The 52,741-nt window shown below is 37.4% G+C and overlaps 1 protein-coding gene across 7 annotated transcripts; it reads right to left on the bottom strand.

Moving 5' to 3' along the window:
- Positions 1–4,915: 4,915 nt before the first annotated feature.
- Positions 4,916–30,225, bottom strand: KLC1 (kinesin light chain 1). 7 transcript variants are annotated; one of them, XM_054400388.1, is made up of 15 exons: positions 29,965–30,225; positions 27,114–27,344; positions 25,006–25,084; positions 23,104–23,329; positions 22,549–22,636; positions 21,834–21,935; positions 20,985–21,158; positions 20,742–20,841; positions 19,863–19,912; positions 19,700–19,767; positions 18,302–18,414; positions 15,901–16,136; positions 10,471–10,601; positions 6,447–6,513; positions 4,916–5,099 (listed from the first exon to the last, which is right to left on the bottom strand). In XM_054400388.1, exons 1-15 carry the CDS (start codon positions 30,223–30,225, stop codon positions 5,034–5,036), a joined length of 1,992 nt encoding a protein of 663 aa, XP_054256363.1. In that variant the 3' UTR covers positions 4,916–5,033. The 7 variants fall into 7 exon arrangements, with proteins under 7 accessions (XP_054256363.1, XP_054256364.1, XP_054256365.1 ...); XM_054400389.1 differs by having other exon boundaries at positions 15,928–16,136; XM_054400390.1 differs by having other exon boundaries at positions 15,901–16,062; positions 18,306–18,414.
- Positions 30,226–52,741: the final 22,516 nt, after the last annotated feature.

Raw genomic sequence — 52,741 nt, 5'->3', positions numbered from 1 at the left:
CCGGTCGCTGCTCACATTGGTTCCTACTTAACTCTCCAGCTGGAAGCTCAGTCTGAGGACCTGAATGCTCATCTGCAGTTTCTAACCCTTTCTTTAGTTACTCACATCCAGGCAGAAATCAAAACTGTTTGTCTGGCATTAGTACAGTTGTGGAGGTGCAAGCCCTCATGAAGACTAAACAAAGCATCTGCCCTCGTTGAAGCTTTGTGTCAAAGCGTTGAGGTATGCTTAAGTTTTAATAAAGGCAATTTAAGAAGCTTCCCTTTACACAGCTTTATTCATCTTTGGATTTCACAATTGATACTTGTTTCTATACAGGAAAAAGAAAACCTTAAGTAATTTTTACAAAGATGATTTACATTCTAGACTGCATTAATTCTATCATCTTTATCCTGGCAGATTACAGTTAAATATTTTTCTATGCATTGATACATTAAGTGACACTTGAGAAAGTTTTGAAGTTTCAAATGAATCCATGGATCTGTGATGTATTTAAAGAGCCATCTTCAAGCAGGGAGATCATACTGGGTTCTGGAAACATTGCTTTGGAAATCTAGAACCAAAGTAATTTGTGCTTGGTAAAGATAAAGAATTGACACAACTGCCCTATTAGATTGAGTCAAGCACACTAAACAGTCTCAACAGTTTCTTGAGGAGGGGACAAGAATTACTACTGTGTTACAAATAACATTTGTGGAAGTTTACTTTTCAGCAAAGTTTTATGGGGCAAGACAAGTAGGTATGACGCTTCTAACTGTGCAATTTAAAACTTACAGACCTGGTAACTTTCCATGCTTGAATTGGGACTTGAGTGTAAGTATAGGGAGCCTCAGGACTGATCTGATTTTAAAAGCTACTTCACTGTGCTTGTTCCTGCTGTACAGTTTTCAGTCTCTCACTTTTATTGCCAGTGCAGCTACTAGAGCAGCTTCGAGCTCTCTGATGTAGCTGGAGTGTTACATGAACTTCCAACTACAGTTCTCTAAGTAGTTCTCATTTAAAAGCAGCCATAAATAAAGTCAGTTTTGTAACTTCACTGTGAGGATAAACAACTTCTCAACGACTCAGGTCTTTCAACCTGTATCATCAGATGGTGGCACTGTGGATTGCGTCTTTGCTTTGGGCTTTAACATAAAACCACCAAAAACTCTGACCATGAGAGCTCTGTTTTTTTGTTTGTTTTTTTAATAAACCACTCACTGCTGGGAGTGGTTTATTAAAAAAATCACATATAAACGTTCAAGATTTCTCTCAGATCTAAGCTATTTGCGTGGGAAAAGTTTACAAATCCCATGTTTACATCAAAGTAAGTAAACTTGCTGGAACAAAAGGCTAAACTTCACAGCATCACATCTTTCAACATTTATTCTCTCAGTATAGGCTGACATAACCAGCAATGCAATTCTCTCAGCAGCTTCCAGACAAAATACAGGACCTGCATAACAGAAACTAAAGTAACTTGAACTCATCAAGTATTGTAAACACTTTCAACAAACCACTGCACACCCCTTTTACTATGTATTTACAACAGAACCACACTTTTAACAGAAGTACTGGATTCAAATGGTACAATTTAAGCACAAATACTTCTCAAACTTAAAACCACTTTAATTTACTACTGTTCAGGAGGGCTTGTGAGGGGAGGGTGGAGGTGTTGTTCTAAGAAAATGTACAAAGTCTAGAGAAGGTGTCCAACTGTTTTTCTGTTGTTTAAGTGCTATGTTCTATCCCTGCAGTGCTGCAAGCACAAACATCACAGCAATAGTCCAGATACTCCTCTAGGAGAAGAGCAAATCATTGAAGGAGTCACACTGTACAGTAATATTTTACAAAATCTAAACTCAAGACCAAATATTGCCAGTATTCCTAAAGACTGGCACACAACCAGAAAAACCGAAGGGCAACAGGCACCTTTCCATCAGTTAACAGTTCCATGTATGATTCATCCCACACGTGACCCTTGCTGACTATGCACCCCAGAAAAACCAGCCACTGTTTGTAGGAGGTTCTAGAGTAACTGGGTCAGCCTGGAGTCCTTTATTTTGTTTTTAATGATGATTCACCCTTACCATTCTGGGCAAGGACAAATGTGTTTAAAGACAAAGAGCACTGCTAAGGTTGCAATTTTCCTAACAAGATGTCTCTCAGTTTTCTCTTTCATCAGCACGGTTGATTTAATTTGGTACTAAAGACACCCTAGAATTACAAGACTGGGTATTCTGGTTTTACATTTATGCAGACTGTGATAACTGGAACAAAGGAAATTCCAGAAGAAAATCTTACATAAAAGCCAACTGAGAAGCCCACCTGAAATGTAAATGAATACAAACCATGTCCTGAATGCAATTCCTTCATGATTCAAACACAAGAAATGTTGACTCTGTTTTTGTTCTTCTCAAACTGCAAAGAGCTTACTGGTTCATAACTGTAAGGGCCTGGCTATCATCCTTAGACATTTATAGATTAGAAAAGTCTTGAAATTTGTTTCCTCTCTGAAAAACAAACAAAAAAAACCCTTTACAGGTAAAAACTGTTTAATAAGCAGTAGCTCAATAACTTAATCTTCCAACACAATTTAAAATACTGTAAAAAGGTTAAAAGCACAGTGCTAGTAATGCCACCAACAGTAAGGTCCTGAACAAGAAAACTCCTTCACCATCACCCTACCATGGTCTCACATTTTAAAAACATCATGTGCACTGTAACCTGGCGTGGTCAAATAGTTCATTGCTATTTACACAAGTTGGTCTTATTTGGGGAGGTTTTGGGGGTTGTTTTTCTTTGTTGGTTTTTAGGGTTTTTTTAGAAAGGCTGCAAAACCAATTTTCCTTCAAAGATGACAGATGAATGCAGAAAACACACTCTTCATTTTCTTTTAAGTGATTCCTTATTACCAGAGTCAGTTCTGTGTTCCAACAGTTCCATGAGTTTTTTTGGAAGCCAGATTTTAACCATCTCCAAGTGAAACAGTGACTGCAGAACCGTGTTCCAAGGCCTGCTGAGCCACTCCTATGGCAGTAGCACTGTGCTGGTGTGAAACAGGCTGATTACAAGGGGCGTTTGCAGTGAGTTTCTTGCCACAGCCAGTGGGACAGGACAGCCACTGGCACAAGCTGTTCAGGGAATTGAGGGCTGCAGCAGGGCTCTCCTGTCAGTTGGACACGTGGCAACCTGACGCAGAGTTGCCTGGGCAAAGCTAGCTCAGCCAGGCTTTGTCCAGAGAACTGAATTCACCAATGGGTGCATTTAACATGTTTTGCTTTAGGGGCAAAAGAAGTATATATTATGTACTTTTTTAATATAAAAAGCTCTTAATAAAAAGATTAAAACCCAAGAGTCTACATTACATGAGTATATACTGTTAGATAACTGAGCAACAATCTGTTCTTGCTCAAAGTTCATTAATGAATTGCACTAATCTGTGCTAAACATTCTACACATTAGCAGCATCAGTCTCCCTGTTCCTATACTGTCTCTGTAGCAGGCAAGCCACACACAGCTTTCCTTAAAGAGATGCTAATAAGGTACCTCCTGGTAAATGTTAAGTGCATTACAGACACAACTGTTTGCATCAGGTATTGTAACTCAACTTAAAACCAGATGCAAAGCCAGTCACATATTCCTACAAGGTACTAATTCTAATGACTCTTCACAGCCTGTTCATCCATTGAAACTTGCTTATGTCCCTATGTTTTAACTCCTTCAGTTGGTGCTAACCTTGAATGAATATTCCAGCTTTTCCCAAAGTTTAATTCCATTCAGTATTTTCCACCTCACAACTACGACCACAAATACATTTGTACACACATGGGTGGGGTTTTTTGACTTTCTTATCCAACCTCACAAAAGTAACAATTTTTACAGAAAAAGAACAAAATTACAAGCTTTACAGAAAAGCAAATGGTACTAGTGTCTATAAAATACTTAAAACATAGTTCCAGCAGCAGTCCTGTATACAGACAGCATATATATTTAACATAAGTAGATTTAACATGGACATGTGGCCAAGTGAGTTCCTTGCCACTTACAGCCATCTAGAGCTTCCACTGGGGCCCCTGGGATTTGAGTGGTCTTTTGCACAGCAGCTACTCCATGGTGTAGCAGCCTAGCATTCAGCTGCTTGCTTCTGCTGCCACCAGCTATTGCAAAGAAAGGCAGGATTTGGAATCAGCATAAAGAAATGCTGGAGCACTTTCAGCAAGTAACAGGACTGTGAATTCCAGTGAACACGCAGGAAAACCAACCTGAGGCTTGATGTTTCCCCCCAAGAGCAACAGCAGGTGCTCTGGGATAGTTGCAGTCCAAAACTTCAGTATTCTTCAAGGTAAAGGTCAACTTTTGATTTCTCCTGATCAACATGAACCATCCTGTCTCCATCAACTATTGTGCCCTAAGACTTACATCAGTAAGTATCAAAGTCAGGGTCATAGGTATTGCTATGCATGCTATCTATAGGTGATGGAACCCCAACCATCACTTCTGTAAGATTTAATAGTCTAGTGGTTAAGTAAGCTGTGGCTAAGTGCTGTTTTGCCAGCTCAGGTTTCTAACATTACAAGAATCAGTGGTGCAGTATGCACAATCTGAATTCTTACAGTAATGCATACATTTATCATTCTCTCATTCTAGCACTGTATATATTTCCTGCTACACATTTAATTTTGCCTGCATTTTCAGAGATCTTTGCATTTTGGTATGCTTTACATATGTTTGTATTTTTACCTTTTCTTTTTTTTTTTTTGGCTGCTGTAATATTCAGATCTATTAAAGAAATCAGCCTAAGTAGCATGAATGGGAGCAGTGCAATGAGCAATATACATCTATATAGTTTTCCTTTAGAAGAAAATACCCACTAATGCTGTGTTTAAAATCACCCCTATTTAGAAAAGTAAAAACAGCAGTCCATTGGAAAAAAAAAAAAAACAAACTACAAAGTCGGTGTTCCTATGCATAGTGATGAGGAACCAAAGCTTTGAAGGTCTCAGTGCTTCTTTATTCACAAAGGAATATTAGCTAGCTTCTGTCCAAGAATCTCAATGCGCCAAATCAGTATGACTGACACTCAGAGCTCTCGAGTCTGTCAGACAATTATTTCGCTCCTGTGTGAAGGGGAAAAAAAAAACAAATAAATAAATTAAGCAGATGTCCAGGTAGTTAAAACAAACACACACACACAATTACTGGCTTTAACAAACAGGAACAAAGAAATACAAGGAACTATGGAGAATGAGCCTTGTTCATGTTGGGTAGGGGGACTTTCACACCAGCTCCCCCTGTATATAATAAAAATCCTTTTCCCAACTTTTAATTAGCAATACTGAAAAGGTCTCTTGCTATGTATATATACACACCCTTTACAATCCTGACCCAAGTTGTACCAGAAATGCAAGAGCCCATCTATGGGAATGGCCATGAGTGTCTATAATGAGCGAACCACAAAAGTTCATGAGTGAGAACTAATTTTAATAGAAACAATAAACCACTCTTCTGGAAGTCACACAAATTATATACAAAGGAGTCGGTTCAGGAGCACCTTGGCCTTGATGCTGCAAAGAATTGTACTTCACCCTGGATTTTTTGGATTTTGGCTGAACTTCACTCTAAGCAAAGTTTTGCACACACTTCACAGAGAACTGCAGTACGCTCACTAAAAATAATGAAGTTAAGATGCCTTTCTGCCACTCAACAGTGAAAATTAGACCCATACAGTTGGGCCATTCTTGCTCCATGATGAAGATCCTCTCATACAGTTTGGTTAGTAGAGAAGCCATTTTATCTTATAATTAGTTGTAGTTACTGTGTTAGTAAATGCACAGTGTTTAGAATGCAGAACATTGCTAGCTTATTGGACAATCTAAGGAACAGTGACTTATTAGGCAACACCAAGAAATGGCGAGTAGCAATTGGGCACACTATGTACAGATAAGCAAAATAAGGAGGTTTTGTATTAGCAGAAGCATAACATAGATCAGACAAACTTTTAGAGACTGTTCCTGTACAACCTCAGAAACAAGCGAAATCACATTTAAGGGGATCTGAAAATGTAGAGCAATTAAGATGATTTGGCCCTTTGCAATAAATGGGTCAAATACTTAGAAACTGGGCTTTAAACTCTTGTATTTTTAAGAAGCATTTACAAGAACATAAGATTCCAAAGGATTCATATCTGCTGTAATAGTTAGAAGCTCCTAAGCCAGATACTGCTTGGTATCATAAAAGTCAGTGCTCTTTACTGGTTGGACTCAAGCACTTGCTTAAAGTTAAGCATAATTCACAAGTGTTATGGAACGATGCCTTAAGCATGTGCTATAAACATCTTGCCAAGATAGGATGTTGTCAATCACTAGGAGTTTGTTCTTTTATTATTCATCATACTCTTTTTTTTTTTTAATCTCAAACCCTACTGATGATAGCTAGTGTTGTAATAGTATTGTAGGGCTTCTTACTTGAAAATGATCTTCAGTAGCCTTGCCACCCATGTTAAGAACATTCAGAGAACTGGCACGCTTCATGCTGCAACCAGGACAGTGAACATGCAAGGATAAACCGATCAGAATAGCTGAAAATTAACAGCTCTAAAACCACAAGTATCACAACAAGCAATGCACAGCTAAAGGAGTTTTAACAATGCCTCCACAATGGTCTGAGGGACACCTTTTAAGATAACTACATAGCTTAGGTTTGTATTTGTTCTAAATTACATATAAAAACAAAAGAATTACAAGCTCCTCAGAGCTTAAACATTTCAGGCAACTGATTTCACTTCAACTCAAAATCTCAATTTTAAAAGCATATCAAATTAATACACTGACATCACATCTTTTTTATTAACTAATTCTCACTTTTGATTTTATGCAGCTTTGTATAAAAGCATCAAATTATTCAGAGAGTTTAGGAAAAAAATGTGAACCATGAATAAGTTTGTCATGTAGGCAGTGTCTAACTTGGGAAAACTATGACAAACACTGGGTTAGTACTTTCTGCCTCATCTAGGTAAGTCTCCAGGACCTATTTTAAAAAGCATTTATTTAAAACATTTCAAAGTGAAGCAAAACAAGATGGTTGCTGCTATGAACTCTTTTGGCTCTAAGCACTGGTAATAATAGCCCTAGAATACTGTATTGAAAGCAACAGGTTGGAGGGAGTGGAAATTAATTACCTACAACAGGAGCTAATGTCAATCACAGTATCACAGCATTAACAGTAATATCTACTGCTGTTTGAGACAAAGACTAATACTTTATCAACATTTCTCAAACACACACAAAATGTAAGAAGAATATTTTTAAGTGTGCAATGGAATTCAAGATTAACCTTAAGCCTCCTATCATCATGCTGACTACAACTGGAATGCCTGATGTCCTTTATCTCACAAAATGTCTGGACATTACTTAGAATGTTTGCTTTGATTTTTCACTAGCTCTTTAGCTATGTCAGAACTACTAAATGAGGGCTGTGAGTACATATTTGATGAGCTATTTGCAAAACAATTAGGCTCTAATCCTGCAGCGCTACCTCAAGTAAGTTTCCAGTGTCTTCCAATACCATGGAAAGGTTTATCCATACAGATCACATTAGATATTAATCAGTTTTTCTTTCTACTGAAGCAAGACTGTCAAAGTGAAGCATGAATTTAAAATGCTTTTATAAAGCCAAGGCTTAGCAGAATAATGAACCAAAACACTAACACAGGCAACAGCTGCCACGTAACATAAGCTTACCTAGCACTACAGCTGAACATTTCAAAAGCTAGAATGCACACCATTTAAAATACTTGACATGAGTGTTAGAACAACAAAGCAAGGACTCATGCATGATATACACCTCTCATTTATTCAAGGAAACACATACAACAGAGGTTATATGTGGAAGTCAAAGTAAGTTAATCTGTAAAACACAAAGAAAATGTTATCTAAAACTCTTCCAAAGAGTGCAGAAGTTTATGGAAAACATTACAGGGAAATGAAAATCCACCAGTAAAAATTTACACTAGTACTTTAGGTTCTTGCTGAAATACAAATACATTTAAAACCCCAAAACTTTTCATCATCCACGAGATACTGGTTTGTTTGTGGGTTTTTTGTCTGGTTTGGTTGGTTTGGGGTTTTAGTTTTTTGGTTTTGTGTGTGTTTTTGTTTGGTTGTTTGTTTTTAATAAACGTACTTATGAACTTTACTTTGGCAAATGCACTTTTAATTCCCTCCATGTTAGAAACATGATTGCACAAGTAGCATGCAGTTGTTTTTTCTTGTGCATAAGTAATAGCAATAAAAAAAGTGGAGGGTTTTTTCCATAGAATCATAGAATGGTCTGGGTTGGAAGGGACCTCTGAAGGTCATCTAGTCCAACCCCTCCTCTTAATTTACAAATCTTACTTTTTTAAAAGTGAATAATCAAAAAAATCAAACCTAACAGTAAGTAAGCCAGCTTCAGTTATTACTGAATTCTGAAATACTATAAACACCTGATACCATGCTTCAGGCAACATATGTCTCAACAGTTCTTATGAGACTTGCTCTTTGTCAAAAAGGCTTTTGCTTGAATTTAAAGAATCAACTTCCCTAATGAGTTTTCCACTTTATTCCCTTCAACCTTCTTTATCAAACAAGAACATGAAAACTACATATTTCTTTCATGGTGTGATATTGATGTATTTCTGTTTGAGTATTCTTCATTCACAACCATACCCACACTGTCAGTAACTATTTACAGAAGCACAGAATAAGTAACAGGTGTGAATCCATTAAAAAAAAAAAAAAGCCTTCCTAGAGACACAGGCAGGGAATACAGAGGCATACTGGTAAAGAGGGAGGAAGATAAGTTTTCTACGTAGAATGGATAAGTCTTGTACCTAGACTGGCTGACTTCATAACAAAAATGACTCATTTGTTATGTCAGTATTGCAATATTCAGCCATTAGACACACTAAACCCAAAAGGTCTGCATTATAGAAACTGAATATCCTTCTTATTAAACTGAAAAATAAAAATAATTACTGAAGTTTCTTCAGAAAAAGAAATCAAAATTACTTCTTGGAATATCAATGCTTACAGCTATGATTCATGATCAACACAGCTGGTGTTTAATACTAGGAATCTTTGCATTTGCTGTTAAAACCAGGCAATATAAATTAAGATTTAAAAACATCTGTATTTTACAAGAAAAAAACCTGCAATATTTATTCGTCTTTCACACTCAACATGCATATCTACATAAATGCCTGTCAAGGCAATATACTTATTACAAGTTTTAAGAATAAATTATTCTTTCATAACTATGGTGACATCTGAAAAAGAATACCATTTTATCAAAAAGGGAAAGCAAGAAAAATACTGCCTTATTTTCAAATTCGTTACACATTAATATCTTTAGATGAGGAAATCTGGTGATACAGACCCCACAGCATAATTAATGTTAATATGGAGAGGTCATTTCTGCATTGATGGACTAACACTACTGAAGTGCAGACAAAAAGGCAGAGGAGTTCTTACAGCACACTGCAAAGCCAAATGTCTTCAGTTATACATAAGCATAATTTTCTACAGTTATAATCACAAGAGTTAATTTATCTGCAGAAAAAGTTAGCTCTACTTACTACAGAGAATAAGTTGTGTAAGATACTGAAAACCTTTCCATGTCTCACAACGAGGAGAAAACACAAGATTAGCTATGAATAGATGCATCTATCCATGTAAGAATATACCTGAACTACAACGTATGAACTCTGGACAGAACTGAACAGAAACAGAAAATCAACATATAAAAATGTTGATACTAAAGACAAAGAAGGAATCCCTTTTGTTTATTCTGGCTTGCATTTGCTTGCTTTCCCTAAATCATTTGACATTTGTGTCTTTCCTTCTTCTGTATCACATGCTTTTCAGTTTACTCCCAATCTGTCATCTCAGAGGCAGTTCCTAATGATGCAGCAAAAAACACAAAAGAATTTTTGACCTTGAACTGGATTCAGTGCCTGCAGCATCAAGTCTCTGGTAGTCAACAGTGAAATTAATTACCAAATCAGCCTGAATTTATCTCCAGATCCCTGGCTAAGGTACTACCATCATCATCTACTATATTACTCATAGATACAGCTGCTACAGCAGTTTAAAGTGTAAATTCAAATACACATTGTTGTTTCCTGTCAACTAAATGAGTTCCAGTTTTACACAGCAAGGGGAAAAAAATCCTGCCAAACTGATAGCAATTATGTTGGGGAACACCCACAAATGCTATTATGAATAACAGTAGTGCCTTTTAATGTCTAAACTTCTCTACAGCAGACAAAAAATGATTAATATTTTATGCATTTATTAGAAATATGTACATCCAAACCCATAATGATATGGTAAACAGGAAAGAGAGAGAAGTCAGATTTGTTTCAGATTTTTGACACTGATTTCACTGCCCTAGTCTACAGTGGAGGCACAGAAGGAGGGCACACCAGCACAGCTAAGAATAGATAATTACCCTGGGTTCTTTGGTTCACTGTCTCGTGAACTTCCTCCCTTCAGCTTTCTAACCAGCTTCTCACTGCTGCGTCTAATGGAAGCACGAAGTTTGCTAAAGGAACCACTGCGTTTTAAAGATCCAGTGCCATCCTGAAAAAAATTGAACAAATGTGAAAGTGCAAGAGGTTGTTGCCCTCCCCCAAACCTGGCTCAAAAACATTTCATTGATGAAACAGTTTTGTTTAGACTGCTATTAATATATATGTGGTACAACTACCGAAACACAGGACATCAGATAGCTGTAACTTTACCAAAACGAAAGGGTTCCCTCCAAACTGTAACAAAGATTTCCAAAAGGTGAAGACATGCTCAAGCCATGATTCAAAATCAGCAAAACCCCAGCGCAGCAGTCAAACCATTCACCACCACCACCTTGTCACCATTTCATGAGCACAGTGTGGCTAATACAGTACAAGCCTCAAGCAAAAGCATTTCACCAGTCTAAGAAAAAAAAAAAAGGTTTATTTTTTCTAAACATCTACATTACTCGCAAACACGTTTGTTTAATCCTAAAACCCTTAAACAAAAATATTTCTGGTAAGAAACATGAATGCCTAAACTCATGGCCTTCATTTTAACTTTCACCAAAAAAAACCATAAAGCACAATGGAAGTACTTTTTCATACATTTCATTCATGTTTTCCACTGCTGTGCTGAGCCAAAGAAACTTCCAGCTGACCACAATTCTGTATTTCACTCTTAAAAAAAACCCTAAACATAACAGTTTAGTAAGATTAGAAGTGACCACTTCCTATTTCATAGAAATCTTCGGTGATTATTAGAGAAGAATTGTAAAAGAAGAAAGTAAAGTACTACTAAGCAGACAAAGACAGACACCTGAGTTGGAGTGAGTTTATTAGAAGTTAGACAAATACACAAATCACTGAACACCAAGATTAGTAGAGAAAAGCATAATTGCCAAAATCTCACACAAAGACTAAACAGCAACGCTACCTTAGAATAATCTTAAGTGAAGACATCCAGAGTTCCATATTGATGTTAACCATATAATAGGTCTCTAAATATATTTTAAAGCACTTGGAGAACATGCCTTACTTTTACTGATTTGGTTTTTCTCCTGTAAAGATCACCATCATGCCATTTCAGTAATACCTTGTGTGATATTTTTAACTACCTTTTTTCCATAGTGAACAGCTACTTATAAAGTTCATTGTAACTTGTTTTTGTTTTGTTTTACTAATGTATTACACAGCAAATGGTTGTAATAACATTTTGTATGACTAGGTACATATCTGGCAAAGCTACACATGTACAGAAATAGAAAACCAAAAGAGACACCAGCATTGAAGGAATGGCGAGTTTACAGGGAAGTGTAGCTCTAACAAGAATCTTAAGGGGGTTGCTAAAACACAGCAGTCAGTACTGAAGAGAGAAGTTAAAGCTTGAAGATGGTGCACGCCCGTCATGCAGGAGACAGTATAAGAATCACAAAAGGCATCTAGGCCTGTCGGAAATGGAGAGAGAAAAACTGAATGAAACTGTTGGGAAAAATTCAACAGTTTTCAATTTTGAACAGTTATGGTTACAGTATTTCTAGGTCAAAGAAATTTTTCTGGTGTATCAGAACTGTCCTTAAGGAAAATGTGCAGGCCCTTGCAATTAGCAGAAGGTTCATCTTTATATGGTTTTGCCATGTGACTAATGCATGACATGCAACTTACAAATGAGCGTGAATGATGCTGAGCATTAAGGTAGCATTTGTATGAAGTACAAAACACCTTTAAGAAGGGGTAACTTTAGTATTACATTTTGTAAACAAAGAAAGGATTTTATTTCTTTCAGCTGACATTAACACAGAAATAAAGGAAACAAACAAACAAAAAAATTAGAAGAAAGGAACAATTCACGGTGCATTCATTTCAGCTTTAACTTCTGCCAGCAATTTTCCTTGAAACAAAACTGCAAGAAGAAAAGTGTTCTCCCTTAACCTCCAGACAAAATTCTGTTTCATTCCTTCACAGAATTAAAATCCATCTGGCCTCATGAATACTTTGTGTATATGTATATACACACACACACATATATAATCCAAGTGGAAACTTCTGTACCTTCTCTAATGCAACAAGGCAGCTGAAAGAATCCACCTTCAAATACAAGCCATGGTTCAACTTACATGCTTTTCATTCTCAGTGTCAGAACAGAAACCATTACTGATAATATTAAGATAACAGTTTTGAGAGCCTTCAGCTGTAGCAATTGGAATGAACAACAATTAAAATGATTCCTGCAAATGGCAAAATGCCTTGCTACCAAGTGATTACAAGATCCAAATGTTAACTGTTTATGTTTCAAGCTAAACTGCACATATTGCTCTCTTAAAAAGAGACTTAAGCTTTGCAGGATTCAGTAAATTGAAATCTAAACTCTGATTAGAAGTATGAGATGAGTGAAAAGGCTCATTATTCCTACAGTCTTAAATTAGTGATGCTGTAGCAGTGATAAGGATTCCATGAACAAGGGCAAGACAAATTTGATAGATACAGAGTATAACTTTTGTATGCTATCTAGCACATTAGGCCTAAGCAGACAAGCTTTTGTGAACTACCAATCTGAAATAAAAACACTGAACTTCCCAGTTAAACACTGATTGCACAATTAACAAGACACCTCTAAAACATGAGTTTAGGGTAAAAAAGCCCAGTAAAAATTCCTAAATCCAATGTAAGCAAAAAACAAACAAACAAAAAAAGTCAGACACAGCGATGTCTATGACAAAGATTAATTGCTGATTTTTATGTCACTCAGAATGAGAATCACCTTATTACTTTTACTTACACCTCCCCACCATTATCATCTCCTGTTCTTTGTAGTTGTTTTCTACAATGCTGCTCTGGCTGCCTGATACTTCACATTAAAGAAGAGTGACTCTTACCAGCTAGTCTGTGGTAGTGAAATTTATTGCTTTCATATCACATCTGAAAGCACTCTGACAGGCCCAAAAGCTTGTGTTTTTGCAGCATATAGTTTAGAAAAATAAAAGATACTTCCTCATACTAAAAACATTATCTTAAATTAATTATTGTACCATGACTTCTATCTGTCCTGCAACTGGCTTGAAGATCAGTTGAAGTAATTGCAATTACAGATATCCACTGTCATTTTTAATGTATGACCAAATTAAGAAATAATAATCTTTATATTTTTACCCTAAGTTTTTAAGACAAACTATTTCTTTGCAGCCAAGTATCCTTGGTTAATTTTAAGGGATGAAGTTTATACAGAACCTGTAAACATGCACATGAACCTCAGCATGTTCACTTTAATAGCTAATGACAGATTTACTTTCAGTAGGCATTTCAGTTCTTTGTGGAAGAACGTAAACCATTACATCAAAGAATACAATGCTTACTAGTGACTGCATTCCATATGGAAGCCAATCCGTAGATCTTCCAAGGTAATTGTTTTTTAATTTGTTGCTTTACAAAAAACACTTGTTCTCTGACAGCTAAGAAAAAAAGTGTCAGCTTGACCACTTCAGAAGAATTTAAAGGCAAAAGGCAGGCCTCTCTTCAGGCTCTGCCCATAGAAGTAACTGTCCAATTAAAAAAAAAAAAAACCAAACCACAAAACCAAACACCTCTGTTGTATGAATCAGAATATTTTGTCTGGAGGGAACACACAAGGGTAAAAAAACAATTACACAATATGAAGTGGAGGGAAATAATAGCACTGAGATAGGAACACCAGGCAGGGTAGAGGGAGAGAGAGTTGCCCACTTCATGTAAGACATGTAATACAAAATACCTTCTCTTAAGAGGAGAAAAGAAATCATGAAAATGAGAATAAAGCAATCCTACTTCAGCATGCTAAAAATGAGAGAAGTCTGTTTGCCCTGAGAGGTCAAAATTTAGTTTTTCTGATCAACAAATTTTATCATCCAGTTTGATTCAAGTATCGACCTAGAAATACTGTCTATTGCTTTTCCACAGAAGGCCCTTTAAATCCAAACCCTTCATGCTTCTTTAATTAATGTCAATAATAGAAAAAAGTTTAATCCATTTAGAACATACAGTCATGCAAAGTCAAGCAAAAATTAAAGGAGGAGTACAGTACACAGTTCTAACACTGAATGGGCAAAATGAGAATTAAAAAAGGAGTTATCCAACCTTACTTTGGCTTTATTAATGATGCAGTGTTATTCACAGTAGATGCTGATTGACTGTCTTGGCACTGAAAACACCAATGCCAAGAAAATAAGAGACAAAAGCAAAGATGGAAAGAGCATTCTCCTTTATGACTAAAGCAGTATGAATTTTATCAAGGTTTCTTTGGAACGCTAAACTGTCTCACATGGCTAAAAACAAGGAACAAAAAGATTGCTATTGCAAGAGAAATGAAACTTCAAAACACTCAATACTGCAAAGTAGGCTACTTCCCCTCCCATAAAGCAAAAGCAGGCAACACCAGTTTTATAATCTAACAAAACTGCAGCTGGGAGTTAGTTAACAGTGCACTATACATCCCACTGCTAGCAATGGGATAAAGCAAGGGAAAGCTAGTGACAGAAGCAAACAACTACATAAGCCACATCACTAACTGGGAGCTTGCACTGTCTTTCTAGTTAAACAAAACCAAGGGTTAGAAAAATGCGTATATATGCATATATACATTATATATATGGTTTTCTTTTATGACAATTAGTGTATACCATGTAGTCAATATATGGGAAGCAAATAGGAACAATTCCTGATTCCCAGCAAATTTTAAGCAAGGGAAGCAGTATTAGCAGTTCACTTAAGAAACGTGAAGTTACTCTCATTGTTATGTGAGGGCACTGCCCCTTAAAACGGATTGTACAGCAGCTTGAAAAGTTACATTGGGTAAGGAGGAGATTGTCATCATTTTAGTGTTAGACTGATCACTTTAATTTACTCTAAAACTGCTAACACAAAATACACCTCCACAGCAAACATTCTTTGCGATCCCAGCAGATGCAGTATTTTTAAGGAAAGATTTAAAATACGGACACATATGGTATCAAAAGGTCAAAGGCAAACATAAGTTAATTGCCAGAAGGTTTCTACCAGTAAAAAGAAAACACTGACAAGCAACCGCACACCAGACCATCACCAGGACACTCAATCAGCATTAAATAACTTAAGAGTTAAATACAACTGCTTGATATTCTTGAAGAAATTTCACCGCTGAGGACAACAACAGAAAGGATGTTTTAAAACGTTTAAATATCACAATTTTTTACATCATGTTATGGTAAACAAAACCTTAATAATCTCTTAATTGATGACAAAATACAAAGTAGATCATCCAAGAAAATACTGAACAGACGGTGGCTGGTGCATGGATAACCATTTTTGTTATGGTGACACTTTTATCTAGGCTATTTTCTTTAACTGTGTACTGTACTTACCCCATTCCATTCTACGCTCATACTCACTTCCTCGCCTCCGTCGGGACCACTCTCGTACTTTACCACATCAACGTTGAGGCTTTCTCGGCTTCGCCTTTTTTCTATGCTCTCAGGGTCATTCAGCACTTCAGCAACTCTCTGTTTATGAACATTGTCAAGACCCTGAGAATTAGATAAAATGGGAAAAGGTTTAATTTTATTACAAACTGTATTAATCTGTTCCAAAGCTATCATCTCTTATTTACCTCACACGTTAAAAATAAAGAAACAAAGAAGGGTCAGGTAACTACACTTTCCCAGTTAGTTTGATTCTGTCACAAAAGATGAAGGACAAAGAACCTCACATACAGATTTCAGGAGCTAAAGCAAACAAAACAAGCATGAAAGAGAAGAGAGCTGTGGAGGACTGACACTCTTACACACTAGTGAACAAAAGTACCTCTTTGCTTTTAGCTCAAAATGGGAAATGCATTCACCCTGTCTCTCCTCTTTTAATAGTGTAAAATAAAAAGGTAGTGTTAAATGCTTCTAGTATGAGTCTTGTTTCCTGCATGTCCAAATCTAGTGCTGTGTGTAGTGTGATATATTATGGTATAGAGGTATGGGGGTATCTGATGCACCAGTAAAAATCTGAAGCATGCTTAACAAAATAAAGTAGCAGCACCAGCAAACCTCCATCAGGCTCAATTGAAAAAAAAAAAAAAAAAGATAAACTTTTTGTAGTGATAAAACAAGTCAGAAGTTGACTGATTAAACAGGCATTCTAAAAGAGGGATTCTCCAATAGCAAGTTCTTCCCATCAATAATTCCCAAATAATCAATTTTAAGCTTCCTAGTAAAAGTATGAACTTGCAAATCTGGTGCTCTGGTTTGAACAAACATAACTACATGCTCAGTTTCTTCCAGTCTTCTAATTACTATTATGCAATTAAAAATGGTTGTGTCTGTTCATAGTGAAAAATGATCATATGTAGCGGCAACAATAAAACTAAGAACTAAAGCAAGTATGTTAAGATGCAGAGCATGTTCATTTCTTATTTTCAAGTCACATTTGAATGACAACGCTGAAAATAAACCTTCAGTACAAGTATGTGAGAAGTCACCCTCAGTAAAATAAAGTATCACTATCAACTATTTCCCCACAACTCTCAAATTTTCATTGCTGAAGAATTTTTCACCCAGATTCATGGCTGCCTCTTACCAAGTTTTCTCACTTTTATATGGCAAACACAAGTTTTCCATAATTTTTGTGGAAGACAGAACTTATGCCACCTTCTATCAAAATAAACTGTTGCTGATATCACTGAAGAGCTTTGGTTTTGCCAGGAACATTTTTGCTATGTCCCTTTTCCAAAAATCTACATATATATATATATATATATATATATATATATCTCAAACACTGCAGTACCATTCTCTAACTATGACTTCAGATCAGTGTAACCAGTACATTATTAATAAAGATAAGGTCCATCATCTAAGTCAGTTTACTTGTATGTAGAATTTGAGTTTAGAGTTTTACATGGATATATACGAAAAATAAGCAACCACAAAACAAACCATTGCTGAGAAAAAACACAAATGTCTCAATACCACTGCATAAAAATGAAATTAAAATTGAACTTTCCAAGTTTTTTTTTACATTCACTTGTACTTTCTGTTTTGCTTTTCCATTTTAACCCTGACAACCCCTATTTGCCTATCCAGTCCTATATACTGTTATAAAAGTCATTGTATCAAATAATCCAAAAGGGAAAGGAAAAACAAAAAGCCAATAAAATCCCAACAAAAACAAACTCTCTCCACATTCTAAGACTGACAAAGGGTTACTTGAACAGATTTGTGAACACAGAGACAGCACAGAACTTCTCCACATTAAAGAGTAAGAGTCCCCCCTCAAATTGTAATATCCATCCCATGGGTTTGCTGAAGTAACAGAAACAGCTCTAAAGGTCTGTGCCAGTCAGTCAGTTGTAAGCAGAAACAGAACATTTGTTAAGTTTGACAGCTCCTTATTAAAAATAGAACAGCATTAATGGCAAAGGAGATTCAGCAGAAAGTCTTCATTTTCCCCTCTAGCTAGTCTGTCTCCCAGGGCACATAGCCAGTTCAGGACTGCTGGCCAGCACAGTGTTTTCCTCTCTTCCATTTTCCACATAATTTCACCCCCAATGTGAATCACATCTCCAGTACGTGGTGCCAGTGCCCTAGTAATTAACCAGTCTGCAAGTGTTAAGATGTTATCGGATTATTAGCAGTTCAGACTGAAATTAGAGGGCAATAGCAAGCACCAGACACTGATTAGCTAGAAATGTCTATATTCTGTAATGTAGGTAAGATACTGAAGCAGCAAATCTGCAAGGCCACAATGCAGAAATATCATTAACACAAATTTTCATACTTGCCTGTTTACGAGATCTCATCGCTGCCTCTTCTAATGTTTCGGCAGCTTCAAATTTGCCCTGTCGTCTGTAAAGTGCCCCAAGGTTCTTTAAGGTAGTTGTTACTGTTGGACTATTTAAAAGACACACAAAAGTAGTTTTTATATGTATCATAAACACATACACCAAACTCTTCTCAACTCACAAACTAATAAAAACCTAAATTACTGCAGTATTTAACACATTTTTGTAATTATTTAATGTCTTTCTTGACATATACTATGCTGTACTTCATGTACATTGAAGGGGGTTAACAGCCTTTTCCAAGTTCATTAACAGCTCTCACTATGATTAGTCAACAGCCCTGGAACTGGAAGTCAGTAACTAGCCTCTATATTCACTCAAGAGAAACCTGGAGTGCTACATCCTTTTGCTTCTCAGATGCATCTCAAGTTGTAAATTTGCTCAATCCAAGTGTTTCCAAGTGAGTAATTTTGAAGCTTCCAGAAAATAAAATCACATATTCCATTACTCCAATAGGACATTTTTGTTTCAATGACACAATGAGAATTAGCTTAGTCACTGTATTGTTGTGTGATGCTTTTTTCCAGTAACAGCAGAGAAAAAGATTTCCTCATGCAGCAGAACGAACTAGTACATGAAAACCAAACTAACAAAATGTATGCTACTCAGAGTTCAGGATGGAGGAAAAAAAGCAGATTTCAACAGTACAAAGGCTCTGTTGCTTGTTAAATATAAAGAATTCAAACACTGAGGAAGCATCTCTCACTGAGCATTAGTAGGTGCAGGGTTTTTTATGTTACCACCTGTACATTAAAAAAGGCAGTTAAGGAACAAAATTCAAGCAAAGAAAAAATACTTTGCCAAGTATAATCCACATCTCGTTTCTCTTCCATTTTAAAGTAAATGTTTTCACTCACACAGAACTATATTCCCCATTCTTTAGAAACTTAACTAATGTTGAAGTGTGCCAGTTTAACTTTGCTCTCTTTTGCCAGCTAGAAAACTTGACGCACAGTTATTTGCAGAGTCTCCTTTTTGTTCCCGGCCTCTCTAGAGGTCTTGCTGGGGCAGGCAGTACATGTATGCCAACCAATGGTATAAAAAGAATGAAAAGTGACCAATGCTTCCATGTGAGCAATTGCCAAGAACACAACCGGTGAATTTTTATATTACTTACTAGATATAACCAGTCTAGATTAAAAACAGCCTTGGGACTTGAAAACTGCTACTGTGCTCCTGAAACCCCATCTTGGAGCCTGAATGTTTAATATTACCATTTTTTTCTAGTCCCAAACGTGCAGCTTGTTTGGTTTCACTTTTAAAGATGCTTTAACTTGACAACCCTGGACACTGGGTATTGCCACTATTGTTTGTCCTGTACAGAAATTACCCACCTGTCAACTTTGCAGGCTTTGTACCAGCCACCATATTCTCCGAACGATGTGCCATCTTTTTGCTTTCCCTAATTAAAAAAAAATAGTGTTGAAGAAAAATAACTGATTTGTAGCTTAAATAGGTTTTAAAAGCTAAAAAAAAAAAATATTACAATGGCCTTACTTTGCATTCTTCCCTCTCTTCTGCATGCATCCAAATAGGCTTATTTTCATCTGATCAAAGAGAAGAAAGTATTATAGAAGTACAGAAACAATAAACTATCCTGAAAGAAAGTTATGAACCACAAAATTCTACTATTACCATCACAAAAATGCTTATTGTCCATAGCATAAGCATCAGATAAAAAAAAATGCACCTCTTCTTTTACAGTTTTATAATTCTGTCTTCAGTCTTATCAGAATTTAGAAACAGTTACTTCAGAAGCTTTGAAGTCAAGTACATGCTGCCATTGATTCACCACATGCCTACTTTTGTGCTAGAAAACCTGCATTTCTTTCTTTTATTGTAACTGTTTTGACATCTAGTAAGTGGTGCATATGCTACTGTCAAGGAATGCAATGAAAATCCTGACTTGTAGTTGGTAAAATGCATTTAACTTCAACATATAGTGAAAGTCAAAATAGAAGGTTATTTTCCCCATTCTTCAACTACTCATTAAGAGTGTATTTATTATATTGTCAAAAATCCTTCACTGACATTTTCTGTGACTGGAAAGTGGCATACGTTTTTCTGCTGCCATAAAACTACCAAAATTTGGGTTAGTTTGGCTTATGATAAGTGACACCCAAAACGCAACCCATAAAACCCATAAACCTATCCTGTCTACTTCATGTAAGAGAAGCTCTCCTTCTGAATCAAATGCTACTGCTGTATCTAAACACTTTCTTATGATGTAGTTCAACACATCTATAACCTCATTTTTTAAGTCTACCTCATGCAAACAACAACTTTAATCAGAATGTCATTAACTTTCTGTAGATTTTGTTTCATAATAACCACAAAAAATTCAACACATTTAAATCTAGGGACTCAAAGTCTTACCATCTACAGAGCCAAATTCCCGTTCATGAGCACGAGTAAGAATCTCTTTGTATAAAGTTTCCGCCTGCTTAAATTTGCCCTGTTTTAGATAGCAGGAAGCCTAAAAACAAAATACCCCCCCAAAAGATATGAGTACACAGTTTTATTTAGCCTGATAAATGATAAATACAATACATGCTGAATAAAGATGCATTTCATCTGAAAATTTTACTTTTTCTTAGATTTTCTTTATAAAAAGCTTACCAGGTTATTCTTTGTTTTTGCAACATTTGGATCATCTGGCCCTAGCTTAGTTTGGTAAATTTCCAGTGCCCTCTGATAGTAGTATTCAACCTCCTCGTATTTACCCTGGTTCTGGCATAGTAGAGCCAAGTTATTGAGTTGTTTGGCAACATCAGGGTGATCCTTCCCCAGGACCTGGAAAAGAAATGCCTTGTATTAAAACATTCTCCAGTCAAGTCAGGGTTTAGAAATGCATCATTAAGCAATATCCTGTTAGTTTGAACTCCTCATCAATTGCACTAGAGGATGACAATTTGCATTTGAAAGACATGAAAAATCAGTCAATCCTCTTGCAAATTCAAAGTTTTGCAGAACAATTCATAACAGGAATAATTTAAGTAGTATAACATTATATATAGCATATTACATAAAGCCTAAAGATGCAGGTATTCAGTCTCACAGACTAGAATAAATATCCACATAGCCACAGAATAATCAACTTTAAAATATTAACTATGTTTCATTTGTAATTCCAATGCTCTTGTCAAATCAAGATTACTTAAGTATCAAAAGGGAAAGAAAAAGGTAAAGAAGGTTAATTACCAAATACAGAATTAGTATATACACCCTGAGTGCCCCAGCAACTCTGTAGGCCTACTGGAATTCACTACTGTTTTGAATTTCAGCCACCAATAACTAGCAAGGCATTGCTAACTCTGCAGCTTATCTGGCAGATCTACCCAATCAAAACTTCAGAAAAGAAAGTAAGTGTTTAATTTTGCAGTCTCCCTCAAAAAAAAAAAAAAAAAACACAAAAAAAACCAAATAGCCACCAAACATTCCAAAAGTCCTGTATTCTTCTACGCATACCTTTTCTCTGATTTCCAGAGCTCGCTTACACAGTGGTTCAGCTTCTTTGTACTTTCCTCGTTTTCCATAAAGTACTGCAAGATTGTTTAGAGTTGCTGCCACCTGCCAACAGTACAGAAATAGTAATTACATTGGAATTTGCTAATACAAACATATGACAAATGAACGCTTCTGCAATGCATTGATTTCAAATTTTTCATGCACAGGGTTGACAATGAAATAATGAAATACTTTTGCTTCATTTGTGGATTTTTGTTTTAGTGCATACATTCCTTCCATACACTCTTCTCTCACACAGTTACCTCTCACATCTACATTCAGAGCTGCTCTGCTTCACACAGGCTACATAAAGTGGGAGATCATGAAAACTTTGAACATTAACCACAAAATCTTGATTTATGTATAATTTAAAAGCAGCCGTAAACCAAATCAAAAGTATCCCTTCAATCTGAGTTTAATGACATGATTTGAGTAAGCAAATTGGAATCTTCAAAAATTATTTCCCATAGAAAATCTCTGCAATCCAAAAATCAAGTATGTGCAACTCATTTGTGGTGCCCAAAAGGTACTCCAAATATTTAAGAGGCCTCCTACCTGTACTGTTTAGAGATAAGCCAGGTCTTAAAAACTTTCCTGTTGAGTTTAATATTAGAATGAGTTGAAAAAAATTCAATGAAGAACACAACCAAAAATGTGATATCGCATGTATACAAACCGCTGGATGATCTTTGCCCAAGGTCTTTTCGCGGATAGCCAAGGCATCATTCAGGAGGTTTGCTGCATCTTTGTATTTGTTCTGGTCTCTAAATTTTAAAGAGTCATAATTAATACTTTGAATTCAGAAAAGAAAGTAACAAAAACTAAGCTGACTGCTAGTACAAAAAAAGAGTAATGCAGAACACATTTAGAAAGTCTGTAACAGTAGTTTGCCAGTTGAGGACCAGCATGTACTACTTCTACACTGCTGTCCAGTTTATACCTCTAGATTATGTGTAAATGGGTACTCAAGACATGCACCCTCAGTAGGAAAAAGGAAAGAAGCAAAATCAGCTTCACTTCCAAAGCAAAGGAACATGCAGCAACCTGTTTGACTTTTAAGTACAGGGAGACATAAATATGGCAGGACCCTCTTGAGAGTTTTAATAAAAAATAGAAAGGAAAATAAATGGAATGCAAAATAAGACAGGCAAAAAGTGTTACTCTGAACATAAACAGGTTGTAGCCGAATATTAACTTTTTAACTGGTATTTATCTCTGTCAGTATACAAACCTGTACACCAAAGCAAGTATGTTCAACATAGTGGCAACATCAGGATGATCATGACCCGAAGTCTTCTCCAGATCTTCAAGAGCTTGCTTACAGAGAGGTACAGCAACCTCATATCTACCTTGGGAAGCATACTGAATTACAAGATTATGAAGGGTCCTTAATCTTGCTGGAATTTCATAGCCACCTTGTTGTGCAGCAGCTGCTGCACTGCTATGCTGCTGTTGAACTGAAAGAAATCAACAATATTTCAAGCTGTTTAAAATAAGACTAACTAAAACATCCAACATTATTGCCCAATGACACAAAATGAGACTCAATGAATTTTATTTCTTCAGACCAAACATACTTCAGAGCAGTCATGCTGTCTTGAGCAGTGAAAATGTGGCTGTTTTAGTCTTCATATTCTGTCCAATATTGTATTATTTGACTTATCCATCAGCTCAAAGGGTCAAATTTAGTAAGCCAATGAAGAAAGCTAGAAACTGTTTCAGCTCAGGAAATCCTTAACATTTTTCAGATTGTATCATAATTTTGCACTAACAAATACTTGACTTATGGACAGGAACATTAACATATACAAGTCAAATACTTGCAGAAAAGCTCAAATTATTTGTCCTTTTTCCTTTATTCTCATTTCTAAACATACTAATTTTTTGTCCCTTTTTGTTTACTATACCAAGGAGTATTTAAAGTTGGCACATAAAGGACTGAAACAGGTGCAAGAGAAATGGCACTGAGTCAAAGTCAGTGTCAGCCTTTCGGTTTTACTTAACTCTCAGGCTTAGCCACTTATTTTTCAGTAGCTCTTAACTTTTGGTTGTTTCAACTCCCACCCTCCCACTCTCCTCCAAAATCTACAACCCCTTCTATCTTCACCTTGGTGATTTCTGGGGAGCCTGGAAAAAGATCCTCTCACTCATTTTCATTAAGGTCTAGACACCACACAGGATAAGGGCTCCAGCTGTGAGCCTGACTTTCTATTAAGCAAAAAACCCACTCTCAAAACAAATGGGAACCTTATTATGTCAGTGGAATCATAAAATTTCAAGCCTACACCCACAAACACTGCCTATCAAAGCTCTAAAGTATTTCAGTGCTTTTCTTGGAGGTCACAGAAATCACTGACGTGAACTTTGACACATGGCAAATTGGAAAATAAGTTAGATGGACTATGCAGGTATACAGACAGCTTTGACATTCAACTTTTCTACTATAGGGAAGCAAGAATGAGCTCAGGAGGGAATTCATGGTCAACACTAACCTATTCTGAACTCTTTAAATCTTCCTTCTATTGCTGGCTATCAAGAATGTAGTGTATCTTCTCTATGGGCCCATCAAGGAAAAGCAAAATTCTGTGGGATCCTTTAGCCAATTCTTCTAAGACATTTGTCTGCTAAGAACCATTATACTGCTAGCACACTGCATATGCACTACAGTATCAATACATTCTATAATATCAGCTTTGCACTCATACAGAAAAATTTCACTAAGCAAGGTTTATCTGTTTAATGGCTCCTTTCAATGATACTACCAAACCTCTCAGACTTCACTACATACTTCATCACTCCTGACCTTCAATATTTCAGAATCTGCTTTGGTCACTTGGAACAAACCTTTTCCATTCTGAGGCCCACAGGAAACTGTGGGACAAATTTTGAACTGAGGTCAGTCCCAATAACTTTATAACTGCTAGTAAACTCTCTTTTAAAATCTAGGCCTCACATCTATCCTATCAATGTATGGAATGTATACCAATGATTGGTTTCCTTAACTCTAGCAGAGGCATTCACCACTCCTACTGTGTACCAGAGGATCCCCAAGCATGGATTAATTTCTGTAAAGAGTATCTTTATATTTTGCATTGCAAAAATACACTAACATAGTAACCTGAAGTACACTTACTTCCTTGTCCTTGGTCATCTTCATCATTGGGAAATAAGTCATCCAAAGGCTCTTTGGTGGAATCCGTATCTTTATCCTCCTATAGAACAACCCCAAACCCAAACAAAGTGTTACACTTAGGCATAGACAGTCCACTTAATTAGCAATGTCAAGGGAAAACCTCACACCCAGAACTTGGGAACTGGCAAGAATAACATTCCTCACAGAAGTTTTTACGAAGGCCTTATGTTCAAGTGTATTTACATACTTTGTCCCAAAACAATACAGGACACCTTCAGAAGAGCCAGGAATAGAAATCAGGTCTCCTAGATTTCAGCCTCAATTTCAGGACAGAGGAACACATTTGCTATTCTTACAGGGACATTATACCTAATGAAAGTACCCAGAGAAAAGTGAGTACTACTGAATACAGAACTGTCTGCTGTACTTTTTCAGTCATAAATGCACTTATAGGTACACAAGGGAGAAGAGTAAGTAGACCTAAATTTCTGAGTACTCAGCTTCTGCACAAATAACAGACTTTGAAATTGTGATCTGGAAGGTTCAAAATTAAAAACAAAAACCAAAACACCAACACATTGAAGGAAGTTCATCTCCAACAGTCTCCATCTGGAATCATACACAATCCATCAATGTATAATGATTTTAAACACCCAATGTTAATTCCAAATTCCACAATCTCCCTCAATCCTGCTGCTTAAAATGTGGCATCTACACAATATAAACAATTCAAGTTCTCAGAAATGTTCATCTCAGCAAATAGAAAACCCAGCAGCTGAACACATTCCTCCTCTTCTGGCTCTCCATCCAGTAAGGCAACTGCTGCTGGCATTCAAATACAATAGGGGAAAAGTGGATGCTCTGCAAAACCAGCAGGCTGATGGAACTAGACCTCAGATGGGAAGTTCATAATTTTAGGTGTGCTAATTCCAGCCTCATACTGAGTACAAAAACCACTGACTACTTTCAAAAGCTAACAACAGGGACTGTCCATATGGTTAGTGAAACTATAAAGATGCTTTGCTGGCTTTGACCCTGCCTGCCAGTTAAACTTCATAAAATGGTGCAATTTAGGCCACCTACAGATTACAATTCAACAGTTAACACATCAAAATTCCAATATACCCTCCTGCTGCCCCTTTTGTAAACAGGTTTCACTAACAGCATTCAGCTACAAATACCAACTCATGAAATAGCACTGAGAAGTTCCACATGCAACTAACCACAACAACTCTCACTACTCATGATACACTAAAAAGAATTTAGTCAAGCAGTCAGTTAAGCATGACTAAAATGCACACATTTTCACCATTAAGTTGCTGAAATAATTGTTCAGGAAAAACTCCTCTTTCCAAGACAAAGCTGAGAAAGTCTGAATGCACAAAATGAGACCTTTCTCTACTGTGCCATCTAACTTAAGGAAACAAATTAGAAGAATAACAAGAAGGGCAAACAATTCAGAAATCTTTAAGTGATGTTACTGCTGTAAATTAAAATTATATCCATTTTCTCTCCGAATCTAAGTGTATGTAATACAATGGACTAGCTAAACAGAAAACGTGCAAATGATCACAATATCTAGCAGAAGGTCTTGAAAGGGGATTCAGTAAGTTCTCAACAGATAAAAAAGATACACACTGGTTTCACTAAAGAAATATTAAATATTTTTCTTGCAGTCAAAACAACACCAAGTTCCCCACGGTCTTAGAATCTCAGAAGGTTTACATTCCCTGTTTATTCTAACTGTTCAATTTACACAGGGAAATGTTTGGTTTGGTTCAGTTTTGTGTTTTGCTTTCTTTTTTTTTTCCAAGCTTATGTGATACAAAGTTACTAACAACAACACAAACAAACAAAAAAAAAAATCACAACAACAACAAAAAACCCCATACCACCAAAACTTATCTCCAGACAGTAAAACATTTACTCTCTAATAGAATGAACTGGTATCTCAGAATCTTTCTGTAAACTGTGTGACACTGGGACAAACTAAGTGTTTCCATGACAATCTTACGTAAGAGACAACTAAAAAGCTTCTTTCTGCCATTTCTTGGTAACTAATCAGATTTATGTAAATGGAAACTGAGTTTTACTATACAGCTACTTACTGATGGTGAAATATCATCATCATATTTTTTTAACTGATTCATGAATTCTAGGTGTTTCTTTTCCTCCTCCAGTTGTGCCACAGATTGCTCACTTTTCTGTAGTTTCTGTTGTGTATTGGCTAGTTCATCCCGTAGCCACTGATTTTCCTGGCATAGCCGGCGAACCTGAGCACGCAATTTCTGCTTCTCTGATTCCACTGCATTTAAGTGATTTGACAATGCCATCATCACCTGAAAAGCAGAAAATTCTCACATGATATATTTCCTCTAGCATGATGTCCTGTATTTAACAAAAAAGCCTTTTAGTATTTAAAACCTGTCAGCTGTGAAACCTGCTAAACAGATAGACTTCTCCTCTCTATATACCTGGTTCTTACTTTTCCTCCAAACTTTTTTTACCATTTGTTCTGCCAGACTTAAGCCTAGAGGAACTATTTACTAATGACTGTTTTCCACAATGCTATCGGAAGTCAAATTGGTTTACAGTTCTCTGAAGATCTTAAAACAAAAAATTTAAACTAGTATTTACATTACTGAAATAGAGATTCCAGTTTGTTCCACTAACACAAATGAATACTTCTAACTTGAAAGATCACAAAAACAACCTAAGAACTAACAGAGTTCTAATTTAGCAGCTTTCAGACAGAAAAGTAATCATATACATGCTTACAGTTCACAAAGATGAACACCTCAGCATAACAATACTACTTCAAAAGGACAATTATCCTACTGAGATATAAACATGCAATTGAACACACCATTTATATAAGCACTTTACATATACACAAAAGTGAGGGTGCAGACTTTCAATGTGTTTGAACTGTCACATTAAGGACAAAAAATATAAAAGCCGTAATAGCAGAATACTTGGATCAGGGATTTTTTGCAAAGCAAAGTTAAACAAGAAAGGAGCTTGCTAAGTGAAAGCCAAACACTACATACAGAAGATACTCTCCCTACACAGTTTATGTAATATCCCACTGATACACACAGTGCAGCTAATAACAATTCAAACAAATACATCTTCTAATAATGAGCCACTGGTGATAATAAAATACTTCTTTCAGATTAATTCGACACACCCAAGCTCCTATTATTTAATTTCCTCATTTTCATGTTTCTTTAAAAGAAAGTCACCTTGAAGTGTTTTTAAACTAACTACTTCGCGTGAAACAGATGATGTCCTTAACTGAAATTTTAGCTTCAAAAAAATACATCAAGCTTTTAGAAATTACTTCTTTTTTTCAATAAACGTAAGAAAAACTCCAAGTCCAAATCTCCAGACTTCAGCACCTACCTATTTACATTTTCAAATTGTTAATCATTTAAATTACTTGGCCTTATTGAAACAGTAGCATTTGTAGTATCAGAAAGTACATTTAGGAAATTTGTGGTAATAGGGTCAACACACTCAACACTGTACAAGTTACTATAGCAAACTACAATCCTTTGTAATCTCAATCTGTATCTGAGTTTCATTCTCATGGAACTACATTTATGTCACCATACCAATACCCATGTCACAAAAACATCTATAAGGTATTTCCATATCTTAAACTCTGCAAAAAAAAAAAAATTACTACACTGATGTAACTGAAAGTGTGCAGGAAGAGTAGGCTTGTCACATCTGAGAGTAGTAGTGTAAAGCAGAATCGGCTTCCTAACAAAGGCAGTAAATGCAGATGTCTTGGCTCCCCGTCACCCCAGTTCACAAAACACCATGTGGGGCACAAAAGGCAGGAACATCTGCAACTGAGGCTTCTGAACCTGATAGAGCCAAGAATCAGAACTAGTTTTTTTGGAGTCCCAATATCACATTGAAGTTCAGGAGAGAGAAGTTACTCATTCAACTCTCAGATCTTCTACACACACCCACTAAAAGTAACTATAGCAATTTTATTCCATATAGCTTCTACTTTCTGGCAGCATAAAGGATCAAAGCTTGTACAATACACTACAGCCTGACAGTCTGTACCATTATGTCCACGGGCTCTACGTTCCCACGTCTGGTAACCCATATTTGTTCATTCTTTCAAGCCTTAATTCACCATGACCCAATGCACACAACTTCCAGATCACCAAACAGTAATGGCTCGATCCAGATGAGAAGGCTGAGCACAGTTATGAAACAATATAAAGCCTATTAATATAGAGCTGACTCATTGGCATTTTCAACTCAACTACAAACACTTTGCCATTTTATACTGATGGCTGTGTTGCATCACATTGTTTCAGGTTTTTGACCTAGTACAAAATACCCTGAAGTTGGACTGTAAATGGTCCTGCCATCCTGACTGAACATGCATCTTTTTACTCATCTTCTACAGATGATACCTTCATTGACTAACATAGTTCAGAGAAATTAGCTCAGAGTCCTCTCTTTACTGCATCGGTTTAAGTTGTTCAGATTCTGTACACAACTCAACCTTGTGTTTAGATTCAGTTATGGTTTAGCAGGACTATATACATGAATTTAAGGTTACAGCAGGGCTCAAAGGTTGGACCAAACTAATCCGTGTGGGTGTGAGACTTCCCTATGCAATAATTTAGAGTTAAAATGCCAGTGCCCAGTTCTTGAGCTACTCAAACATCACCTGCCTAGTGCCATGGAAAAGCCTAAACAGAAAATAGTAATTGCCTCACTGAAGCAAGAACCTCAGTTATGAGCTTCAGTGCTTTAATACTGAATGCATAGTTAGTTCTGTAATGCAGCATGACACACAGTATCTACCTCTATTATAATTACAGCAGTCTTTTTCCTTAACACACAGTAACAACGTAAATGTCTCAGCCCCATTACATCCACTCAGTCTGCAAAGTCTGAAGCGCTTTATTTCTACTGCCGTTTTACCTGTGCTTCACTAAGGCCAAGCTCCAGCATTTCCAGCGACTTTCGAATCATGTTTGATTTTTCTTCAACCAGATTAGTTTCATCATCTTTCTTCAAACATTTCAGTGTTTCAAGTAAGCTCTGTAAAATTGAATTGTGTTCATTCTTCAGCGCCTCTAGTCCATTAATCACTTGCTTAGTTTTGGCAATAATTTCATCTTGGGTAAGCTTCTCCAACTTTTCTTCTTTTAAGTACACCATTGTGGACATGTTTTCATACATTCTGAAATAGAAGAGTACACTAGTTAATCCAGAAAAAAAAGTAAAATAAGCAATTACCTATAACTGAATAAGGCTTTCCTTTAAGAAGTCATTAAAAAATACCATTTTGAAATGTATATTCAGAACAAAAGTATATTTTTGCACAATTTTTACAGTATTTTAAGTCCTACATTTGAATAGTATTTCAAGTTTTCCAGTTTCTGTTTCTCAATTTACTATTAATACTAATTCACAAGCCAAACAACAACAGAAATAAAATATATACAGCATGTCAGTAGAGTTTCTAGTAAGTGCTGTAGAACGGGGCTGCATACCCAGGACTCTGGTTTGTGCAAAACCAAAATAGCTGGCATATAGAAGACATACTATAATATAGCTATTTGCAGATGCCACTGACCTACAACTATCTTTACAAATATCCACAACATAGAGCCATTCAGAAATTCAGATAGCTTTATCATCACACATGCTATTACTGAAGTGACAAACTAGTATGACAGTGTAAAAAGAAATAACTTGATCCTTTTTTAATGTTTCCAAGGGGAAAAAAAAGTTCTTATAAGAACTGAGAAATTCCTCCTTTATACTTAAGCCCTTTGAGTGAAACAGAAAGTGTAATTCAGAATAAAGTAGGAAACATTTTTCAAAAGCAGGAAATGATCACATCTTTATGAAGACACTTGAGCAGCTTTCCTAAACTAACATATAAAATGTATTAACTAAACTGTATTAAAACTTTGTACAGAAACAAGTCTAAAAAAGAAAGCCTAAAAAAAATAAAACCACTTAAATCCTGAATTAAGAGTCCCATAAGGAACATGTATATATGCAACACTTAATGGCAACTGCCAAAGGATGTGCCCTTCTGCTCTAGTACTATATCAAAAAGGTTGCTCCTTCTGTTTCTATACACTCAAATTACCCTCCCTGTAATGATCTCCTGCAATGTGATATCTAAAAGGCATACCCATCTGTCACAAAAGAGCTGTGCACTACATTGGTTTATTTTGCAATCGTCTGTTGTCTGAAAGCATAGATAATGTAGGGAAACTGTGAATTTGATTTTACCACAGCTTAATACTTTGTATTTGCAGATATACGTAATACAGAGCATATACAGCTGTATAAAATACCTAACCTAATACGACATAAGAAATCAACTCACCAGATGAGCAGAATGATAGTTTCACCTATCCCATTTATAACCTGAGAATTATTTCCCAGAATGCTTAAATGACAGTTTTTAAAGTACATGCTCTCTAAAACTGTGTAGAAAAAAAAAAAAGAACTGCCATTTAATGTGAGCCAGATTTGTAAATGTAGGATTTGTAAATTACTGTCCAACATGGACAGTCAGGTAAAAAATTGTTATGGATTGTGCTAACTTCAGCATACAGCTCAATTCTAATTAGCATCAGCATGTTTTCATGTCTTCAATTAACAATTTCCATCCTGAATGTAAAGAACTGAAACTTTTGATCGTAAAGCGATGCGAACAGCAGAGGACATCCCTAACACAAAATGGGAGCTCCTATTCATCAGACGTCTTGAGAAATATGTTTTTTAAAAAAACTAGAGGTTTTCTGCCACATTCCAAAATAAGCATGTGATCATCTGACTGCATTATGTGAACAGGGGTAGCAATTCCTTCGACATGCCTCAGTATTTTGTACATTATATATTATACTTAGCATATTCTACACTCAAGACAGAAGGCAGGTGTGTGCGTGTATGTATGTAATGCATATAGATACTGCGGTTTGAGGGTTTTTTTTTAGGTTTGTTATTTTTTTAAGTCTATTTAAATCACAATAGAAATTAAATTAAATCTAGGTGGTGAATACAGATAAATTAACAGTCACTGTTACAGAAAGAATACACAACCCTGCCCTGTATATTACAAACTACAACGGTGATACCTTCAAGCAGGAACAATAATGTAGTGCCTGGGAGCACCTATCCAACATACGAGATTCAGCCCAAAGGCACATCTGTGTGTACAATTACATCCAAGGTGTGAAATGGAAACTGATATATTACTATTAGAAAAAAGGTTGTCAGCTCATAGATAGAATCAGCCATATACTTCATGAATATACTGAAGTTCCAAGTCAGGAAGGCTAAACCAGCACAGAAGCTTTTGAACCAAGGAAAAGCAGATTTAAGCCAAATGGGGCAAAAAAATATACTTAAAAGCCCATCACACAGCAAACCTGCTTTAGAAACACATGCTTTTCATCTCGAGCCACCTCATTCTAAATCAAATAGAGCGATAATCTTTCACTGCCTCAGAGCTACTAATACAACAAACTGTACTGGAAGCAGTGTCATGTCAAAAGCTACATCAAGACACAGACTGATCTGAAGGTTCACATAGCCTGGGAGAGAATTCTCCAGTCCCTGCTAGAGAAAACTGTTAGAATCCTTATCTTTCCTGATGACAGGAAAGGACTAAATGTTTCTGGATAGGTTTTGTAGCTTGCTTAAATGATATCTGAATAAAACACTACAGAAAATTTGGACAATGTTTTTCAGAGTTTTATAAATTGAGCATGGGAGAATAATTTAGAAAATGTGAGGAAAATAAATGTCATTTATCATGCTATCAGATCTGATTATTTGTAGAAGTAAGACTGATAAATATCTATGATCTTTTAAGAGTAATGTGAAGGTGTGGTGCCATGTCTGAACACATAATCATACAACTAGTTTTGCTTGAGGCAGCAAAACTCATATAGGAAGCAAAAGAAAAAAAGGAATGCAGAGTTACAGACTAAGCCACTGGCTTAATCAATTTACGTATTGTATTAAATATATGCCTTGAGTATTACCTTCCTGGTTTACTTACCACAAGATAGGCTATGATAAAATGGAAAAGTCATTTAACACTTCCCAATGCTTAAAACCAAAACCAAACCAAAACAACAAAACAAACACTTGGGAAAAAAAAAAAAATCAAGCCATTTTCTTCAAACGCACATAATAAATGAACTCAGACCAACATTAAAAGCCCGAGAATGACTCCTACTAAAGAGGTTTTTTGCAGATATATGTAGCATCAAATAAATGAATACTGAATAGCAAGACTCAGAATCTGAACTGAAGCAAGATGATAGAGCCAAGTCTACTGTCTTTCAGTCATGTAACTGCTGTGATAATCTCATCATATAAAACAACTTAAATTGATTAAAGATACAGACATGTAAGTACTTTGTTATTCATAAAACTTTCGAACCAATCACACTAGTAATGCTGACATCACAATTTGTTCCTAAATTCTATAGGCATACACATATCAGAGCTAGCTACTTAAGCTCTTCAATTTGTATTTAAGGATCTCATAACCATAAATAGCTTTTCCTACTCAGCTACTTTAAAAAAAGTCATTTCCCTGCAGATCGCCTCAAAGAAATCTTGAGCCAAAATACATAACCATATAAATCCTTCTTTGCATAGGAAAACTTAGTAAGGAGGAACACTTTTCTAAGAAAACCACAAGATTATTTTTTTGCCCCGACTAAAGATTAGCATGGGTCCTAAACCCCAAAAAAAAAAAAAAAAAAAAAAAAAGAGAGTTGTAATTTAATTTTTTATTTCCCTGCAATGCATCCCTAAGTATTTCCTTTCTCAGTATTGATATTTTCATTATTTAACAGTCAGGTTTCAAGTACTGTAGTCTTGGAAGATTTTATTTTTAAATGTGTCTAGTGTCTCATCATTATTGTTTTGAAATACAATTAAAAAAATCCAAAGTCTGTAAACTGCTGTGACAAGACAAATTTTCCCTAAACCTTCTCCTCTGAATATACAGATTGCAGGCAGGATAGCTGCAAATTAAAGAATAACGTGTCTGTACACAAGAGTAAAAGTCATCATCTTAACACTAAAAGCCACTACAAGACTGGCTAAGCCATACTTAGAGGCTCTGTCATCTACCAGCACTGCTAATTCCACAGAGATACAGTATATACTAGTTTGAACTTTTTGTGTCTCCAATATGTACTCATCAGTTCACTGTTTCATAACAATCATCAGCCTATTCAGGGCTTTTAACCCTAATTTCACACTTAGTTCCTTCTTAATTAAATGGCAAGTCTCAGTGTCCTACATCCAGCACGCACTTGTTTCATTTTGTACTGACTGCAAATTACAAGTCATTAACTCCCTTCTCGACCACATCTCCTTACATCACAGAACACACCATCTTGAAACACTATGAGCTGCTTCAACTGCTAATCTTCATAATGTGGAAAACTGCCTTTTCAAGCAATCCCTAAAAGATCACTGGCCTTCCAAGCACAAAAGAAAACCATCAACAAAGGCAAGAGATGAAAAGCAGTCTGCCGAGGGACACAAACATTATGTAAAAGACTGCATCAACCGCACCCCTTCCAAAGAAGGCAGCTCAGCGACACACACTAGTCAGAAACTGCAAGGATGAATCACCAAGGGATTCCTTTCATGTACTTAGAAAGGTACTTGCAAAAGGACTCAGGTAAGAAAAGCTCTAGCTTGAATATATTGATGTCATGGTTTATAGCCGCCAGTAGTCTCTAACTCTGAAAGAACAATGGTTACTTTTTTTTTTTTTTTTTGTCTAAGATGTTAATTTCTCCATCTCTGTCAGGGCAGTTCTGCAGTCACAAGTCATATTCCCACACATAAGACAATCTATAACCTTTCTCCTCCTCTTTGACTTGCCATCCTTTTAATTACTTAGGAATTTTATTCTAATACATTCTCTCTAACCCCATAAATAAATTGGTAAGCTTTTTCTTCTTGACCTATTCAGGGCTGTAACTGAACTGTCAATGCTATGTATCACTCTTTCCTTCATACTATACGTGATTCCATGTATAAGCCTCAATCTTGACCTGCACCTAGAAACTGTGTCCTGTTGGAGGTCAGGCTTGCAGTACACTAGCTGACCCAGTTCTAGAAACAGAATACTGCTGCACTCCCTGTACTGCCTCGGGTTTCCAAATATGTGATCTCAGAAAGTGTCTTCACAATTGAGCACACATACACAAACTACCTTAAAAATAACTCAGAACAATACTGGAGGATGTAAATCACTGGCTTGAAGCAGGTTAAGAAGATGGAATTGTACATGGCTAGCAACCAACATCAAGGTACAGAGAAGTCTCTTAGAGCACACTAAATGTTTGAAAAAAAGAGTTTACCCCTTCGAGTCACTTTTTCTATCAACTTTCAGATAGTAAGAATCTGAATTTAAACAAAAAAAAAAAAACCTTACTGTGCTTCTTCTGCCAGCCTTCAACTTAGACCTAACTAGCCTCGATGCAGAAGTCTGCCAAGTGGTAGTACTTAGTTTAAAATAACGGTGTATAAAGTAAATAGTATGAAAAGGATGCTTGCAGTGCTTTAATGTCAAGGACACATATGCTAATGAAAGTTCAGAATCACATTTGTAATTTGACCTACAACCCTATCACAATATATGTGTTGGCAAGCAAACTGGACATTGGTACTTTGCAAAGGTAAATTCACAAACTTCTGAAGAAATGCACAGTAAGCATAGGTTGACTAAAATGTGTAAAACAAGAAGCCTTGAATACTGGCTGTTTCTTTTCTGTTAGGACTGCCAGGTGCAGGCTACTCATTCCACAGGGCATCAGTGGGAAGAGGCTGCATGGCTACATCTTCTATCTCTACATCACAACAGCATCCACCTCTGAAAAAACACTGCATTAAACTTTAGGAAATCCCAATGCCTATCATGAATTCCGTCTACTGCATTACACTGTATTTAAGTGAAGAGCATTATCGACTTGCTTAGCCAAAGAACACAGTCATTGTACATTGGCCTTGATAAATCTGGGAATCTTTTAACATCACAGTAAAAAACAACAAAACAACAAAAAAATATAATCATACCTTACAGAGAAAAATCTCTGGACTCTTTGAAAGATTGTATTCAGTAATAAAACTGATTATAGCAAAAATAGCTACTATAAAACCTGCAGCAAAGAGTAATGCCAGCAATTCTCTTTGAGAAACCACAATCTACGAAGATCTGCACTGCTATGGAGTTCTTTTATGTTTCTGTAGTACACTACATCAACACAAATGAAGCATAGACTGTTTCTTAGCAATTAAATCTGCATTGTTTTAAGTAAGAGCCTTAACAGTATTTTGAAATAAGCACTTTTGTACATTTCAAGGATAACTAACAAAAAAACCTTCACAGTAATTTCAGCAGCCTTCCTCTTCTGTACTAAGTAGTTTCGTTAAAATTACGAGTGAAACAGTTAATTCAGTAAAAAATTAATTCAATAAAATTATTCAGTAAACTTATGTCCTGTAACTAAACAGATTATTCTTACTCTTAAAGAAAAGGTTATTACGGTGTCAATCCCCTGACAGTACTCCACTGAATAAACACTAGCTACTAGCTGGTGTTTCAATTATCATGATACAGTCAAAGCTGTATCCTTTTAAGTGCAATCCACATGACCTGACAATTTAACTATTCGCAAATTCTTTTAGATTCAACTGTATCTGGAATTCCACAATGCTGCAGACCGTGGCCAAATCCTATCTTGCTCTTCCTGCTCACAAACTGCAGCATTACTATGCCTACCTGCATTATTTGTGTAAAAGAAATCAAGGGAAAACATTCTCATATATCTCATCCACTATATCTTACCTCCTTGAAGTACTAAAAATAGATAGTGATTAAAACACAGAATAGTGACATATCCTAAAATTACAGCAGATTATCCTCCCTCTGAAAAGTGGCATCTGTTTGGACCCTACAGTCAGTCCACATGGATCATAAGCACCTAAGAGAAAAATGTATTCTCTGTATACACTCCCAAGCCCTACTAACATCTCAGGTTTCAAACTAAGCTAGATGGAAATAAGATCTTTCTATGCATTTGTTAACACATCAAAGGTTATTCTTTGTCAAAGATGGAGCAAGTGCAGGAGAAATCTGACAGGCCTGTGTCTAAGGCAGTTTAATAGACCCAGACAGGAGTGTAGAGGAACTACACTAAAAGCTGTACTTTTAAGCAAGTGCTTATTAATTCCTTCTTTAAAATGTTACTATTATCTGTTACAGTCTAGTGGTACATGCCTTCTTTATTCTAAATCTGAAACAACATACTTATTAAACGTCCTCAGACCTGTGGCAAAACCAAGCCTCCATTCTCTTCCAGAATAAAAGAACTGAATATAAACCTGTTTGGCTCTAATGCCAATTTGTTAATTTCAGTTTTGATCACACAATTTCTGAAGACAGACCGCAAATCCAGTCTCCTATCCCTTCAAGCAAGGGAGTTGCTTCTTTTTTGTACTGCTGCTGTGTCAACAGCAAATAGTGTCTGTTGATCTTCTTCAAAGCTAACACTAAGAATCACATTCAAGCAGCCACCAGTGGACCTTAAGAAAGGGGAGCATTTTGCCTGTTGCCTAAAACACTGATGACACAACGTATCAGCCAGGGCCACACAGGATTTGCATTCTGCTTTTGATCACAAAGTCTACCTCACTGGATCATTTTAGCAAAATTATCATGACTGTATTAAGAGTAGTTACATGAAGCCAGAATAAACCTACTCAAATTCACGAGAAGGTAGATCTGAATCATTTAAAAAGTCATCATATTCACCCGTACTTACTAGAAATGCTTGTCCTAAGAATCAAATATATATTAGGAAATATCAAGATTAATTATTAAAAAACTTGCATTGTAGTATAGTATTTTGCAGTTATGAAGACATTTCATAAATTACCTACTTTAAGTAGATTGAAAGGAAATTCTGACTATTTTAAAAGAAATACTGTAGAGACACTTTGGGTTACAAATCCACCAGGATTATCAAATCTCAGTTTTCACTCTCTCAATATTCCAAGAATTTACATTTATTTCTGTGTGAAAATGCCACTTGGCTCTTCATGGACTTGCCCACTTCTGCAATCATGTCTTCAACAAATCTTTAGTCTTGGTAAGACATTTTTAATAGACTGATTCAAACTAGTCAGAGTGCCTCTCAGGACTGGAATAGAATGGATAGTAACATCAGAGTGTTTTCAAAGGTAATTGTTTTGCAATTTTTAGATGTCAATAGTGCAGACAAAATAATTTTTTTTTGAGCTTAACTCCAGATCTTTCGTTTTGCATTGTTATTTTTGGACAAGAACTACTTTATTGACTAATCAAAGTAATATCCATTTATGAACTCTAAATAGTACTTCAGTAGAAGCACAGGAATGTTCCCATCAAATCAGATTTCCATACTACATTAAAAACCCCATCAGCTTCCACTTACTAACATCAGACCTTTAATCTTAACTAAATCTACTTTTTATGACATACCTATAATCACTGAAAAAAACACACACAGGAAGGGCACAGAAGGGCACATCTTGCCTCCTATTACTGACCTGTGTGGGAAGCTTTGCTGACAATTGACTGCAAGTACAGATTATGTTGCTCTGACACAGTTGAGGGCATTGAACAGAAGGGCTATTTGAACCAAAATGAGACATAAAAGGAATATCCACTAGCATCACTTCAGAACAAACTAGCCTTCATGTTTAATAAACCTTTAAAGCTATCTAATAGTTCACATTAAGATGCAGAAACTGTGCAGGCACCCTTCAAGCTTTAAGGAAAATAGCCTTCTCCATCTTATCCTACCCTTGGGGAAAAAAAATAAAAAAGCCACAAACACACAAAAAAAAACCCCACCTCAAAAAATCACCTAATTCTTCCAAAGTAACTACAGAAAAAAAGTTGCACAATTAAATAGTTCAAGTGTTATCCTTTGTATTGCAAAGGAAATAATTCTACTCTATTAAGTATTACATCAAAATTTATATTTTCAAAGGCAATCACCAGTTATCAGATTAATGCTTTTTTATACCTTGCAAATTTCAAAAGTACAGCAAACAATGCAATGGTCTAGAAAAAGGACCTTGTATCATTCACTGTTTCTTACCTACAACAGCAGAGAACTGATTTGCCCGTAATGTTGGGACTGATTTCATTGTTAAGTACTCCATAATCTGCAGGGTTTAGTCATGTGGTCTTTATGGGGACAGGAAGAAGACAGCAGTACAGCAGGCCCTAACCCAGCATCTGACAGTGTCACTTTAGCATTCTGTGTACTCACACCTGAGTTTTAACCCCCTCTCGGTAACCTTTCACATTTGTGATTTATCTTAGTGCTGGGGGCATTGGGTGATCCTTTGGAACTCCTGAAATATTGGCTGTGGTAACACCACTAGCATGACAGTTCTCACCATCCTGCTGCACTATACCACTCTTCTGGTGGACTGACAGAGAACAAAACCACACATTAACTGGAAAATAGACACAAAAGATGTAAAAACTAATGTTTTCAGTGTTATTTTTTAAACCATCTTGTTTGGACAAATCTGTTTTGAAAGCATTCTGGTACTGAGGACATTGGAACAGTCACTTCCTAAAACAACTGTGCCACTGAAAGAAATGTATTTTGCACTTCCAAGTATTGCTCCCAGTGCCTCCAGACTTGGGGAGGGGGGTCAAAACAAAACAAAACAAAAAAAGAGGAGGAAAAGAAAATCCAGCCAGCGTATTTCCAGGACATTGGTTTATGTAACAATTGAGCAAGGTTCAAGATTTGATGGTGATACAAACACTACAAAACAGCACTATAATCCAAACCTCACTGGCAGCTACTTTCAAAAATATGCTGTGTATCTTTGCTCTCTACCTGCATTCTGCACAAACTCCAAACTTAGAGGGGTTTTTTTTTAAGTTCAGTAAGTATTCTAACAGCAATGTTTTAAGTGTGCTCTCCAATCAACATGCAGCATGCAATTTTATCTTACAAGTACTGTGACATAAAATTATACTAACTGAATTCTAAGAAAGACTTAAAACTGGAGTAACTGAATCATTAATCTGCTTTTATCTCCTTTCTGAACAGTGAGAAAGAGATGCATTTAAGTAAAAACAAATTACCAGAACACACCGGCACCCTGTGGTGCCTCTTGCCTTTCAAAAGACACAGGTTGGATAACATATCATTGAAAAATGAAGACACCTGGCTAAGACATTCATGGATTCACGGAATGGTTTGGATTGGAAGGGACCTCAAACATCATCTAGTGCCAAAGCCCCCCACCATGGGCAGGACTAGACCAGGTTTCTCAAGGCCTCATCCATCCCAGCCTTGAACCACCTCTCCAGGGAGGGGGCATCCACAACCTCCCTGGGCAACCTGTTCCAGTCTCTCACCACCCTCGCTGCAAAGAATTTCTTCCTAATACCTAGGTTTAAATCCGCCCTCCTCAAGCTTCAATCCATTCCTTCTTATCCTGTAACTACAAACCCTTTTTTAAAAGTCCCTTCCCAGCTTTCTTATAGGCCCATTTCAGGTACTGAAAGGCCACTGTAAGGTCTCCCTGGAGCCTTCACTTCTCCAGACTAAACAGCCCCAGATCTCTGGTCCTGTCCCCACAGAAAACTGCTCCAGCCATCTCATGATCTTTCATGGCCCTCCTCTGGACCCATTCCAGCAATTAGATGTCCTTGTGGTGGCGGCACCAGAACTGTATGTAGTACTCCAGGTGGGATCTCACAAGATCAGAGCATAAGGGGAGAATCACTTCCCTCTATCAGTACTGTAACAAAATCTTACCTTTCATCTCTGTCTATGATTAACCTCTCAGAAATGCCCACCAGGTACCAGTATTCTGTGTTCCAGAATGCTCCCAAACCATAACCCTATGGAGTAGTTATCCTCTTGTTAAGTGGGCCTTACAGCAAACATAAGGACCAGGTTCACACACCCGAACTTCACAATATAGACCACTCACCATAATTAACATATGAATGAGTAATTCCTCGAGAAAATCTAACAGGACCTCTGGATCACCACCATGATGTGCTAGCATACTGTCAAACATCATGACAACTTCTGTACACTGTGACCTCTGTATTTCACATAGCAATATTCATTATACTGAATGCATCCAAGGAAAATGTAAATATAAATAATAGTGCACTCTTGTATCTTCCACACATTATTGCCTTCTATGTGAAGAGGAATTTAGAGATAGAAATGGCCATCTAATCACCTGGTCTGTCTTCGTGCAAACACAAGACCATGAGCAGTCAGTCACTAAGACTATGGTTAGGTAATAAACAATGCTTCTCATCCAGCCACGCATTTTATTCACAACTTCCATCACTGTGCCAGAACAAGCTGTTCTGTCAAAAAGAATATTTGAAAATTTAGAAAGAAATAACAAAGATCTGCATCTTTGACTGGATTGTATTTCAGAGTTGAGGGGAAAGAAAAGGTAAAAGCCAGGATAGAAACAGACAAAATACACCTATTTCACCATGCTGCCATGCAGTGAGCTGTGTTAACAGAACAAGGACATGGAACAAATGACAGAAGCATGGAACTATGTAAACCAGCACCGAGACTGAAGAAAAAGTTCAACTATATCCTTAGACATTGATTATACACTACTATTCTGTCAACAGAATTTTAGGAGGTTGTTGTCATCCTCCTACCTCAAACATGCAACCTCTCCTATGCCCTCCAATTACCACGCCACTTAGATGCATTGACTACACATAGCCACCCTCTATAATGGGGGGGAAGGGAAAGTAGAATCCCACTTTTTTAACCAACTCTTCTCCCTCTAAAACGTGCTAAATTATGGAGGGGGCAGGAGGGGTGCAGGGAGGAACATCCAGTTTAAGCACATGAACACATGAAATGGTCAATGTGAGTAAAATTAATTTGTGGCAAATATAGGAGAGGTATGAGAGAGTAATAGCAGTCTCTGAAATGGTAGCTGCTCAGACTGGAAAGATACGGCTGTGACTTTCCTGCACTATTCTTCCTGACACTGATAAACGAACATCCATAAAAGCACTCAATCTTAAACACAAGATCCTCTTCAAGGGAGAAATGGAGGGGAAAAAAAAAAAAAGGGGGGGGGGTGTGCGGGGAAGCAGAACCACCGTCAACACAGAACTCCCACATCCTCTACTGCTAGTCCCTAATCTGTATGACAGGCTTTGCAAATCACTCAACTACTGTCAGCTGGAAGGACCAAACTCAAGATACACTGCAGGAATGCATTTACTGCAATCCCTTCAAAAGTTTAAAACCACTACTCCCTACACTGTGGAATGGCACATGCACACAACTCATAGCATTTTTTTTGTTAGCATTTAACTACATGCTCTGTCTCCATTCACACAGTGCATTAATATGCTGCCAAAACAGATAGCAGCACAGAATTTAAGAAAGCTTTTATAGTATCCACGTTTGGATGCAATGCAAATTAGTAAAAATTAATATATAAGCTTATCTGCTAATTCAAAAAATGCATTGTTCTTTAAAGACTGATTTTCAGATACAACCTTTTTAGTAGTACCAAGGAGTTCAGCCTTACATCAGATGTCTTGACTTTCTTTACGTTAATTAGTACAACATTGACTTTTTAAATGGTTTGCTGGGTTGCATCACACAGTAAATAGGATATAATTAGCCACCATCCCAACCCTACTGATACATAAGGAAGCCAGTACTACTGACTAGACTGGTTACATCCATGGGAGACAAGTTGTATTCAAAGGAACAGTGATTAAATCAACACAAACAAACTACTACTTGAATCTGTTTTCTTAGCTGATTGAATCTGAAGAAAACTTTCAACTATCAGAGATTCATTTCTTTATAGGTTATACGAAATCAGCATATGATTTATTAACTGTGCTTTAGTATTCATCCTCTGCAAACAACTCCCTTAGCCACATTCCAAAATGTATGAGTACTAGAAGCACACATTCTCAGTCCTCAAGTTTGCCTATTTGCTATGGCCTGCCATTATTAAATATATTAACCCTCTAAGCACAAAAAAAACCACCCAAGTGTATTTTCATCTAATGCCTGCAAAGAACCTCATACAAAACTTTACGGAAGTAATTCCTCCATCACTGAAAGCATCTGTAATTCCAACTCTGACCTTCTAACAAAGGTCTTCTGCCCAATTTAAATCACATAAAATTAAGGCAACAAAAGCACCTTAGCGAATCTAAGACAGCATAAGTGCACCTTTTTTATGGTCAGCCATTTATTAAGTCATTTTTCAAACAAAACACACAGCCTGCTTTCAGGAAGAAAAACGTTTCACTAAAGAAATTACTGGGAAAGTCTTAACACTTCAAAATACCTGAAGCCAGTCATGACTCTGGACTTCATTACTACAACCAGTTCTATTCCAAAGTCAAAATGTTGTGGGTATTTTGGGTTGGTTTTTTTTTTTGGAATCTTGTCTTTGACTGGTACCTGGTTACCACATGGTATCTATTTGATAGTATGTGTGTCATGCTTTTGTTTTAAGGAAAATGAGAGTTAACAGTGAAAAGACATGCTTTCCTAAACTTTGATCAAGGTAAACATGATGTTAGTATAAAACAGTTTTAAAATACTTTGGAAACACAATGTACTACACAGGCTGGATTAAGAAAAAAGCCTGTGACTAGCCACTTCGTTCCAAGGATCACAGAACTAGTCCATTTTTATGATAGCTGTCATACTGAACATCACCCTGGAGCCAGACAGACCATGAGAGCTTTACATGGACCTAGTGTGCTTGTCCCTATCATTACCATGCTCTTCAACATTAAATACAGATTTTTGTTATTAATGAAATTACCCAAATTGCCTTACTTTCCATTCCTTCTATACAAACATTATTTTAACAAGTATTTGTACACTAAGTTTTAAAATAATTATGAGCTATGCATCTGAAGACATGCTGCTAATCCTAGAATAAACCCAATTGCACATGGGCCAGAGAGGCCTACCAAAGAAAGATAAATGAGTAACCACATAAGCCCACATCCCAAGAGAAACACAAGTTGCATTAAAGGGACTCAGAACTGAATACATGGGATACATTCCCCCAACCTCCCAGTTAAGCAAGGGATGTGTAGGTATGTGTGCATACATAAACAGATATGCATATACAGAGAGATACATGTGCTGCATAAGCACAGCACACAAGTGAGGGTTTTCTGGCACTACCATGGTAAGGTCTTCATAAATAAAGGAAGCAGCGATTGCTCTTCCATGCCTTAAGTGTCTATACAGTATTATTTTGATTCAAAAACATTCAGAAGATTTTATTCTGGACTCTTGTAAATTTAATCAACAATTTTGTATGCAATTCCACTTGTGTCAAACACACCTTTTTAAAAAATGGTTTCCATCTTAGCACACTACAGTAATTTGACAAACAGTAAGCAAGCCTATTTCACACATATTTGAAGGGTAACTTTATTCTCTTTTTTAATCACATATGATAGAATGTTTTCTTTGATGATAAAGTCAAGGGAATTTAATCTTGAATTGCTATTAGAATCTCTGATTACTGGAATTGTATGGTTCCATCGTCATCCTTTGGAAACAGAAAGGTTGCCAAACTTTAACTGCAACATGATGCAGAAGTAATACTGCATTGTTGTGCCAGTTTCAGGAACTGACAATTTTAATTCCCTGCATTTGTCCACATCATTCTGCACAATATAAAATGCATATCTAAAAAGAACTGATAGAGTTCTACCTGCAATCATTTCATAAAAAGGCCCTCTTAAACCACGTGCTCACCAAAATAATCATGCAAGTGACTTACAAAATACAAGGTCTTCTGCTCATGATCACCAGATGGATCAGCTTTCTCTCTGCTGCCAGTAAATGCTGAATACGTTACTTTGAATTGTATCTATAATCCTAGGGTCATAATATCCTCTATCGTGTTTTGCTGAAGCTTTGTAATTCATAATCAAAATAAAGCTATTTTCCAAAGAGCTTGAAATCAATTGCATTTGGTTTAGTTTTGTTTCAGGTTGTTTGGAGGTTTTTTAATTAAAATGCTAAGCTTTCAAAATCTCGAACATTCCCCTTTTTAGCTTCCAATGCTCACACCCTTTTGGTGTAAGTTTCCTGTTGAAGTTCAATACAAAAGTGGAAGTGAAAGAGACAATTACTTCCCAGAGTAATTGTTATTAAACCTTCTGTCAATTGCAATTACACTAAAATTGCATTCTAATGGTCTTCACTTTATGTATTATTATGTATAACTTTAAGTATTTTGTACAAAACATTTGTTCATCATCTTGCTGTTCAAAGCAAATTATAAAAAGAAACTTTTGCTTTTTTCTAGCTGTTTTTATTTTCTGTATTCTTATTCCATGGGCAGTACTCACATACTGCTGCTACATTTAAATCATATACACTAATGGAAATCATTAATAGGAAAACTAAAACAGCACCATCATTCACCAGCACCATAGTAGCCTTCAAAAAGCTAAGAGATAGCATGACACTAGGTGATCCTGCTCCGATTGTTTAAATATGCTTAGAATATAGTATTCAATAGAGTCAGTAAGTTCCTTCTTGTGATTTGTGATCTACAAATCTGGAATCTTGTCAGATAAAAAAATACTAGAAACACGAGGCCAGAATTAGGAAGATTTAAAGTGTCTTTCTAATTAAGCTCTCCTCTTATGATACAGCTATCTTAAGTCAGTTATGTGTTCATGTCATTTTGCCAGAATAACCTGTTCCTAACCAAGGCTTGTTTTAGAAGTGTAGAAATCTGTCAAGACCTAAATCTACAAATCGCCTCCCAGTACAGCATGGTAGGTGACCTACAATATATAAATCCGGTCACTATTTACAAAATCCAAGAAAGCTGCCCTCGCTTCCTCTTTCACCATTTCCCAGTTAGCAATAGAGCAAACCCCCCCCAAGCGAAGTACGTGAAGTAAAAACAAAGCGCCGCTAGCCCCAGGGACAGGATCCGACCACGACCACGACAGAGGGGCGAGGCCGAGAGCTTCCCTCACCCCCGGCTCTGCGCGGGGTCCCTCCCAGGGCGGCGCCCGGCCCCAGCCGCAGCACCGACGGGAGCCAGAAGAGGAAACAGGGACAAAGCCGAGCCGATCCCCATCACCGCTGGGGGGGTTGGGGGGGAGTCTCCTTCCTGCAGCCGAACGACAACTACAGCTGACAGAGCTTTACGCAAAACATCGAAAACCAACCTCGCCGCCCCACATCCCCAAAAAACCCCACCCCGCCCCTCGGCACAGGGAAGGGGCTGGCTGTCAGCGGCGCTGCGGAGGGACCAGCCGGCCCGCGCAGCCTTTTATTGTTTGCGTAATTGCAGATAAAAAGGCAAATAAAAAAATCCAACAGCACCCCCCTCGTCGCCTGCCCCCCCACCCCTCCATCCCCCAGCAGGGCCGCCCCGGGGCGCGGACAGCTCCCCTCGCTCACCGCTCGGTGCTGCAGGCTCGGGCGATGTGCGCAGCGCTCGCAGAGGCGGCGGGGGGCCGCGCAGCCCGGGGAGCGGGGGGTGGTGGGGAGGAGGCGACCGGAGGAGGATGTCAGCGATGGGCGGGCGGAAGGGAGGAAGGAAAAAGGGGTTTGGGGGGCGGGGGGAATAAAAGAGAACCGCGGAAAGGGAGGGAAGAGAACAAATCAGCACCACGGCACCCTCACCCCGAGGCGCTGACAGACACGGCCCAGCCCGGCGACCGCGGTGGTGGGCGCACGGCCTGGCCCCGGAGAAGTGGGCACTGACAGCTGCAAGCAGCCACCACCACCGCCCCGGCAGCCGCTGCCGCCACCGCCTCTACGCCCGCCCCGCGCTGCCCTGCCTCCTCCCACCTGCCACCCCACCCAACATGGCGACTCCTCCGGGGCTGCTCCCATAAGTCCCTGCGCGCCCTGCTTTCCCACCGCGCCCCCCCCTTTCCAACACCATGACGTTATCTGGCCCCCTTGGAGAGGAAGGAGGTGCGCGGGAAGCGAGCACCGCGGTGGTAGCGGAGCTGCTCACCGCTACGCAGCCTGACCTTCCCTTCTCTCCCCACAGAGCCGGCACTCGCTTGCTGCTGCTCCGCGGACCCAGGGAGGGAGAAGAAGGATGCTGATGAAGGCCTTCAGTGGCTGAGATGCAAGGCCTCACGCTGACATCCCCGAGGCTGCCGGGAGAGAAGGGCAGGGGCAACGCTAATCTTTGCTAAGGCTTCGCATGCTTGAAGTGCGTGTCAGTGGAGAGCAAAACCTAACGTTTCCTCAAGGCACTCTTGCTCTGGTGATGCTGCGGTGTTTTTGCTCCAGAGTGGGCTAACACTTTTGAGTGTCTTGGAGAGAAGATTTGCTTCCCCACATAAAGCAGGCTGTCAGTAGGACCCACAAAGCTGGTTCTGTTGAACACCTCTGGGACAAATGCATGATAGGATGCAGCCAGCTCACAGTGCAAGTTACACGGGAAGAACAGTGGCTGGTGTTCAAATTCTGTACTTCAGCCCATCTAGGGGTAACTATGTGCTGTTAATATGTTTCAGCACCCTTGTCTTTGTTCTCCATTGAACTAAGTGAAAGGTTTACACATAAAAAAGAACTCCATGGCACTTAACTACAAGAACTACTTCTTTACAGCTCCCAAATTTCATTCTCACTCTCACCAGGGAAGGAAACAGTCACAGTATATTCTTCCTGTTGCTTTACATCCCACTAGGTAGAGATTAAACCCAGAAACAGAAGATGGAAGGAACTGAGGTTTGAGATTAAAAACATAGCTCTGTTTAGCAAAGTAGTAAAATGTAAATTGGAAGTCATCAGGGAACAGTGACAGCCTAACTTCATTAAAGAATTATTGTCCAAGCAGAATATCATGATGCATTATCATTTGATGAATAGAACGGAGTAGCTCAGTTGAAAGGGATGTACAACAATCATCTAGTCTAACTGCCTGCAGTATATACAGGGTTTGAATCATAAGTTAATGGAAACATAAGGAGGTGTAGTGGTAAATATAAATGTCCAGTCTCAACTAAATGGTAATATGTAAAACACACAAGGGAAACAGAGCTAACCTGTGTTTGCCCTCATATACAACATTGAGCAAGTCTCCAAAATGGCAGATATGAGGAGTCAGGTGAGAAAGCAAAACTCCTAAGAAGCAGGAGGAAGATGGAAGAGGAATTAACGGTAATGCTGTTGTCAAAGAGCCAGAGAAGCCCTAAAGAAACAAAACAAAGTTAGGGGAATATGGACTGTCTATAGACTGCAAATAGAGAGAGTCACTGTTGCATTTGAAAAGCTGAGGAAACTTAAGTATACTTTCTGAATACCACTCACTAATTGATCTCTTACACAGGTCAAGCTGTCCAACAAAAAAACCCAACTTTGATACTCGTATTTTGGAACAGCAGCTTCCTTTGTTCTTTATCTCCATTTAAAATGTATTAATGGTTTATCATCATATTGTGACAGGCAGTACAGGCTCATGATGTATAATAATGTGAAATATGTGTTTGTACAGTAATATGAAAGGGAATAAAAAGGATTGAAGAGCATTTCTTTATACAAACTACAAGAGTCGTGCCAGTTGGTCCACAGGTTCAGAGAATTTTCATGAATATGAAAGAGATTTAATTAAAAATACAACATGCCCTAATTACATAATTATGCAAGAGAAGTGATTCTAAGGCACCATTCCTGTCTTTTGAATAAACAATATTCATTGCTTTCTTCCTACCACGCATTTGGTTTAAAAGATTTCCTGCAATTAGCATCTTACCCAAGGGATCTGAGCATCTCTGAACAAAGCAACTACTCCAGCTATGACCCTGATTTGTAGTATACTGGCTAATCAAGTGTGTGCATGTTGGCAATTTCCAACATAAGCAGCACATACTATAAGCTCCCTCCTGCAGGAAGGTTGATTAGCTCAATGGAACTAGAGTGCAATATTACTCGCCTCTGTTTATGGCACACAGCAGAAGAAAGACACAGAAGAGACTTGGTGAGTGCGCTGCTTCGTCAAGCTTCTGCCTGACCTGAAATATTGCAAGACTTCCTCCCCATTAGGATCTTGTTTTTCCTGTCTCATCTACATAAGAATTATCCAAGTTCATCTAGCAGTAAGAACTATTTACTGGCCACATTTTCATCTTCTTTTAAGGAACTAGCTATGCTATATGCCCTGCTTTTAGGAATAAATGATCTAGACATGCTGTCTCTAGAGTACTTTTTGCCTGCCACCAACAAAGTCACCATGGTTTTCTGGGGACATATGAGTGGATATTAAAACAAAGCCTCAAAATACACTGTTTACCATACTGAATTCTTCATTGTCATTTGTCTTTTATGTACTCATTTCCCTCCTCTCCCAGAAGAGAGAGAGGGGTTTGTAATTCACAGTGGAAGAAAAAAAAAATTGAACTAATGCAACACAAAGGTCTTAGGTGCAACGGTGTGACAAGCACATGCAGCAAACTAAGATTGAGTTTAACTGACATCCACAAATAGAGAAAGCCTCTGTAAAGAAATTCAGGTTCACTTCATTTAAGGAGTGTGGGTCATTTGATTTTACCATTGTTATTAAAAAAACCCAATCTTTCTGGTTTAGGGGATCTTTCCTGCAAAAGAGACAAACGTTCTTTATATCTAATCCTACAGTCTATAAAATCTATTACTTCATTTTATAAATATGGTCTAGAGTAAAGCACTACATTGGAATAATGTCAGCTGCTGCTAAAGTGCTGTTTAAAAGCATCCTGGCAGTAATAAATATTGAAAGGCCAGATTCAGCAACTTGTCTGGCTTTTAATCACAGTCACTTGACAGTTGCATATGCTCTTAGCTTGTATTTCTTACAAGAATGTCCTTTACGGAGAAGAAGAAACATAAAAATCAGTGCTCAAGAGTGAAAGGCGTCAAGTACGCAGACACAATTTTAGCCTAACTCCTTTGTGCATATGTGCAATTATTGCATGCAGAGGTACCTTGTTATCAGGAAATTCAAGCATTTTGGAGTAAAAGGACTGTATTTTGTGTGCCGTGACTCACTGTCATAGTCAAGATGCCTGAACATACCATCAAAGACTCACTGTTGGACATAGCATTAAAGTTCTAAATAAACACTGATCATGATCCTCTTCCCAAGTCAATATGCTTTATCTATATGCAAGTGAACTCTCCTTTTTCACAGTCGTGAAGATTTCTGGAAAGCTGTAACAAATAAAAACTCTGCCATTTTCTATCCACAGATTAAAAAAAGCCATGCAGTGTTAAACCAGGCCATTTCATTAGCTAATGTCTGCCTTTAAAACAGAGCAGGGTGCTTGCACTGGATATTAAGATTTTGCTAACCAGAATTCTTTTCATCTCCCAGCTATTATAGAGCTGAGCTATTGTTAAAGCCCAAAAGATACCGACTGAAAGGTTTAAGATGCCCATTCCATTAGGTTTAAAACAATTCTGTTATGAAAAATCAGACATAAAAACTTCAGGTAGTACAGTTAAAGTAACTTCTTAAAAGCTATAAATTACTGAAGAATTTGCATGTCAGTATTAATGTGAATGTAGAGAAAAATACTGGACAGTTTCAGCAATGCAAGCTATATTTATATATCAAAATTTCCACTCTTATCTTCAAAGTACTAAGGATCAAGGATGTAGGAAATGCACCCTTTGACAAGCTGTAATACTCTATTCTACTTTTAAGCATCAAAATTCTCAGTAGGTTAAGGTTCACAGAGGAGAGCTTATGAAAATTAGACTTGTATCTTTACTCCCTGCATTCAAGGAGTAGGTTCCCATCTCTACAAGGAAACGCTCACACCAATGCACACTTACTCTGCACAACCAGCAAGTTCTGTTCCTTCTTTAATTCTGCTGTACTCTCATTCACTAAAAGATGAAGCAACTTTCTTCCTCACCTGCATCCATGTTGTCAGCTGATAGTTGACCCCAGCAGCTTTCTAGCTTGGAAAGACTTTTCTCCATATTCCCTCTGTACAACTTCTAGTGCTTCTACATAAAGAAAATATTCTGTCTATGCTACTTCTTTCCTTCCTCCATACTTTGATTTTTCAGTGAGTTTATTCTCTCTTGGGCTTTCAGTTTCAAGGGTATGAGAATTGTTAATCACTGCATATGAGTCACAGGAAGTTGCATTTATTTCTTTATTCATCTCCTTGTCACTGAACCGTTGAGAAAGTGTATAAAATCTTTTGGCAGAAACAAAAAACACTCTGCTGATGGAATATCACTATTTTGGCCACTCCTACAGTAAGAACATTCAGTGTGTGATACAGTACTACTCTTCACCCTCCCATATGTTCAGTTCCTATGACTGTGCCCATTTTCTTTACCCTTCCTTTGGGATAAGGCCTAGTATTGATAGGAAAAATGTTTATTCCACACACAGACACTTCTAAACACAAAATCTTTGATAGTCTGTACTCAAACCTGGGGAACCACTTGGCTAGAAGCAGAAAACAAAAGTTTCACCTCTACTGACCCCTAAGTGCCTGCTTTATTGCCACTTATATTATACCACTCCCTTTCTTTGAAGCCAGCTCTTTGTTACCTGCCTGGTTTGTTAGCATTTGTTTGCTAATTCCTTTGCTAGAATTTGCTAACTCATCAGGATTTGTTGCCAGATTACTTGTGATCACACTAGGTGAGACTCCTTACCTTGATAATCTTGGTAGTCATTGTAGGGTTTTTTCCATGGTGAACGAGACTTAGGTATGTTTTTCTCATTAAATTTTCCAGAGTTTCATTGGGAAAAGTGCTTTTTCCCTAAAAAAACACCCTGTGAGGGCTGTCAGTTGTGCATCTGTGTAAATCTGGGATAACTTCATTAACTAGTATGGAACTTTGAAAGCGTAAGACAGGCATTAATTTTTCCAACCAACATTAGGCAGAGACACGGACTGAGACGTAAACTTGTCTCAGCACCAGCGAAACTGGTGCTTCCTCATAGAGATGTAAAAGATGTATTCTCTTTATTCTAAGATTCCTACATACATTTGGAAAAGAAGGAAGTTGTAATTTTTCAGGTGCTGCCTCTTATTAAAGCTCATGCATATGCTAATCAAAGAAATGCTAATGCCAGTGTATGTGACCTTTTCCAAGCAGAAACTTGCACCTACTGATGACAGAGAACGAAGTCTCAAAAGTCTAAAAGGCATTACAGACAACCGCCTGATCAGGTCTTTTTCTGCATGTAATTATCAAACTCTGTTGAAAACTAGGAAGGCATCTTGCCCTTCCTGCCCTAGAAACTCAGTCCTCCAGTGTTCACTCTCAAGGGCAATACAGACCAGCAGATTTAGTGCCAAATTATGTCATTGCTTTCCAGCTCTTTTCCCTTGCTAGCGATTAGTCTCGTTTCTCATGTGTTTGCATTTCTGAGGAGGTCTTCCAATGTGACACTTACCTTTTATGTGTCTAAGTTATTGTACAGAAAGAAGATTCTTCCCTGGGTAATCCTCTTAGCTAGTCCTTCCTCCACTTACCTCTCTAGGAGATTTTGCACTTCCTTCTCTGCACTAGGAGATGTTGCACTTTCTTTGACCATCAGTTTAGTTGGCTAAATAAACTGAAATCTCTAGATGAGAGATTCTACATCTCCTCAGTTACTCGTCTTTCACTGCTCCCATTTG

Source organism: Indicator indicator, chromosome 4 (genome assembly GCF_027791375.1).
Source record: "Indicator indicator isolate 239-I01 chromosome 4, UM_Iind_1.1, whole genome shotgun sequence".
Taxonomy (NCBI): domain Eukaryota; kingdom Metazoa; phylum Chordata; class Aves; order Piciformes; family Indicatoridae; genus Indicator; species Indicator indicator.
Note: the sequence above shows the minus strand (reverse complement) of the source record. Positions and strands in the feature narration are given on the sequence as shown.

Bases quoted from the DNA above. Each gene is read 5' to 3' on its own strand.
- KLC1 (XM_054400388.1), bottom strand. From the start codon at position 30,225: ATGTATGAAAACATGTCCACAATGGTGTACTTAAAAGAAGAAAAGTTG. The intron at 23,330-25,005 runs GTAAGTGTACTT...GATTTCTTTCAG, and splicing joins AGATGACCAAGGACAAGGAA to TTCAACAGCAGCATAGCAGT. The intron at 5,100-6,446 runs GTAAGAAGCCCT...CCCTTCACACAG, and splicing joins CTACTGAAGATCATTTTCAA to GAGCGAAATAATTGTCTGAC.